Source organism: Myxine glutinosa, chromosome 3 (genome assembly GCF_964187855.1).
Source record: "Myxine glutinosa chromosome 3, kmMyxGlut1.1, whole genome shotgun sequence".
Taxonomy (NCBI): Eukaryota; Metazoa; Chordata; class Myxini; order Myxiniformes; family Myxinidae; genus Myxine; species Myxine glutinosa.
In genome coordinates, this window is record NC_136263.1 from 122205159 (window position 1) to 122277247 (window position 72089).

The 72089-nt window shown below is 41.6% G+C and overlaps 1 long non-coding RNA gene across 1 annotated transcript; it reads right to left on the minus strand.

Annotated features, from left to right (window-relative positions):
- Positions 1-6358: 6358 nt before the first annotated feature.
- On the minus strand, positions 6359-37099 carry LOC137423970 (uncharacterized). The gene is made up of 3 exons (XR_010983846.2): positions 37049-37099; positions 25439-25499; positions 6359-6806 (listed from the first exon to the last, which is right to left on the minus strand). It is a non-coding gene; the product is annotated as an uncharacterized LOC137423970 (long non-coding RNA).
- Positions 37100-72089: the final 34990 nt, after the last annotated feature.

The window sequence follows — 72089 nt, forward strand, 5'->3', positions numbered from 1 at the left end:
TGCACCTATGGTTTTGGTTCTGAATTCTGGTTCTGAATTCTGAATTCTTCCCGATTGCACGTGCGCAGACAAGAGTGAAATAATTGCTTTACTCCGTCCGCCTGTCTGGCAGTCAAACAAAACTGAAGATCATCCCAAACAGGAAACTTAGTTTTTAAGGATGTTATAAAGGACACAAACAACAGGCATGAAGAACTAATGTGACGTGTTAAATAAGGTGTTGTATAAGACACTGCATCAACGGTGGTAAAGTTCCGAAAAAAATTCTACGACCTTTAAAATCTTTATTTTATTGCCATTTAATTACACATTTGAATAGTGTAGAACACAAATCGCCTTTTTGACACTTTAACAAACCTTCCGTTTAGCAGAATTTGGAAAAGTATTCATGCCCTGAGGGCAAAGTAACTATGAGAAAAGTTATGAGAATCAGCATTCATGCATCTCATGCACTGAACTATAACACTACGTGGAACGGACGGTGCCCGTGATCCGCTGAAGCCACCGACATGTATGGCGCCCCCTATCGTATGCACCCAGAAAAATGAATGCCCCCATAGCCTTTGTGGGTAGGTGTAAGTTTTCCAAGATAAATTTTGCCATTATTTTCATCGCAAGAACGTACTAAAAATATTGAATCCATGATTATCAATGTTACACACATGACTAATACTGTAATGTACACTGTACTTGCACAAAATACAAGGCAAAACATGGCTATCAAGGTCGAGTTTAGGTAATTTTGTGGCATACTGTCCATAATTCACACACAAAGCAAATTACAATAAACATGTCAAAAAAAATTAAAGGAAGTGTAGCACAACAAAGCGCTTAAATTGCATCATATACTTCATACATGTACACATACATAGATATAATAGTGAGTAAACATGCATAAATGTCCATGATAGGTACATGAACATTTTCTGTACAGTGTATACAGTAACAAATATGTTGCATTTCAGAAATGAGCTGATGAGAGTGAGGCAAGAACTTTCAACTGTAGTTATACAAATAACAAGGCAAATTACTGTACACAGTCAAGTGTCAAAGCTTCATACTATTAAAAAAATTACCAGTGACAATAATTTTCACTATCATTAAGATCATACATGTCTTTGAAATATCTGGATGTTGTATGCTAATAAAAAAAAAAATCCAATTTATTATCATTTTCTACATAATATAAAGTCCATGTCTACTGATGACGAAACAAAATTGTTTTGGCTAGGAGCTTCCTTACTTTGGGCCCGGTAGCAGCATCTGTTTTTACCCTTCCTAAGTGGTAGAGCTTGATCTGTCCATACCGTGATGCAATTTTCTTGATCAGGCTGTGAATGTGGTTGTTGTCAATTGTAGTATCAAACTGGTGACGGTGCAACTGAGGAAATAAGTTCATGTGGCTTGTGTTCTCCAGAACTGAGGAAGAGATAGCAGATGTCACTCCACGGCCTTGAGGAAGCTTTCCTTGAGTTATTCTTAGAAGTCGCTGGAAACATTTCTCTGTTTCTCTACATACAGATACTACGCTAGCTGATGGCCTCTGCAGCCTCCCGCGATCTTTCATGGTGACAAAGTCATGAGCATTGCCATCAGAAGATGACATTGCATTGGCACATTCCATACAGTCCATATGCAGCCTAAGAGATTTCACAATGTATCCACTGATGTAGTTGACAGCCGCATCCTTATATTCTGATAAGGGCTCAATATGTGGCATGTCACTGTAGTCATGATCTGTCTTGCTGGGTTGTCTGGGAATGAGATCATACTTTCGAGTAATGTTCATAGTTGTGACATCATTGACGCTCTCAGTGTGAAGAATGGCTGTGTCATCACGAAGAATACAGTTCCCAGTGCCATTTTTTATGTGATGTCTCATCAACAGGCGTTTGTATGCAGCTTTGAACTGTCTTGCAGTGGGGTTGTTGTTGAATCCTCCACGTGCTCTGAGGGCGGAAAAGAACAATTCAATGTGATCCTGAGAGAATTTATACGTTAGTAGGTATTTGAGTGGGGCATCGGTTGGTGCGACAAGTTCTTGATACATGTTTAAAATGCTTCTGATGCTAACAACGAAGCCAACAAAACCAGTCTTTCTTGGTCCTTCACACATTTTCCTACCAGATCCATCTTTGAGACCGAGAAGGAAGACTTCAGCATCATGCAATCGTTGTTGAATGGATGCATGGTTGTCCCCTTTCAATGGTGCTTTCAGCCCCCTTCCAAACGGATTTCTGCTGTTTAAAGCATCGAAGGCTGAATCAACATGCCGAAGAAACTCTATAGTTGCACTGCAGCCCTGGAATTGTGGAAGTTGAAGTTTTTCTTCGCAATATTGCAGAGCATCAGCAACACTGGCACTGAATATTTGTGCTGCCAGGTTCACTTTCATTTTCTGCGTTCTCCACTGAATGTGGGCATTTTTTACCTTGTTCCCAAGTCGGAGTCCTTCAGATCCTTGAAGTTTGTGAAGCTCTTCAATGTATGTCCATTTCACACTTTGACCATCCTGCGTTCTAAAAATCCCACCATCTGCAAATGAATTGCGAAGTAGTTTCAGCATATGGCAGACGTCAAGTATCACATATACGCGCACGGAAGGGTCAGCTGGGTGTGGAAATGAAGGATCCATTCCATTGATGTTCACGTTTGCTCCTAATACCTTCATCATTGCAATATGGCAGGATGGCCCATCGCACGTTAATGACACAGCACGTACACCAATGTTATTCAGTCGCAACAGACATTCCAGAACCAAATTTGCCCTTTCTGCTCCCGTCATTCCATCTATGAGGAAATATGCTAATGGTATTTTCCAAGATTCATTCACTGAGACTGCCATGAGAACAAGGGCATCTTTAGCTAATGGGGTGGCATCATCTGTTGCACCATTTCCAACATCTACATAGCCATGATATTTGCCTTCAGCAAATTCCACATGCTTGTGAATAGACATCTCGTCCAACATCAAGGCGATGATAGTCTCCTTTCCAGTTTCTCTGTTTCTGGTCACTTTTCCTGCTAGTGAGGAGAATGCCTGTTTCGTGAAACCTGGATCACCATCAATCCTACTGTACCATCTCCGAAGTTGGCGTGGGTGGGGTATGCTCAAGTCAAAAGTTTTTCTGACATATTCATAAGCCTTTGCCGAGTAGAATTGTAGTGTGAGTGCAAAGGACTTCAGCTCCTCAGGATAAGCAGATGATCCCTTTCCCTTTTTGCATTCAACGATTCTTGTCATCAAATCTTTAGGTATGCCATCAATGGTGCCATCAAGCAAGTCCGCGCAATTGGTGGAAATCAGGTTTTCATTCCGTAGCTCATTGATGACACCTCTCAGGGTCTCTACCTTCCGCTTAAAACGGCGTGTTCGTTGATGCACTACTTTCATTTTCTTTTGACATATTTCCAGTCTCTCTATGGACTTATCTAACTTGTGCTTCAATTTCCTCGGAGAGTCCATTGTAGCATAATTGTGCTCAGCCAGCGGGTCAACAGGGGCATTTTGCTGTGGCAATGGGCAAGAATGAAGATCTGGTTCCCTTAAAGGTGGTGTAGAAATGCGGACTGCTGGGCATTTCCGGTTGTTCACTTTCTGAAACAAAAAACAAAAAACAAAATTTCAAAGGGTAATTCCATGCAAACAGTGATGTACATTGCAGAAGCTAATAATTAAAATTGCTGTAATCACTATAGGAACTAGTAAATTTCATAAATTAGTATTTTAATCACAAAGTACCAGAAGGTCTTACATTGGTTGCCCATTTGTGTGCACACAAACAAAATCAGAATTTCTGCCAGTGTGCATTAGCAGGTAACATAAATGTTCCCAAAATGTGATCTCTTTCAATACATTAGTTGTCTAAGAGACTAAGACAATCAAATAGACAATGTCATCAGATATAAAGATAAATTCTTTAAAACTATTTTATTGCAGCCGTCTAATGACAGGTGCCTCTTTTGGTGAAAATTGTCATCCCTTAAACAATGGCTTTATTCCAAAGTGTTACTAAAATTCATTATGAAATTTAATTTTGTTTTACACCTCACCAATTGCATCAATTATTTCTGATGTGAAGGATTGTCTTAGTACCTCAAAACCTGATCAAGACACACAATATCAAAGATGGAATCACATGTGACATATATACTGTACATGTCACAATGTACTCTACCTGTATTTCTTAGTCTAAGTTTGATATAATTATTAATAATAGAACAGTGTACACTCAGAGCAACTTGGATTTAAATGTACAGATGTGAATACAACATACCTTTTGGAGATGACGAGGGAGGTCAAATATTGTTGGCACAGCAGAATCACGGAGCTTTACACGCAGTCCAAACGTGTGGAAGCTTTGTGCTGTGAAGTGCTTGGAGCATAGCACAGACCTGGCTGTTGGCATCCATCTGTCCCTCCGCATGTTTATCAGCCATTGCCTCAACCGATCTGGGTTGCATCGTGGAAACCTGAAAAAAAAAGTGATTACATGTAAGTGACAAAAGGGTGACAAGGGAAAAAAATGGAAAAAAATTGGCGTTTCCTTACCTGTGAAATGTCAACCCTTTCTCGCGATTTTCACGAACATCTCGATTCGTGCAGTTGATTGCAGAACAGGATGGCATTCTGTTTTACTCTAGTATCATGTCACCGAAGTGAAACAACTAAGAACAAATGTGCAATTATGAAAGAAATCTCTATATAAATCTTGCAAGATGTGTACGTCGTTCAATCACAGCGATACAAAAGCAATACGCTTTTTGCGTGACTAAATCCCATAATGCATTGCGATCCCGTGGCTTCATGTAAAACTCACTGCCTATGGGCCTTTTGTGTGTGTGTTCGCAGACTGTCCGTTCCACGTAGTGTTATAGTTCAGTGATCTCATGCCCTCAGAGTAGCATAACTGTTTGAGATTCTGCATTCTGACAAATAGCCATGTTTGTTTTGGTGCATCTTTTTCTCAAAGATTGTTCCATATCATCATTTTCTCTGAGAGGAGTTGGCAGAAGCTTTGTAATTGCATGGAAAACCTCGATGGCGACGAAAAACGCATCTCAACGGAGCATCATCAGCTCTGGACTTGTTCCGTTGGACCAATCGGCTTTGCATGGTTACCATGCCTGTGATGCAAGGTTCACAAACAAAACAAACATAGATCATGCTCGGAAACGCAAAGCAAGAGTTTTAAAAGACTCCTCCAATGTCTTATTTCTCAAGACTGCACTTGAGGTGAGGTGTTCTATGAACGCTCTAGTTAAATACCAGTACCGGTCTTTGTCTGCACATCCTAATTTGTACATCTTGTCTTTGTCCTCTCATCCAAGTGGTTTTACCTGCCCATCAACTTCTCTTCCCTAAACCAGATTAGTGAGGCTGACAAATGATATAAAACTGTTTACATAGTTGGCACCTCGTGGAAATGCCCAATACTGTATTGGGTTTCTGAATAATAACTATTTGAAAGGATATCAACTCAGGTGATTCTTTTTGTGGTTGCTTCCCTTCTGACAGCCCAATTCACTACTCGCTATGGAGCCCACTTCAGGTTATCACACGCAAGTTCTTCAAACAGGGCACCCAGTTATTACAAGAAAATGTGAGTGGGGGACGGCTAGAGGAACAAGGCCACACTGGAGCGATTAGACTATAATCATTTTGTTTATATACGTTATCGAAGAGCTAAAAAAATAATTATAAGTAGTACCAACGCACCTCGGAACCATGATGGCCTTAACAACAATGACCTTATCTCATGTACTTTGGGCACATGGGATAGATAGATGGAGAAGAAAAGAAACCTGCTTCACATATGATGCTCGTGTGCACTGTGTGGGTCTTTCTTCCAGGTGCACTGCAGATCGGTCTGGGGTGTCCCTGTGGAACCTTGCATGCTAATCCAACACACTGCTAGCGTCCCACAAACCATGAAACCGAGGAACGACAGGCTGGGGAAGCATCTCAAAGTGGGATGGTATCGAGAAGCAGCAGAAAGAAACAAACACATGCAGCAAGGACCCAGAAGCAAGAGAGAGACGCATGTTGTTTGTGTGTTTTTATAATGTCCAGTGGAACAGTTCACAACCCTTTTACACCCATTGGCCAATGTAGCCTGTAAAATGCCATGCAAGGACAGCTTTGAACCTGATGATGTTCATACATAGGCATGTCTTTCACATCTCTTGTCCTCGCACTGAACCCACAATTGCGCTCATGGGTCATCCTCATTGGCTAAATAAGAAAAGGCCATATAACAACAGATTACAACATTCAACAATGCACATTCAAAAATATAAGGAGGAAAGAAAGAAGGGGCACAGACATACACACTTGGACCTGGGTACGATATATTTCAAAACATGTGCTCAACACACTTTATTAATTACAGGTATTACATCACATTTATTCCAACATGTACTATCAAATAACTATTCTCTGTCGTGAAGCATGGTGGTGGCAGCATCATGCTATGGGGATGCTTTTCAGTGGCAGGGACTGAGAGACCTGTTAGGATAGAGGGAACAATTAATGGAGCCAAATACAGGCAACTCTTTGAGGAGAAACTACTTCAGAGTGCAGAAGACCTTTGACTGCAGCAAAGATTTACGTTCCAACAGGACATTGACCCCAAGTATACAGCCAAAGCAACACTGGAATGGCGTAAGAACAAGAACGTGAAAGTCCATGAGTGGCCCAGCCAAAGCCCAAACTTGAATCCCATTGAGAATTTGTGGAAATACTTGAAGATTGCTCTTCACCGATGCTCCCCATCCAACTTGTACTTGACAGAGCTTGAGCAAATCTGCAAGGAAGAATGGGACAAACTCCTTAAATGCAGATGTGCAAAGCTGATAGACATACCCAAGAAGACTTGAAGCTGTGATCACTGCCAAAGGCGCTTCTACGAAGTCAGGCCCCCTACTCAGGGGGCTGAATAATTCTGTAAACAAGAAAGAACAAGCGTTACGCCTATGTCCCCCGTCGGTGAAGTGATGAGTTGACAAAGTGGAAGACACAAGGCGGCCATCTTGGATTTTGACGTGGTGACCCAATTTTCAACAGCATTCCCCCTTATGCGTAGATACACCCACACACCAGATTAGAAGTTAGTAGTTAGTTTATTTTTCAAGATATTTCGCTCACAATGTTCAGATATATATATGGTGGCGGCCATCTTGGATTTTGACGTGGCGACCCAATTTTCAATAGCGTTCTTCCTTATGCCTAGATACACCCACACACCAGATTAGAAGTTAGTAGTTCGTTTATTTTTCAAGATATTTCGCTCAAAAGGTTCAGACATATATATGGTGGTGGCCATCTTGGATTTTGATGTGGCGACCCAATTTTCAATAGCATTCCCCCTTATGCGTAGATACACCCACACACCAGATTAGAAGTTAGTAGTTCGTTTATTTTTCAAGATATTTCGCTCAAAAGGTTCAGACATATATATGGTGGTGGCCATCTTGGATTTTCATGTGGCGACCCAATTTTCAACAGCTTTCTTCCTTATGCCTAGATACACCCACACACCAGATTAGAAGTTGGTACTTCGCTTATTTTTCAAAATATTCCGCTCACAAGGTTCAGACATACATGGCGGTGGCCATCTTAGATTTTGACATGGGTTGCACCCACACACCAAATTAGAATTCGGTCCTTCGCTTACGCACGCACACACGCCCACATGCACGGACAGACGCACGCACGCACGGACGGACGCACATACGGACGGAGGGGAAAACCATAGTCCCCCTTTCACTCCGCGGTGCGACTCGAGGCAACAATCAGAGATTGCAGACCCTCACCAGGATGTTTTCAGTGGTTTTTAAGGCTTTTGTGTTAAAAACAAATATGGCGGCCAAACCACGTGACTGATGACTTCATTATTATTTTTTCTCCACCAATCTATCCCGAGATGACGCTCAAGAAATTTCATCTTGATCGGATGAAGTTTTGTACTTGTCGAATTATGACGTCATAATGGAGGCACCTATGACATCATTAACATATTTTATTCCCCATGGAGAGTTCTTTACAATGTGCCATGTCTCATTGGTTTCTATGCAGCACTTTCAGAGATATGGAGGTGCAAAGATTTTCGTTTTTTCCAAGATGGCGGCCATACCACGTGACCTATGACGTCATAATTATGATTACAAAATTATACAGGTGGAGTTGCACCTATGGTCCAAATTTCCTGTCAGTCAGACCAATGGTTGCCGAGAAAATTATATTTATTCTGTGTGGACAAACAGACAGACAAACAAATAGACAAACAAATAGACAAACAAATAGACAAACAAACAGACAAACAAACAAACAGACAAACAAATGGAAAATCGGTCAGAGACCGAGGACTTGCCGGAATATACTTTTTTATCAGCCATTTTGGACAAATCTCGGGAGATCTCGTGAGATCTTGGAGACGACGTCACGGATTTTCGAAGCTCCACACGGTCTCCACGTTTTAAAAGTTAAGCCATTGTTCACAATTGTATTTTGTCGAAACTGTATTTATCTTTCGGTGTGTGAACCTATAGTGTGCCCCTTGGAAGTTTCTCGGTGTTTATCTTTCATAAATTCATCGTTTGTTTGCCGCGTCGCGAGTGAGGCCTTGCAGCCTCAGGCTTCCCCCGTCGAAGTTTCTTCCTTCCTTCACTGTTTTGCTAGGTTTTTTGATTTTCCCTTCTCCCCCAAACTTCACCAAACATCTACTCTTTGCCTAACGTTGTAACCCCCCCCCCCAAAAAACAACAAAAGAACCCCCCCCTAAAAAAAACTTTTATTTCCCTTTCTCCTCGTGTGCTTTTGTTCCATCGTGCACCTCTGTCCATGTGCGTTGTCTCGCCCCGCCCCCATTATCCCCTTGCCCTCCACCTTTTGCCCTGTTCAAGTGACTCGTGGTGTCCCTCTCAGCTCCCTCTCCCCGTTGGTATTTTTGTGAAAATAAGATTGTTCTTCACGGTTCTGTTTAAATATGTTTAAACTTTCCCCTTCAGTGTTTTATTCAGTGGTTTATTACAACACGCTGTTTTTCTTCCTATTTAAAAGGCTCCTTTCAATTTCCTCTTCAACTCATTCCATTTCAAAAAAATATTCAATCTCTTATAATTCTTTCTCACTACATGCTCTAAATTCTCATTCATTCCACCCCTCCTCCATCGTTCTTAAACGGATCGCTAACTTGAAAATCACAACAAACCCAATTTGTTATAAATGTTCATCTTTCATTAATCATCCACTTTCTAAACTCTCCCCTTGCCCCTCCCCTCCAAATCTCCCCCCTTGCCCCTCCCCTCCAAATCTCCCCCCTTGCCCTTCCCCTCCTAAACTCCCCCCTTGCCCCTCCCCTCCTAAACTCCCCTTGCCCCTCCCCTCCAAATCTCCCCCATTGCCCCTCCCCTCCAAATCTCCCCCCTTGCCCCTCCCCTCCTAAACTCCCCCCTTGCCCCTCCCCTCCTAAACTCCCCCCTTTCCCTTCCCCTCCTAAACTCCCCCCTTGCCCCTCCCATTCAAAACTCCCCCCCATCCCCCCAACCCCTCCCCTTCAAGTCTACCCCCCAACCATCCATCCCAAATTCTCCCTCCTCCCACCTCCTTCTCAAAGCTGCCTCCTCCCCACTTCGTCTCCCTTCTATCTCATACCTCCACCTCCCCCAACCTCCGACCTTCCTATGCCCCCCCTCAAACAACCCCTCACTGTGCCTCATCCCATCACCATCAAACCTTTCATCCTCCTCATCCTTCCCTTTCTTGTAACTCTTCTGTAATCTCTGCCACACTATCCACTGCTCTTCCTACCTCCCCCTCTCATCCTTCATCTGACCCTTCCCCTCCCCTCCCCTGTCCTGCACCCGATGCTCCCCCTCTCCTCATTAAAGGTATGGACCTCAAACATCTGGGCCTTCGCTCAAACCTGATTGATCTCTCCATTCAGGTTGCTCTGACAATCCAGACTTGATCTGCTCAACAGAAACTTTCCTCCTTCAAGATGTCTCTGATTCCTTAATATCTCTTCCTGGTTACTCCCTCCTCCAGTATGATAGACCTGAGCCTCGTCCTGGTGGTGGGGTGGCTATCTTTATCAAAAACTCTCTTCCTCACTCTCCTTGCACTGCCCTCTCTCCACCCCACCCCCAGGAGTACCTCTGGCTACGGCTTCCTCTCCGCTCCCACCTTTTGTTCATATGTGTTCTGTACCGTCCTCCAAACAGTGATGACTCCATTTACATTTCGCTGTCGGACAACATGGACCAACTCCTATCAACTCATCCAAACTCTCTCTTCCTCATATGTGGCAACTTCAACTGTCATCATGCCAGCTGGCTGGGTGTGGGTTCATCTCTCACCAGCCATGGCACCTCAGCAAAGGACTTCTGCGACTCATTGGGACTGACACAATCTGTCAATTTCCCGACCCGGATCGCAGTCATTGGAGTATCTTCTCTTCTGGACTTGGTTATGACTAACTTCCCTGCAAATGTCTGCTGCTCTTCTTCTGCTCCAATCGGTTCTTCTGATCATGTGCTTGTTAAAGTGGACATCTCTCTGGCCATTCTCAGAGAGCCTCCTCTGTGCCGACGAGTCTGGCATTTCACTCAGGCTGACTGGCATGGTCTGCAGGCAGCCATCAATCATCTGGACTGGTCTCCCATCTCAACTGCCTCTGACATAAATTCTTCCTGGGAATTCTTCCAAAGCAAACTGCTCTCTCTCATGCACAGATTTATCCCATCTCGTCTGCAGTTGTCTTACCCTTCCTCCCGTCCATGGTACACTGAATCTTGTGGTGAGGCAGTTGCCCTGAAACAACTTGCCTTTGCCTCTTGGAAGGCAAATCCAACTGAAGGCAATCTCAGTTCCTTCCACCAATCTCGGAACAAGTGTGTGTCTACCCTCAGGAGTGACAGGAAGCACTATCTCTCCACACTCAAGAATGAGATCTCAAACCTGTCTTGTTCCTCCAAATCCTGGTGGCATCTGGTCAAATCCGTTTCTGGTGTTTGTTCCCCCTCCATCTCCTCCCTTACCTCAAATGGCTACACAGTTGACACTGCACGTGACAAAGCCGAATGCCTCATCTCTGTGTTTGCCTCAAAATCTTGTGTCCCAAACCCATCTCTCTCTGTTCCCACCTTTCCCAGTCGAACCCAACTGCTCCTGGACTCTGTGTCCTTCTCTCCTGACAAGGTGGAAAAGTTTTTGTCAAACCTCGACTCTGATTCTGCAACTGGACCAGACGGCATCAGCCCACGGGTCCTAAAATCCTGTTCTGCCGCTCTATCTCACCCTCTCTCTGTTCTTTTCACCCTCTCTTTTGCTCAAGGTCATCTGCCAGCATCTTGGAAATCAGCAAACATTACCGCTTTAAACAAAAAAGGTGCAAAAACAGATCCTTGCAACTACAGACCAATCAGCCTGCTTCCAATTTATCAGCAAAGTCATGGAATCCATCATTGCTTCAGATATCACATCCTTCCTCTTCTCGTATGGCTTGATCTCTGATCATCAATTTGGATTCAGACCAGGTCATGCTACTCTGGACATGTTGCTTCTGCTGTGGCAACAATGGATGGAGGTCCTCAATGCCAAACAAGAAATCAGAGCTATCTCACTTGACATATTACATGCCTTCGATACGGTCTGGCACCCAGCTCTGCTCACCAAACTCTCCTCCTATGGTATCCATGGAAATCTCCACACATGGCTTGCGGACTTCCTCTCTAGTCGTAGTCAACGTGTGGCTCTGAATGGGTTTCTCTCATATCCCCTTCCTGTTCTGGCTGGAGTTCCCCAAGGTAGTGTTCTGGGCCCTTTGCTATTTCTGGTCTTCATCAATGATCTCTCCGACTCTCTGGAAAATCCTCTCTATCTCTTTGCTGATGACTCCACTATCTGCCGCTCCATTCCTCATCCCTCAGATCGGCAGTCTGCAGCCTCCTCACCCTCTGCAGACCTGGACAAAATCACAGACTGGTCAAACAAGTGGAACATGTCTTTCAATCCTGACAAATCTCACACTCTTACAATGTCTCTTCGAAAGGATCGACTGGAAAACCCTCCCATCTACTTTCTCAACAATCCTCTCCAAGAAGTTCTGTCGCTCAAGCTTTTGGGTCTCACTATCTGCCATGATCTTTCTTGGGAAACCACATTTCCAAACTGGCCTCTAAAGCCAGTCGACGACTGGGCATCCTCCATCATGCGAAGTCCTTCCTTGGCACACCTGAGCTCCTCACCACATACAAAGCTTTCATCCGCAGCTCAATGGAATACTGTCCCCCCCCCCCCCCCCTCTGGGCTGGTGCTCCTGCCTCACACCTAGCTCGGCTTCACACTGTTGAAGCCAAAGCTTTCAGAATCATTGGAATCTCCTGCGATGAAGTTAACTCAGAGGGCCTTTCACTCTCTAACCGCAGGCAAGTTGGTGGTCTTTCTGTCTTCTACCGACTCCTCTCCGGTCTTGCTCCCCTAGCTCTCTCTGTGCTCTGTCCCCCCCAATATTCCTTCAAGTCACACAAGATCTGCCTGCAACCCTATTATGGTTAAAATGCCAAAATCTAGGCTCTCTGCTCACCTTCACTCTTTCATTCCTCTTTTCTCCTGCCTCTGGAACAAACTCCCCCACTCCCTTCAATCCCACTCCTCCCTCCAGGTCTTTAAAACAGCTGTTCACCACCATCTCTTATCTTCCCCCATCCAAAACCTTGATCTTTTCTACCCCCGCTAATTCACCCCAGATACACTTTTTTTTGGAAATTCCAACTTCTTTCCTGGAAGTCCCTGCAGTGTTCATATGTTTTATACCTCTCCCACCTCCCCCCAAGCCCTCCCCCTCCCATATTTCTCCCTATGTCCCTGCTCTCAAATGTTGTGTTTGTGTCCTTCCCCCTCTCTCCCTATCTTTTCTACCACTCCCCTTATTTTTTGTGTTGTATGTGTCGGTTTGACTTTTTGTGTGATTAATGTTAGCTCTTTCACGAGCCTCGATCTTGTATACAAAAAAAAAAATATATATATATATATATATATATGGCGGCCGAACCACGTTACCAATGACGTCATCATTATTTGTTTTCTAAACAAATTTATTCCTAGATTATGCTCAAGAAATTTCATCTTGATCGGATGAAGTTTTGTACTTGTCGAATTATGATGTCATAATGGACGCACCTATGACATCATCATTAACATATTTTATTCCCCATAGAGAGTTCTTTACAATGAGCCACGTCTCAATTTTTTCTATTCATCACTTTCGGAGATAAAGAGGTGTAATTTTTTTCGGTTTTTCCAAGATGGCGGCCGAACCACGTGACCAATGACGTCATCATTAACATATTTTATTCCCCATGGAGAGTTCTTTACAATGAGCCATGTCTCAATTTTTTTCGATTCAGCACTTTCGGAGATATGGAGGTGCAAAATTTTTCGGTTTTTCCAAGATGGCGGCCGAACCACATGACCGATGACGTAATTAATTGGGCACAGTCTATTCCAGGGCAAAACAAATATGTGTGCATAGTTTGGCGATTCTACGTGCAACGGTGTAGACGTAGTGCTGCAAACAGTCCGACAAACAGACAGACAGACAGACAGACAAACCAACCGATCAACATACTTGCCGGAATCTTTCCGGCAAGTAACAAAACAAACTGATCAACATACTTGCCGGAATCTTTTCTGGCAAGTAATGAAAAATCGGTCAGAGACCGAGGACTTGCCGGAATGTACTTTTTTATCGGCCATTTTGGACAAATATGGCGGCCTAACCACGTGACCGATGACGTCATCATTATTTGTTTTCTAAACTAATTTATTCCTTGATGATGCTCAAGAAATTTCATCTTGATCGGATGAAGTTTTGTACTTGTCGAATTATGACGTCATAATGGAGGCACCTATGACATCATCATTAACATATTTTATTCCACATGGAGTTCTTTACAATGAGCCATGTCTCAATTTTTTCTATTCAGCACTTTCGGAGATATAGAGGTGCAATTTTTTTCCGTTTTTCCAAGATGGCGGCCGAACCACGTGACCGATGACGTCATCATTATTATTTTTTCTCCACCAGTTTATGCCGACATGGCGCTCAAGAAATTGCATCTGATTGGATGAAGTTTTGTGCTTGTTGAATTATCAAATTATGACGTCATAATGGAGGCCTTGGGCCGAGAGAGTTAAAAATTGGGCACAGTCTATTCCAGTGCAAGACAAATATGTGTGGAAAGTTTGGCGATTCGACGTGCAATGGTGTAGACGTAGTGCTGCGCACAGGCAAATAGACAGACAGACAGACAGACAAACCAACCAATCAACATACTTGCCGGAATCTTTTCCGGCAAGTAACAGACAAACTGACCTAAATGCAATACCCTCTTCTCCTGTGAGGGTAATTAGATATTTCTGCATTTCATTTTCAATAAATTTGTTTTAAAAATCCTCAAAACATGTTTTCATTTTGTCATTGAGGTATTTTGTGTAGATCGGTGATAAAAAAAAAAATCTCAATTTACTCCATATTAAATTCAGGCTGTAACACAACAAAATTTGATAAAGTCAAGGGGTGTAAATACTTTCTGAAGACACTGTATGGCCCAGTTGCTTAAAAGAAAAAGTCTGTCCCAGCATGGAACATACCCTTGTCATGGTGATGTATGAAGTCGCCACCACATAACTCCAATTGAAGGAACAATTTAATTTAATTTCTACCTTTCCTTACATTTAACTTGTCTTACGTATAACATGATGTTTCTATCAGTTGGATGAGACGGCAAGTGAAGTACACAAGATTTTGCTGAACTTCTCCAGTTTCTTTATTGTGTGTCAGTTGGAGTGTTTTAATATTCTGAGTACATGCAGATGTATGTATATTCAACAAAATGAAATCATTATAAGGATCAGGGTTGCTTATATTTTCTTAAACAAGGGCTAACAAGCAACTCAGCAGTGCTGATGCGACCAGCAGATCAAAGATGCAATTAAATGCCGGTCCAAAAATGTATGTCCAGAGGTAGAAATAGCTTTTACATAAAATGTATCCATATACTCAATTCAAAGTTGGGCTTCAGGAACAATCTCTGCAAGGTATGTATATCAGGCCTTAAAGGAGCCTGGTGTTCGAGAACCCACTTATACATCAGGTTTTCCAGCTTTGAAAGATGCAGGTCAGTCTTCCTGATGATAACATGTGACCCATATGCATAAACCAATGATGAAAAGCATTAGAAAATTATTTATCTGTGATATTCCAGGTTAACTGTTGTGTGAAGTGCTTTATTTAAAATTAGCTGACAGTTATGTGAAATTGAAAGTGATCAAAGTAATATAGGGCACTTCTGGGGAATACAGAGTTGGCAGTAAATATTGCACAATAGCAGGTTTAGTGAATATGTGTTCATGTGAACTGCTGAGACTAACTAAGCTGCAGCCTGAGCCTCAACCAAATCCTGAGGCAGATTCTCAGCCATTGCCTCAACCAGAGCTCCAATCTAAGCACCACTCTAGCCTCTCGTCCATGGGTTCCCAATCAGTGGGCCACAGCACGTTTTCCAGGTGGGCCACAGACTGCCAAATATTTGCCCAAATAATATAATCTTTTCACACACAAGGCCTAAAACAAGAGTTCAATTCTGTGTGTGTTGGTGGTGGCCAGTGGTAGCCACCCACTATTCCCTGCATATTTTTTTAGTCTTGTTTAAAAAAAAAAAAAATTCATTTTTTTTTTTCCAGAAACCCTTCTGAAATGACAAAACGAGGATATGATGAGCAATACATAAAGTTTGGATTCACATCCTTACATGATCGTGGAGAATTAAAGGAACAATGCGTCCTGTGCCAGAAAGTTCTCAGAAATCAATCTTTGCAGCCATCAAAGTTGAAGCTCCATTTGGAGAAGATTCATCCACATCATCAACATAAGGATGTGGACTTTTCAAGCGAATGGAGAGAACGTGAAGCGCCAGCGCTTGGATCAAAGTGGAACATTATTTCAGCAAAACAAGCGTCTTACGGAGGCTTCTTATGCCGGAGGCTTTCAAATATTTATTACGGAGGCTTTCAAATATTCAGCCTCCTCATTGCGCAACAGAAGAAACCTCACACAGTCGGAGAGACTGATCAAGCCATGTGCTCTGAAGATGGCTAGGATTCTGCTTGGAGAAAAAGCTGAAAAAAGTTCAACAAAATTTCTCTGTCAAATAATACGGTTCAAAGGAGGATTGCTGACTTGTCCAGCGACATAAAAGAACAGGTGATTGCTGAAGTCAAAGACGCTGCATTTGGATTGTTCTCAATTCAGTTGGAAGAATCCACAAATGTTTCATCCTGTTCCCAGCTTCTTGCCTTCATTCGGTATGTGAAGGGTGATTCCATCAAGGAAGAATTCTTATTATGCCGTTCTCTCGAAAGAAATACCAGAGCTGTGGATGTGATGGAAAAGGTAACAGAGTTCTTTGACCATGAAGAACTGAACTGGCACAATCTCTGTGGAGTGTGCACCGATGGCGCCCAAGCTATGCGAGGAGCAAAAAGTGGCTTCCAAGCGCTTGTTCGAAATCTATCTCCAGGCATCATTTCTGTTCATTGTCTGATTCATCGGCAAGCTCTTGCTTCAAAAACCCTTCCATCTCATCTTCAGGATGTTCTTGAACAAGTCATCAAAATTGTGAACAACATGAAAAGCAGTGCTCTGAATTCCCGACTGTTCAACTAATTGTGCACAGAAATGGATTCAGAGCATAAGAACCTGCTTTACTACACCAAGGTGCGTTGCTTATCAAAAGGAAATGTTGTGGCACGAGTGTTTGAACTCCGAGAAGGGATGCAGTTTCCTGCAGATGCAAGAAAAGCACAAACGTGAAGCTTCCTTCCATGAAAAGCTGTGGGTCTTTCGCCTCGCATACCTTGTGGATATTTTTGATCAACTGAACAGACTGAATCTAAAGCTGCAAGGAAAGGGAACAACTATCATTAAATTCATTGACACTCTCAGTGCATTTATACAGAAGCTTGAAAACTGGAAACGAAAGGCTGATGAAGGGAACTTTACCATGTTCGAATTTCTTTTAGAAATCACTATTAATGAGCCGTTGGATTCTGGCGTTGCAAAGGATGTTGTGACACACCTCAGCTGTCTCCGAGAAGAATTTCTGCAGTACTTCCCAGAAATTGGGAGAGAAGGAATGGCGCTCATGACGAATCCTTTTATTGTTAAAGTCAGTGACGTCCAAGATGACCTGCAAGATGAACTGATTGAATTTCAAAATGATTCTGGATGCAGAGATGTCTTTGAAGCTTCCTCTATCTCTGAGTTTTGGCCAAAAATGATGGGAAGCTACCCCAACATTTCAAAGGAATGCCTTCGGAAACTCCTGCCCTTTGTAACAACTTATGTTTGTGAATCAGGCTTCTCAACGTTGGTGCAGCTGAAGACAAAGGCTCAGAACCGCCTTGAATGTGAGGCAGATCTCAGATGTGCGCTTTCTACAACAGAACCTAGGATTTGGAAACTGGTGCAGAAAATTCAGGAGAACATCTCTCATTAAAGTAGCTTTAGGTTAAACTGGTTTGAGTTTTTTTTCAATTGGCAGATACTGCAATGTTTTGTATTACAGCCCACAAGCAAAGCACCCTGGAGATGAGTTTTCAAATATTTTTTATTTTCCTGGTTATTATTGCAATGTGTTAATAGAGTTTCATTTCTTAATTTAAAATAAATATTTGTCAAAGTCTATGGAAAAGCCTTGAAGTCTGAAGTGTTTATTTGCCTTTTCAATTGATTTTCTTGATGTTCTGTTCTAAAAATTTCTCGCAAGTCCCTTTGTCACAAATAAATTTGCTTTACTTCACTCGCATTAATTCATTTCACAAAGAAATTGTTCAAATGAGAAATGTTGTTCCATTACATACTCTAAAAGTCTAAAGTGAATTAAGTTGTGGTTCTTATTGACATTTCTTTGGTTTCAAAAAATTGCTATGATCCCCACTGGGCCATGACATGTCAGGTCAAAAGCCAGTTGGGCCACAAGCGAAAAAAGTTGGGAAACACTGCTCTAATCCAAGGCTGAACCTCATTCATCCCAAGCCCTAGTCCGAGCCATAGTTTGCTAGTGATCCTATTGCACAACCAACTTCTGAGCCTGGGCTCGAGGAACCACTTATACATTGTGCATTCCAGCTTGGAAAGATGCAGGTCAGGCTCTCTGCTAATAAAACTGTGACCTACTGTATATGTATAAATCGATGATGAAAAGCATATTCCAATGCAAAATGGTCCAAATATGAATCCAATGTAGTTTTCACCTTGATCTGAGGAAGCAAAGATAATTCGCATTCAATGCTGATTTTGTAAGCGTGCAGAGTAGAATTAAGATACCTTTCATTTCTCCCTCACTCGACTACATCTAATGATTTTTTTTCTCAATCAGGATCAGTTTTCTAAACTACACTTGAACAATATTCATGCTTTGAATCATCAAATTATTTTACATATGAAGAAAAAATTTGACAAATGATCACATTAAAAGAGTAGTTGCTTGAAATTTAGTTATTTGTTCTCTTTATTTTAGGAGCAGAAGGTATATTTTAGTGTAGATCTATCTATAATTCCACTAATCTCTGTGTGTATGTTTGTTTGTATGTTTGTATGTTTGTATGTTTGTATGTTTGTCTGTGACCGCTGTTTCTCGACAACTACCGGTCCGATATACTTGAAACTTGCCAGGTATATTGCTGGGGACCCGAGGATGTGCCTTTTCAAGGTTTTAAATTAATCGCAGAAGTAGTTACCGAGCTATGTCCAAAAAACGATTCAACCAATCAGAGAGCAGCGAGCTATCACGTGTGCCGAACGTGGCGAACAGACTCTGCCTCGGATGGCACATTTGAGAGCGTATTCATTTATTTCCCGTCGGCAAACTATGTTGCCGTTAAACTATGTTTTAAAACTAATTAAAACTAATTTGCGATTCATCGTAACTGCGATTTGCGACCTTCCGGACAGTCAAATGAGGACGTCACTTCCGGACTTACGTAGCGGCTAGCGGGCGCCATTTGGAGGAGCTGGGAGGACTCGGTCGTGATAGAGTGAGCCTGAGTGAGTATATCAAGACAAGAACAAGATCTAGAAGGAGGTATGTACGGTGCGATTCATATAATATATTGTTTAGTTATCGTCGATGAGGAATTTGGGGGCCCGATTAACTGCAGCGCCATCCGAGCTGCGGCGTCGGGACGATACATTCATTGTACGGTAACATCACGCACTTACGGGCACGTCCTATATATATAGTACGGGCATGCCCTAGTTAATTAAATTACATATCCAGGATCAGTTACCTTGATTGAATCGAGCCATTTTTAAGTTTGGGCACATCACTGAGGATAGCCATTGAGATTGAAACGTTTTCCAATGGTGAAGAGAAAATTCTGGGACAGCAGTAAAATAAAATACCAAGTTAAATCGATGGAGTAAAAAAAAAAAAGAAGTGGGCTAAAATTTGATACTTTTTTTAACTCTTGCAATCGCTTCATCAGAAAAAAATAATCTCCATCTCCAGGTTCTTCCTCTGGACAAGATTCACAGGACATGACAAGGGTCCTTTCAGATGATCTGACCTGTTGCAGCTATTTTTAATGCAAAATCCAGACTTGTGGAAGAGTGAGGCAATAAAAGGAAAGGCAATGTACTGAGAGTCGGGTAAAGGGTGGACAAAACAAGAAAGGTGAAGAATGAACAGGAAATAAGGAGAAACAGACATAGGAGAAACTTTTATTCTGCAAGAAAGAGGACTAGCTGAGTTTAGGTAGGGTTAATTGAGATCGCAGGTATGGATGGGGGATGGCAGGAATGGTGGTGCATTAGTTACTTGAAGACCTGGAGGGAAAAGTGTGATTGAACAGGCCTCAGGAAGGCAGTTGTGAAAATAGAAGACCAATGCTGCGGTAGCCCACCTAGCTATCTGCCAAAAAGTGGAGTGACAGATGGATCAGGGTAAAATAAGAGCTGTATTTAGAATACACATTTTAGGTCAGGTAGTATTGACATGGTGTTCACAGTAGTGCAACTCCCTGCTGTCTATAAGCATTAGTTTTCGAGATATTGGCCACTTCCATTTTGATGATGGCACTTCTTCTTGTGTCAAAATTAGCCCGATTTGATGTGCTGCAAATCCATGGCATCAACAATTCATATTTTTCGAGATATTGCCCACTTTCTGTATTATGACGTCACTGGTGGCAATATTGTGTTTTGGATCAGCTTATTTTAATCAAACACTCCCATAGGTAGTCAATCATATATTTTAAATTTTGCATTGATCGGGCAAGTGGTTTCAGAAAATATTAATTTTAAAGGGTTTCCTTTGATCCAATATGGCTTCCACACCATTAGTATAGGCATATTTGGAATTTCGTGTATTTTTTTTGTTAAAAGCAAAAACTCAATTGATTTTGTAAGAAGGTATCATAAGCTTTAAAAAAAATTAGGGTGGCATTTTTTCTGAACATTCTAAGACTATGAAATCCAAGATGGCGTCCAAAATGGCCGCCGAACACTAATAATGCGATATCTTCGCGAGTACATGTGATACAATTACAAATAAAGTGTCTAAATATATGTTTTCTGAGACCAGGAATCGAATGGAATCATCAAATTTATGTTATATGTATGATCTATATGCCAAATTCCAAAATGGCCACCACGCACCCGCAATGTAAACTATACCTTCTCCCTTCGCATGTAATTACAAACAAAGTATCTATTTAAAGACATGTATTTTTCACAAAGAATACATAATTAACAAGCCAACAAACAGATCTAAATAAAATGAAATACTTGAATTACTGTTCAATCTCTTAAATCGTTCAAACAGGAAGATGCAAAAAGTCATACTGATTAAATGCCTGGCTTTCATTTAGTATTTTTAACAATGGATATCAAGTGAATTATAATTTTGTGAATGTCATAGAAAGAAACACCTCAATCTTCACAGTCTTCATTTATCCCTGGTTGGACAGTTTTGTTGTTGCAGCTGAAAACCCAGCATCCACAAACTTCTGTACATGGGATATTGTTCTTGCGACAGCTGCACCTTCCTTCACATCCACGTTTGCACCCGCACTTTATGAGGTGCAATACTGCTTCAGGAGCTGGTGGATTCAAACAGCGAACTGGAGAGAAGTGACTTGAAACTGCATCAAATGTCCAACCAAATGCAGCTGGTGCTGGGAGGCACGGGTGAGTTTCACAAGCTTTTCTCCAAATCATGGATATGTAATGTGCCCGACGAATGTGTAAGTCCAGTGAACCAGAAGTTGGTGGTAGGTTTTCTCCTTCGGCTGCACGATTTGAGTAGAGGAACCAACGGAGCTCATTCACTTTTGTGTAGATTTTGGATCGATACAAAATACAGACAAAGCGTCCCAACTGAGAGCATACATCAGCGGCAGATCAATGTCATCATTCCCGAGCATTGCTAGTGCATCCAGGATCTCATCATCACAAGACATAAATGCCTTGAAGCACGAGTCTTTGGTTCTGCCAGCAAATCTACCAGACATATCGGAACCTGTCAGAGCATGAAAACCTAACAGTGCAGAAGTGAGGTGTTCTTTGGTCCTAAGTTGTTGTATATGCTTCGCACAGAAATATTCCTCTTCAGCCTGCCCTTTCCCGTAAGGAAGGTTGTAGACGTTGGTAAGTTTGGATACATGTAGACAAGCAACAAAAAGACGTCTGTGTCTGGGGAACTGACAACAAGTTCTGCTTCATTGAGAACAGTTAGAGCATGCAGTACAAGCAAAGTGTCTGCCTCTTCTTGGCTGTGAGTGAGGAGCGAGTCTGGGATATCAACATTGCCCTTGGTTTGTGTTCCTGAGGTCACCATAAGTTGTTTCAGTCTGTTGTTGGAGCTCTTGCTGTGACATACAACTTTGTCAGCCAAATACTCGGTCAGTTGTCCTTTGGCGCGGATATCTGATAAGAAGTCCTTCAGGGAAATATGTTGGATTAAAGTGTTGTCCTTCACGTGGTAATATGTTGACTTTCCCTTGGTCCTCTTTGTCCTCATCTGTTCCTTGAGCGATGTTTTGATGTACCGGTCGAACACCAATCTGACCTCATCATATTGTGCTGCCATGTTACAGATTATCTGGAGAAAGGCATCTGCAAAGTCTTGGCATGTTTTCATTTGTTCCGTTTTGATAACTGAATTTACCACAGCCATCCCATCAATAATGATCACTCGGTGTGCTGACGATTCATCTGTTGGGTCAACATTTGTATGTTCCACTGCTGTGTCTGCCACCTGCAAGGGTACTTGGATTGCTTGGATTGCCTCATTTCTGTCAGCTTGAACATGTTGTGTGTTACTGTCCAGCTTCTCAAGATGATGAAGTATTGATGCCTTATCGTATGCCAGCAGGAGGGATCCATCTGAAGCAAATAGTGATCGAGGCACCACACCAAACTCATAAGTTCCGATGCATTCCTTGAGATTCAGCTCTGGTCGACTTCTTGAAATAACAATGAACCGTTGCAACAGTCCTCGCTCTTCTTTGATTTTGACCACCTTGTCTCCCATTCTTGTCTCAGGTTTGGTTTTGTCTGGAGGCCTGGTGAAGTGCACATCAGCGATGTTGTCCAAAATCAGTTGCTTTAAGTATGGTTTGTATCGCGGATTGTCGGGTAAAGGGAACCCATTGGCTTCTAGCAAACCAACATATGATTGTTCAATGTCGTTCATATTCAAAGCTGAACTGTTAGATGGGTCATTGATTTCAGTTTCCACCATGTCGAGCATCTCCAGGTCAGACACTAACTGTGCAAAATGAACATGCTGTTTTGGAGGTCTGTTAGCTTTTTCTATGTCTCGTTTTGCATGGCCTAAGCACAGAAGGTGATACTTCATGTCCTCAGCAACTGCTGTAAGAAGATCAGATGAGCCTACAACATTGCTCAGTCTAACTTTCAAAAGTTTTCTGTCTGTTTGTTGACCAATGGCTTTGAGCTGAGCTCCCATGTTTTCAGTTGAGACGTCGTGCAATTTGTCTGCTTTGTCTTCCTGACAAATGACACACATCTCCTTGTCGAAAGCCTGACTTCTGGTAGATCGCTGTGATGTGGAAGCACTTGTAGATGCAGCATCATATTTTTTCGGTCGTCCTTTTGTCTTCTGTTTTATATAACTGACGCTGCCTGTCGCTTGTCCTTTCTCATATCGGGTCTTGGCTCGTTCAATGCATGTTTTATGTGTGAGATCCTTATAACATGTCTTGTGGTATGAAAAACCATTCTGTAACAGTTCATGGGCTGACAAACCTTTTATGCGATTCTTTAATGTAGAGAATTCTGTTTCCCCATATGAACATCGAACATCAGTTGTTGTAATTACTTTCTCTACTGAAGGCAAAGAAGGACGAAGCACATAGTTTGTATAATCTGTTTGCTTGCTGCTCAACTGACAAATAAAGCATAGTTCAAAATCCACCATTTATGACTTCTTGTTAGATGAAGACTGTTCCATTTTGGTTAATCTAAGGTCTCTAAGCTATGTTATCCTGGGTGATGGTTGCTGTGGGTACTTGCAGCCTGCAAAAGAAGAAAGGAATATGTTAGTACACCATAAAATGGACAAGTGGAACCTTAACACTATAAAGCGAACAAACTGCTGCCGGTGACTGGATTCGAACGTCAATTTTCCGGCCGCCATGTTGAAATAAAAAAGGCAGCCTCTGTCTGAAATTGTGCAAAATAAAAAGATTAGTAGTCAGTTGGAAGTTATTGTTATTATAGTCACCTCTATATACAAGTTCCAAGCAGTTCATGCTGAAAACAAAAATATTTAAACCACATTAAGTTAATTTTAGCATCAAATTTAGAGCGTTTTGCTACGGTGGCGGCCATCTTGGATTTCAGGTCGTTAGAATGTTCAGAAAAAATGCCACCCTAAATTTTTTTAAAGCTTATGATACCTTCTTACAAAATCAAGTGAGTTTTTGCTTTTAACAAAAAAAATACACGAATTTTTTTTTCATGACAAATATGCCTACAGTACATGTGACCAATGATGTTCTTGTTATCAAATTATATTTCCTACATGTAGTCAATCACATATGTAAAGTTTTGCATCGATCAGTCAAGCGGTTTCAGATGAGGGGATTTTAAAAGGTTTTCTTATGATCCAAAATGGCTGCCATACCACATGACTGATGACATCATTGTTAACAAACTATATTTTCCTTTGGTAGTTGATCACAAATTTAAAGTTTTGCATTGATTGATTAAGTGGTTTGAGAGAAGAATATTGTTGAGGGTTTTCCTATTATCCAAAATGGTGGCTAAACTAGTTTGAAATTAAAGTACGTAGTTTCAAGTACAAACTTTAGTTCTACTTCTACCACACCAAATATAATTTAGCCAAGTTTGGTCACAATCCAATCAGCAGTTTCAGAGAAGAAGTTGCAAGTGTTTATGAACGGACGGACGACTCACCGTCCCATAAGCTCACCTGAACTATGTTCCAAGTGAGCTAAATGGGAACAAGGAGGAATAACAGAGTATATGTTGGTGTTAAAGCTTGGATTTTGGGAGATTAAGCAGGAGGTGATTACTGGAAAATATGTGCAATCCTGGAGGAGCCGAAAAGAGTCAGAGGACTGAGTGAGCTAGGCAAGAGGAGAGACGGTAGAAAGCAGATGCAACCAAATTGTCTATGAAGCGAGATCAACAATCCTTATGTTTCCACTTCATTGTAAGAGACACCAGTAGTGTTGAGAGCTTTAGATTCCACAGTTTCCAGAAAAAGCAAATGTGATGCTGGGGTAGTGGTTAATAGGAAATAGCAGTACTCTATCAAACTATGGACAAAGGCCTCATTGGCTGCAAGTAGTTCTGCTTTTTCAAGGAAAGCCTTGGAATGACGGAGGATGCCAAGTCTGGGGCTGGCTTTTGAGGGCAGCTTTGCAATATGGTCGGCACAGGAGAAGTAATAGCTGATGGTGAGGCCTAGAAATTCAAAAGACTCCACCCAGGAGAGGTCATAGCTGATGGTGAGGCCTATAAATTCAAAACATCGACCGCCTTCGAATGACCGACAATGGAATGATAGGTGGGTTCATTGGACGATCCTACCGGGACAAGGTGGAGACTGTGATTTCCCAGGGATGAAGGAAAAACATCTAACTTCCATTTGTAGTTGGCACATTAAAATAAACTTTCAACCATCAATAAATGTGGTCAGGTTAGGATGAAAGGACTTTCAAATTAGACAAATGCTCAATTATCATTTCAGCTCGGATTTTTTTTGTTTTGGGCTTGTCTGAGTAAAGGATACAAGCTAAAACGTCATGGATTTGGAATGTGCCACCTCGTTAAAGCACGTCCTTCAGCAAGATATTATGATGAATGACAAGAGTGCTTACCTGCAAAATCTTTATTGGGCTGTGAGACATACCAAAGGTGCAGACATCATGTCATTGTTGACTAAGGGAAGATTAGAAAGATGACACAGACAATTGTGAATAATGCATTTATCATTTTAATAATCATTTCAAATATATTTAATGTATTATTTCTGAATGTTTCTTGATACCAGACATGCTTATCAATAATATGAAATATTGTTACAAAATAATTACAAGATATACATCACCGGTGTTTTCTCAACTTGTTGTCGCGAATTGGATGAATGTTAAACAGGGCATCCAGTCTGCCAACATTAGCTGGTGGACGTGAAAGATCCCACGTTCTTCACTAAGAGGTGTTCTTCCCGAAAAGGCGTCGATTACAAAAAGCAGGCAAATTATCGCCGGTACCATGACCATATTCCAAATTCCTATGCCAAACTCCCACTGGGAAGGCAAAGGCAAACTATCCAGCAATTGATCTTGTCACGAAGCTACTTCAGCAGCACCGAACCTGCCTTCAGGCAGAACACCATAAGTAAGACAGTTATTTTCACATTTTTACGGTGTAGCCAGGAGGGCAATGCTGTCTGGAACAGCGTTTGGCTGTCCGGCTGGTGTATGTATGTACAGTCACGTGAAAAAGTAAGTACACCCCATGTAAAGTTTTGACTTTTTCAACATATTTCAACGTACAGCTATTTGATCTTCATTTCAACAATATTGATAGATAAAGGTGATATAATATAACAAATATCATGAAACATTTACATTTTGTAGTCCATTGTACAGACTTGGCATATAATATGGAATTTTTTTTTTCTTGACTTGGGTTTAATTTCTGAACTCAGTATATCAATCTGGTGAGTTTCTTTTACCCTTCGGTCATGTCTTTGTTGAAAGAACCATGTCACTGATTGTCTTTCGCAGCAAGAAGTCAATAAGAGGATTATAATCACAGGTGGTGTGACAAAATGTAAGGACAGGTACATTTGACGATTGGCTTCACAATCGGGTATATAAGGGTTGTTGCGTTCTGTATTAGTGGAAAACAACTGCTGCACGTCTACAAAAGTTATTGCGACTTCCTCTGGAGATGGTCCGTCAACTTGACAATGCTGTTTGTCATGGAGTGGTGGCTTTACGAAATTATGGCATGAAACAGCGTGCTATTGCTCAGCAGTATGGCATCACTCAAGGTCAGGTGTCAAAGATCCTGATACGAAATGCTCAGAGGGGTGTCCCTACTCCAATACCTAGGCCAGGACGTCCACGCAGAACCACAAGGAGATATGATCGCCAGCTGCACCGGTTAGTCTGCAATGGCCGTACCAAGTCAGCGAATCGGCTTCGGGCTGAGTGGCAGCAACTGACAAATGTGCCTGTATCCAGAAGGCTAGTCAACCAACGACTGGTTCAAGCAGGCTATCATGCCAGGCGTCCCCTGAGAAAGCCACGCCTGACCAGACAACACAGCCAACGCCGATTGCAGTGGGCCAGAGAGCACCGTCAATGGCAGCCAGGACACTGGAATCACGTGACCTTCAGTGACGAGTCTAGATTTCTGGTGTATCGTCAAGATGGCCGCGTCCGAGTGCGCAGACAAGTGCATGAAGCCCACAACGAAGATTGTATAGTGCCAAGAGTCCAAGCTGGAGGTGGTGGGGTGACCGTTTGGGCTGCTTTTCATGCAGGGGGCAAAACTGACCTGGTTGTTCTGAATGGAAACCTGAACCAGTTCAAGTACAGGGTCATTCTGGAAGAAGCATTGCTTCCATTTGCTCGTGCAGCCTGTCGAGGAAACTTTGTCTTCCAAGATGACAATGCACAGCCTCATCGTGCTCGCATGATCCAACACTTTCTTGCTGACCGTTGTGTAGAGCATATGGAGTGGCGTGCCATGTCCCTGGATATGAATCCAATAGAGAACATGTGGGCAGAATTAACGCATCAAATCGACAACTTGGACCAGCAGCCTACGTCTGTGCATGAATTGCAGCAGACTATTGTCACTGGATGGCAAGCGATTCCTGTCCAAACCTTGGCAAATCTCGTGAATAGCATGCCTCGACGTGTACGTGCTCTCCTGAATGTTTGTGGGAGTTACACGAAGTACTGAACTGTAATTTTACTGTCCGTAATCCCAGTCATAATTTAGCTTTTGTTTTTGTTGAATTTTTTTCTAGCTAATGTGCAAAATAAAGAGATACTTCTGGAAAACGTACAGAAGTTTAACACAGTACTGTCCTTGAATTGAGTTCGATATCAGTTTACATCACTTTCAAGGATCAATTTATTTGCTTCGAAATGTCAAATGTGGTTTTTGTTTCTTTTAAAGGTCACATTAACAAAATCTAGAATGATTTCAACATAATTCCAATGAACTTTTGGTTCAAAGTCATCTTGAAAAGTAAGTTCACACCCACAAAAAAATATTGCATATTAAATGCCACGTCTGTATAATTTAAATAAACATAAATGCAAATTTTGCATGTGGAAAAAGTAAGTGCACCCCATGAAATGTTTAAAAAATATATTTTTAACATATGTGGACATATCAGTATTTGATCTTCATTTAAACAGTATCTATAGATAAAGGTGATCGAATTGAACAAAAAATAATGAAACATTGACTTTGCAATAATTTATTCAACAAAAAATTAACAGAGATGCCATTTCCTTCTGTGGAAAAAGTAAGTACACCCTTGGCTCTAATAGGTGGTATTGCCCCCTTTGGCAGAAACAACCTCAAGTAGGCGTTTCTTATAACTGCCTACGAGTCGCTGACATCGACTGGGAGAAATTTTTTCCCACTCCTCCATGCAGAATTCTTGCAGCTGTGCGATGTTTGAGAGGTTTCTTGCATGCACAGCTCGTTTCAAATCCCCCCACAACATCTCGATGGGATTTAGATCCGGGCTGTGACTTGGCCATTCCTGAACCCTCCATTTCTTTCTTTTCAGCCATTCCTTGGTGGATTTACTGGTATGTTTAGGGTCATTGTCATGTTGCAAAGTCCACTTTCGGTTGAGCTTCAACTTTGTGACAGATGGCCTCACATTATCCTCAAGCACCCTCTGGTACAATGAAGAATTCATAGTTTATTCTATGATGGTGAGCTGCCCAGGCTCTGATGCAGCAAAGCTTCCCCAATACAAAATATTTCCACCACCATGCTTTACAGTTGGTATCAGGTTCTTGTGGTCAAATGCTGTCCTTGATTTTTCGACAAACATGTCTTCTGGTACTGTGGCCAAATAGCTCCACCTTTGACTCATCTGTCCAGAACACATTGTTCCAGAAGTGCTGGTCTTTGCCTAGTTGTTCATTGGCAAACTTTAGTCTTGCCCTGATGTTCTTTCTGGACAGCAATGGTTTCCTCCTGGTACCCCTTCCATGTAGATCAAATTTGTGCAGCCTCTTTCTAATGGTAGATTCGTGCACTTTGACATCAACAGTGGCAAGAGCTACCTGCAGGTCCCGTGATGACATTCTGGGGTTCTTAGAGACTTCTTTCAGCATCTTGCAGTGTGCTCTCGGGCTGAACTTGCTGGGGCAGCCTGGCCTGAACAAGTTGGCAGTTGTTTGGAATGTTCTCCACTTGTAGATGATCTTCCGGACAGTCGAATGATTGATTTCAAATTGTTTGGAGATCTTTTTAAATCTATTCCCAGACTTGTAGGCATCTTTAACCTTCTTTCTGAAGGCCTCAGAGAGCTCTTTTGATCTAGGCATGGTGACGCCACACACTTCAACAACATAGAGCAAATCAAACTAAATGTCTGAGGTTTAAATAAGACAGGTTCCTCCAAGATCCTCTCTAACGATGTTCTAATCATTTTCACCTGAGCTGGTGCACCTCATTCTAATTTTAGGTATTTGAAGTTGTGATAAATGTAGGGGTTGTAGCGGTTACCGCTGGATGTACATAATCGCCTTGCACCGGCCAGAACACGGCCAGACGCGCCTCTCCCGGGCATGCCCGGACTCACTGTTCCCGGGCACGCCCGAACCTCCCGGGCACGCCCGGTCTCGTCTTTCCCGGGCATGCCCGCTCTCGCCTTTCCAGGGCTCGCCCAGAGCGTCCGGGCATGCCTGCTATCGCCTTTCCAGGGCACGCCCAGAGCGTCCGGGCATGCCCGCTATCGCCTTTCCAGGGCTCGCCCAGAGCGTCCGGGCATGCCCGCTATCGCCTTTCCAGTGCTCGCCCAGAGCGCCCGGGCACGCCCAGCCTCGACTTGCCAGGCCGCAGCCAAACACGCCCGGGCAGGTCCAGACTCGCCTTTCCAAGGCTCGCCCTTGATACCCGGGCATGCCCGGTATAGCTTTTGCCGGGTAATCTTCCCGACATAAATGTGTATATATATTGCTGCCCGATAAACGGGCTTGTCAGAATACCTGAGCTGTTTTGTTTCAATAAAGCAACTCGGACGAATTCCGTCTTTGGTCGCGTCAATTCTTTCGACTCGCGTTGGAGCGCAGTTCCTTCATTGGTGACCTACCGACATGGATACGGCAGTGACGCTTAAACTGCCTACCTTCTGGGAGGCTCACGCGGCTGTTTGGTTCGCCCAGGCGGACTCCCAGTTCGCCCTGCGAGGCATCACCGCGGACGACACCCGCTTCCACCATGTTGTGGCGGCGCTCGGGTCCGCCACCGCGGCCCGCGCCTTGAGCCTCCTCCAGCACCCGCCGGCTGCTGACAAATACGACGCGCTGAAGACGCTCCTCCTCGGCGCTTTCGCCCTCTCACCGGCAGCACGCGCACGGTGCCTGCTTGACCTCCCCGAGCTCGGCGACACGCGCCCGTCCGAGCGCATGGACTATATGCTCTCGTTGCTCGGCGAGCACTCTCCGGCATTCCTGTTCCGGGAGCTGTTCCTCCGTCAGCTGCCTAACCCGGTACGCCTCGCCCTGGCTGGCACGTTGATCACGGATTCCCGCGCCCTCGCCAGGGAAGCCGATAAGATCTCCTCGGCGGGCCAGCACATCGGCGTGGTTATCTGGAGCCCGCCGCCGTCCGAGGCGACGCCCACGACGCCCGAGCGCCCTGCGCGGTTGGAGGCCGAACTGCCGGTGCAACTGGCGGCCGCCACGCCGCACCGCCCGCTTCCGACACGAGGGCCGGGGCCTCCACCTGACCGGGCGTGGTGTTATTACCACGCCAGGTTCGGACACAAGGCTCGGACGTGCCGGCCCCCGTGCACTTTCGGCAGGTCGGGAAACGGCCGGGCCGGCGTTCATTCCCAGCCATGAGCGCCAGCCACTCGGGCAACTTGCTGTTTATTCGGGACAAAGCGTCTGGACGGCGTTTCCTGTGCGACACCGGCGCCCAACTGAGCGTCATACCTGCCTCCGAGCAGGACAGGCTGGACGTAGTTTGCGGCCCCTCTTTGGTCGCTGCTAATGGCTCGGCCATACGCACTTTCGGCCCACGCGTCGTCACCCTCTGCTTCGGCAGCCAGCGCTTTCAATGGACTTTTGTTACCGCCAGCGTCCCCGTGGCTTTGCTGGGCGCCGACTTCCTCTGCGCGCACGGGCTGCTAGTCGACGTCAAACGACGTCGCCTTGTCCACGCCGAGACCTTCAGCTCCCTGGCGTGCACAATGAGCAGCTCCGCGCCGACCGAACTGGCATGCGCCCTCCCGGCAACGAACGAGTTCGCTCGCCTGCTCGTGGAATTCCCGGCCCTCACGCGGCCGACGTTTTCGGCCGTCGCGGTGCGGCACGGGATCGAGCACCACATACCCACTACGGGCCCGCCGGTCTACGCCAGGGCCCGCCGCCTCGACCCAGCCAAGCTCGCCGTGGCAAAGGCCGAATTCGACGCGTTGGAGCACCTCGGCATCGTGCGGCGCTCCGATAGCGCGTGGGCCTCGCCACTGCACATCGTGCCAAAGCCGGGGGGTGGATGGCGCCCGTGTGGTGACTACCGCCGTCTCAATGACGCTACCACCCCCGACAGGTACCCAATCCCGCATATTCAGGACTTTTCCGCCCGTTTGGCGGGACGGGTCATCTTTTTGAAAATTGACCTGATACGGGGCTACCACCAGGTACCTGTCCGGGCGGCCGACATCCCGAAGACGGCCGTCATCACGCCGTTCGGCCTGTTCGAATTTTTGCGGATGCCGTTTGGCCTCAAGAACGCGGCCCAGGCGTTCCAGCGCTTGATGGACGGCGTGCTGCGCGACCTGCCGTTTCTTTTCGTCTATCTGGACGACATCCTCGTCGCCAGCACGTCCCGCGCCGAGCACCTCCTCCACCTCCGAACACTGTTCGGTCGCCTCAGCGAGCACGGCTTAATTGTCAACCCGGTCAAATGCCACTTCGGTGCGACGACCGTTGACTTTTTGGGCCACCGCATCACCAAGACCGGGGCCGTGCCGCTGCCGACCAAGGTCGAGGCCATCACCACGTTCCCGCGTCCCCGTTCCATCAAGGCCCTCCAAGAGTTCCTCGGCATGGTGAATTTTTATCACCGATTCGTGCCCCGCGCTGCTCAGCTCATGCGGCCCCTTTACGAGGCCCTCCGGGGCAAGCCGGCCAAGCATGACATTGTTTGGTCCGCGGCCATGGACGCGGCCTTCGCCAGTGCCAAACGGGCCCTCGCCGACGCAACGCTGCTGGCTCACCCGGTGCTCAACGCGCCCATCGCCCTCACTACGGACGCCTCCAACTATGCGGTGGGCGCCGTCCATGAGCAATGGGTGGACGGGGTTTGGCAGCCACTCGCTTTTTTCAGCCGGCAACTCCGGCCGAACGAGTTAAACTACAGCACGTTCGACCGCGAGCTGCTCGGGCTATTCCTGGCCATTCGCCATTTCCGACACCTCTTGGCGGGCCGCCCGTTCACGGCTTTCGTCGACCACAAGCCGTTGGTCTACGCAATGGCTAAGGTCACGGAGCCGTGGTCGGCCCGCCTGCAGCGCCACCTCTCCGCCGTGTCGGAGTTCACCACGGACATCCAGCACGTCGCCGGCAAAGACAACGCCGTGGCCGACTGCCTTTCGCGGGCCAGCGCGAACGCGGTCCACCTCGGCGTGGACTTCACGCTCATGGCGGCCGACCAGACCACCGACGCCTCGGTGCAGGCACTCCGCGTGGCGGACACGGGCCTCCGCCTGGCCGACATCCCCTTCGCGGGCACCGTCCTGCTCTGCGACGTCTCCCAGGGCCAGCCTCGCCCCATCGTGCCCGTTTCCTGGCAGTGCCGCATCTTCGCCTCCATCCACGGCCTTTCTCACCCGGGCCGGAAAGCTTCTCAGAAGCTGGTGTCGGCGCGTTTCGTCTGGCACGGCCTTCGACGAAACATCCGCGACTGGGCCAACGCCTGCACGGCCTGCCAGCGAGCCAAGGTCCACCGCCACACCCAGGCCCCGCTGGCACCTTTCACCGTGCCTGAACGGCGTTTCGACCACGTCCACGTGGACCTGGTGGGTCCCCTGCCCCCCTCGCGGGGGTTCACCCACCTGCTCACCATGGTGGACAGGACCACCAGGTGGCCGGAGGCCGTGCCCCTCACCTCCACCACCACCGCCGACGTGGCGCAGGCGTTCATCGCCACCTGGGTCGCGCGCTTCGGCGCACCAGCGGACATCTCGTCCGACCGCGGCCCACAGTTCACGTCTGAGCTTTGGGGCGCGGTCGCCCGTTCGTTGGGGGTCATGCTGCACCGCACCACGGCCTACCACCCCCAAGCCAATGGGTTGTGCGAGCGGTTTCACCGCTCCATGAAGGCCGCACTCATGGCCGGCCTTCAGGACGACGGTTGGGCCGACCGGCTGCCGTGGGTCCTTTTGGGCCTTCGCACGTCCCCCAAGGAAGACCTCCAGGCGTCCGCCGCCGAGCTCGTCTACGGCCAGCCACTCCGCGTCCCGGGCGAATTCGTGCCTGACGCTACCAGTCCCTGGTCCGCCGCTCACCAGCGCTCGGACCTCCAGGAGGCCGCCCGACGATTTGCCCCCGTGCCGACGTCCCGCCACGGTGGCCCCCAGTCCTACGTCCCCCCGGCGCTTCGCACAGCGGAGTTCGTCTTTGTGCGTCATGACGCGCACCGGGGGCCACTCCGGCCGCCGTATGACGGGCCCTTCCGGGTCCTGCGACGGGGCGACAAGTCTTTCATCGTCGACTTCGGCGGCCGGCCGGACCGGATTTCTGTGGACCGCCTCAAACCGGCGCACATGGACGTCGACCGACCACCACGGTTGGCCCTTCCTCCGCGGGGAGGCCGCCCCCCGTCCACAGTTCCCCCCGCTCGACCACCCACCACCACGTCAGACCCCTCCCCACGACCCTCCAGGGGTCGCTTCGGCCAGGTCATCCGGACCCCCCTTAAATTGACCCTGCCGGTGCAGGTCGATTCTGGAGGGGTGTGTGTAGCGGTTACCGCTGGATGTACATAATCGCCTTGCACCGGCCAGAACACGGCCAGACGCGCCTCTCCCGGGCATGCCCGGACTCACTGTTCCCGGGCACGCCCGAACCTCCCGGGCACGCCCGGTCTCGTCTTTCCCGGGCATGCCCGCTCTCGCCTTTCCAGGTCTCGCCCAGAGCGTCCGGGCATGCCCGCTATCGCCTTTCCAGGGCTCGCCCAGAGCGTCCGGGCATGCCCGCTATCGCCTTTCCAGGGCACGCCCAGAGCGTCCGGGCATGCCCGCTATCGCCTTTCCAGGGCTCGCCCAGAGCGTCCGGGCATGCCCGCTATCGCCTTTCCAGTGCTCGCCCAGAGCGCCCGGGCACGCCCAGCCTCGACTTGCCAGGCCGCAGCCAAACACGCCCGGGCAGGTCCAGACTCGCCTTTCCAAGGCTCGCCCTTGATACCCGGGCATGCCCGGTATAGCTTTTGCCGGGTAATCTTCCCGACATAAATGTGCATATATATTGCTGCCCGATAAACGGACTTGTCAGAATACCTGAGCTGTTTTGTTTCAATAAAGCAACTCGGACGAATTCCGTCTTTGGTCGCGTCAATTCTTTCGACTCGCGTTGGAGCGCAGTTCCTTCAGGGTGTACTTACTTTTTCCACATGCGAAATTTGCATTCATGTTTATTTAAATTATACAATGGACTACAAAATGTAAATGTTTCATGATATTTGTTATATTATATCACCTTTATCTGTCAATATTGTTGAAATGAAGATCAAATAGCTGAATGTTGAAATATGTTGAAAAAGTCAAAACTTTACATGGGGTGTACTTACTTTTTCACATGTATGTATGTATGTATGTATGTATGTATGTATGTATGTATGTATGTATGTATGTATGTGTGTGTGTATGTATGTTTGTATGTATGTATGCATGTATGTATGTATGTATGTATGTATGTATGTATGTATGTATGTATGTATTATGTCCCTCACAAACATCTACCATCAGAGCTGAGGATCTGGTCACATGACAGGGGACGCATTTAATAACCATTACAGTTGCATATTTTAATAAAAGGAAATATGATAACCTTCTGTGGAACGTTTTGGGGTCCCAACGGGTGTCGTAAGGTAGGTGGTTTCAGAAATTCCTCAATACAATTATGATTTTAAAATGCGATTGCCACGGACCTTGCTCCTGAATACGGAAGTGAACAGATGATGACGATTCGCTGGTTTGATATCTCAATACAATCGTGATTTAATATTATATTTTGATATATTAATACTATAATATTAATTTGTGATTGGAATGATGCTGTTTGGAATGAAAATATAGAAATATTGAGTTTAAAGCAGAATGAGGAAATGACGTAAGCGTTTCCTTCCGTGACATTCGCAGATTCCCCATTTGCAGTTTCGCCATTGACTGGATATAGCAACATTCATACTGGGTACGTTTTTTGTGCAAGTCTTTCACGAACCTGCTGTCAATGCCTGACGTTCGACTGAATGTGAAACAGGAATGTGGAGTTTATTGAAATTTTAAAAATACTTACATTATTTGCTAACTGCTAACTGGTATCCCCATCCAAGTCATACTATTCTCTTCAACTAAAGTATCAAACAAGCATGGCTATGCCGTTGTTAGGTTTTCGGTCTTATTTTGTATACATATTCATAGTCGAGGCTCATGGAAGAGCTCGTGCAGTGAACGGATCAGAACGTAAAAGACAAAAATGGGATGCAAAACACACATGCATGGGGTGGACAAGTTGGACACAGAGGATACATGGGGTGGACAATTTGGACACAGAGGATGCATGGGCTGGACAAGTTGGATACAAAAGGAAACTCGAAGGATGTAAAACTGGAAAATTGGGAGGAGAAATTTGGGTGGGGTTATCGAGGGTTGAAAAGATCACGGTTTTGGATTGGGGATGATCTGAGAGAGTGGTGAACAGCAGTCTTAAACACCTGGAGGGAATAATGACATTGAAAAGGATGTGGATGTTGCTTCCACAACTGGAGAAAAAATAGAGGAACAAATGAGGTTTTTTTCTTCTTTTTTGTATGCAAGGTCGAGGCTCGTGTAAGAGCTAACATTGATCACAAAAAAGACAAACTGACACATCAAATATAAAACATATGAGAAAGGGAGTGGGAGAACAAGATGGACAGCAGGGACATCGGGAGATCTGTGGGAGGGAGTGGGCTTGGGGGGCGGGGGGGGAGGAGGCATGGGAAGGGGCGGGGGGGGGTGGGAGAGGTAAAAAAAAACAAAAAAAAACACGTGGAGACTGCTAGGACTTCCAGGAAAGAAGTCGGTATTTCTAAAAAGTGGATCTGGTGTGAATTAACGGGGGTAGAAAAGATCTAGGTTTTGGATGGGGGAGGATAAGAGATGGTGGTGAACAGCTGTTTTAAAGACCTGGAGGGAGGAGTGGGATTGAAGAGAGTGAGAGAGTTTGTTCCAGAGGCGGGAGAAAAGAGGAATGAAAGAGTGAAGGTGAGCAGAGAGGCTTAATTTTGGCAGTTTAACCATATTGAGGGTTACTGGCAGATCTTTTGTGACCTGTAGGAATATTTGTGGGACAGAGCACAGAGAGAGCTGGGGGAGCTAGGCCGGATAGGAGTCGGTAGAAGACAGAAAGAGGATAGTGGAGGTGAGCATAGTGATCCTGGATTTGGGTAGTTTAACCATAAGGGGGTTGATGGACTGTGTGAGCCCTGCAAAAACCTGGGAGGGGGAGTGGGAGGGGGGCACAAAGCATGCAAAGAGCAGAGGGTGCAAGACAAGAAAGGAGGCACTTATAGACAGAGATACAGAAGACAGAGAAACCATACCAAATTTTAAATTTCATTATTTTAAAGAAAAAAAACTGTTACATCATGTATTTGTGAAAATAGAACTTAAATACATCAGCAAAAAGCACATTCAGTATCAATAAATAATGCGAAATGTAACGTTCATGCTGAAATGGTTTGGCACCTGCATTTTTACTTCCTATATAAAGGAAACGCCATCAATTTTCTCTACTTTTTTGTTCCTTGTGGAATAATAGTTCCTTTTGGAAACAAGGTTGGCACTGCTCACTGGAAAGCATTTTCCTACTCATGATTGTTTGCTTTCACATATATCGAGGCTATCCTGCCAGCTGTTGCATATATTTGGTGAATGTTACATTCAAAATTCAATTATACACTCAGTCTGCTGGTTGCCACATTTTAGATGGCGTGACTAGTGGAAGTACCGTTGATGTCTTTGATATCCACAAGCAAGAGACAGCTTATGGAGCAACCAGTATAATCCCCTCTCCAATGAACGAAGTACCAGGATAAAAGTCAAGTACTAACTATTCTGCCAACCCGTTTCCAAGCTGAAGCAGCTCTTGTCCTATTTAAAGATCTGCTTCCCATGGCACTTGGAAGAACAGGGTAGGTGAGTTGAGGCTGCGCATTCGATATTGATGGATACACTGCAGACACAAAATAGGACAACACCTGTGTCAGGTTCATTATCGAAATTTCATTTCTCCCACTGGATGATTTTATTATGAAATGTGACTGTAGGTTGCACTTCAGAACTAGAGAGTTCATAGAACACATTACCCCATACAGTCTTGAGAAAAAGGGCATGGGACTTTATTGGAAATATTTTATCGGAAGAAGAATAATAATCTTGAAATCCCCCCACCCTGAGAGCACAAGTGGCAAATTTGATTGCTCGAGACTGCGTACAATTTTGCCAAAATACTGCTAAACTGCATGTTTTTAGAAGTGCAGACAAGGCAAATTGTGTTCTAAAATGTTCAATTACATTATTTAATTGAAATAAAAGCAAAGGTTTTGAAAGCTGTCGAAAAAAACCAACAACAAAAAATTAATCGGAAGTTTACCGCTGTTGATGCAGCATTTTTACACCACTTTATTTAACATGGTAAATGAGTTATTCTTAGCTGTTTCTGTCCTTTCTGATGTCCCTAAAAACAGTACATTCATAATTTTGTTTGATTTTTAATTTTGTTTGATTGTCAGACAGACAGACTGAATCAATTGTTTTGCCGGATTCGATTAAGCGCGCTGTGTACATGCGCGCTCAGGATGAGACACCGTACAATTTTCCAAACTCAGAGACAAAATACTGCTAAACAGCAAGTTTGTGCTGCGATTAATGTTCCTAATCATGTTCTACAGTGTGGAAAATATAAAATTCAGTTGAAATATAAGTAGTGTCTCGATCATAGACTGACAGACAGACAGAGTGAAGCAATCACTTAACCCTGCTTTGCACTACAATGTGCGGGGTAACAAAAAGCTTTCACAAAAAAATGAAAAATACATTTGAGCGCATGCTACTGAGTCATGAGGTTGACTGTGGGTGGTATAATACTCACCAGGATTGAGCAGTTTGGTAAACAGAATACGGAGCTCTCTATAGTATGAGTTCCAACTTTTATAAAGCATAACCCGACACTCATACAAAAAATGTAAGTGAGTCATGATAGAGCAGCTTATTCATATAGCATCGGATGTGATGTCATAGGTCACAGTGTGGTTGTTCTCACGGTGAATGAGTGCACAGCAGATACGTTACCATTCGATAAGAGTAGACTATTGTGTGGCAATGCACGGGCCAAATTCTAAATTCCTACCCTGATCTACAGGGACATTGCAGCAGCAGCATTGCCATGCCTCGGTTATGATGTCACAATCAGAGCACTTCATAAATGATCCCCAGTCAATATATACATTCTCTCGATAGACAGAAGGTTGGAGGTCAACCATATTCAGTATTTGAAAATACTGGATGGAGAATTACGACAAAATTTCAATTGACCTTAAATCTTGTCCATTGGCGACAAATTTTTGTTATTGGTTGTAAAAATAAATAAATAAACAAACCTGAAAAAACACATTGTTACATGGTTTTGCAAACTCCTTTTGAACCAGAGCAGAATAAACGCCTCTTTGTAAGGTATATAATCAAATAAACATGCAAAGTAAATTACACGAAACATGCCAAATGGATACACTGTGAAACTGCAAATGCTCAAGTAAGCCTAAACAATATTGCTTTAGTCATGCTCAGTTACCCCCAGACCCAACAAAACCAAACAAAAATGACTATATTTCACTAACCAACTGAGTTCGTGAAACTGATTGCTGAGCAATCACAAATTAAGTTAGTTCTGTTATTTCTAAACATTAAAAAAGAAGTATGGCCAGAAATTACTGCATTGTTTCACCTCATAACATGCTTTATTGTCTTTGTACACACTCTTGATTGAGACTTTTGTTTCTCTTTACACAAAAGTAGGAAAACTAAAAGTCCAGGGAAAAGGTTTTTAAGACCCAATATTGGTGCTAACCAGACTGTAGGCACACAGGTGATGAAGTCCTCCTTCCCCTCCCACACCCACTCAACCCAAAAGAGGAAGACAATACAACCATAAAGTAAAGCATTTAAATTGGGAAGATGGCAATGAGACAGTACTTAGTACACCCAGACACATCCATTGGAATACCAGTGGCAAACACCATTCCAAAAAAAAATTTCATCACTGTTTCAAGAGAACCACTCAGCACTGGGGAGCAACGTTTGAGGCACCCCATTGACAGAAATGAGTCAGTATGAATGAAACACACAATTTAGAATATGAATCATGATGCAATTGAATAAGCCATGCCATTTCCACTGTGCAAGACTCTATCCAAAACAGTGAGTTTTGAAAAGGCCGTTGATGACGTTTTTGGGGCTTTGGCAACCTCTCGAGAACAAAGTCAGCATGGCACATTTTCAGTTGAAGATGTGAAAGAACTCAGTTAAAACCGGATTTCAAAAGAAGCAAAGCTGGATCCTTACAAGCTTTGCTTTCTCAATGAGATTGTTGAGGATGATCGAACTTTGTCATTTGCCTGACATGTTGGAGACAATCGAAGAGGACAATTGTATACTAATGTATTGTTTGCTGATGAGGCAAATTTTCACATGGATGGTAGTGTGAACATGGAGTTAAGTCAATTTTTGAGCAGATGCAACAAAATGTGCTTTGTGACTTTCCACAATATGAGAAGACTTATCCAAGAAAATGGAGGACAACTTCAATAAAAAAAAACTATAAAATAACTTCACAACACACACTATATATATATATATATATATATATATATATATATATATATATATATATATATATATAATTATATATATATATTGTTGCGGATATGAGGACTGTATTTTTTTTGATTGTGTGCTTTATTATTATTATTATTGTTATTCTGCGCCTCCTGCCTCCGGAGCTGTGTAAAGGTCAAAGGGCGTCCCATAATTAGTCCATAAAAAGCATCCACACCACAGCTAATCATAGAATACCCCTGTTCAACAGTTATATCTTATTATGTGTTTTAGGGTAAGGCTGTGTCTCCCATTAATTGAAATACTCCATTGCACCAGTGAAAGAGATAGATTCCCTTCATTCCCACTCCCAAAACTTCCATTCCCCCTTTTCGTCAATTGCCATTCGCATTGCCAACTGCATTTTGGGTGGTTTTCTCTTCATCCGCCATTGACCACGAGGCAGGGTTGGGGAAGAAAGGCGGGTCCCCACCTCGTCATAGAGGGGAGGAGTGAGTCAGCCCCACTCAACCAACCACGAACAAGGGGTTGGACTTGGAGAGGGTGTGGAAAGAAAGATCGAGGAGGTTCGTGAAGGTTGAGGGGTGGGGCCTATATAACCCACGGCAGGGCGTTGGCAGAAGGGAGATGATGAGCTTTTACCGAAACTGTGAGAGAAGTCCAGAGTTGAGCTGCAGATCGAGCCACCGAAACTGCGAGAGAAGTCCAGAGTTGAGCTGCAGATCGAGCCACCGAAACTGCGAGAGAAGTCCAGAGTTGAGCTGCAAATCGAGCCACCGCAACTGCAGCCACAGCAGCGTGAGGCCTGGACGGCAGTTTGGAGCAGTGCCGCGAAGGGGCGGCGGCTGCCCAACGAGTCGATCGGGGCAGGACTAGTTGGACCTCCCTATCCCGCCAGCCATCCATCTCCCGCCAGTCCTATCATCATTCCCCGTGTAAGTGTGCTCATAGTCTGTCTTTTGTCTTGTCCCTGGGTAGTAACAATAAGTCTGTATAAGCTAGTATTTTCACTGTGTCACCTGCGTCTCATGTGCTTGTAAATAAACGTGACTGCTGTCTTTTTGCTTATGTGTGTGAATAGTAAATAAATTTAGTAGTATTTCCAAACCTTTCTTTGCCTTCGTTTTCCTCTTTGCATTCGGTCGCTTTAGAGTTTTCCATATTGGGCAGCCGCGGTGCGATACGGCCAACGTTTGGGTGGAATCGGGTTCTAATCGGGGAATAACTGTTCGGTCGCGGCAACACCACCGCTCGGTAAAATAACATCTTTAACCGCGGCCGTAACAATATCTCTATATATATATATATATATATATATATATATATATATATATATATATATATATATATATATATATATATATATATATATATATATATATTGTTGCGGTTTTGAGTTTTTGCAATAAAGGTTCATTTCCCCCTCATAGTTTAGTGACACTACAACACGTAGCCTCGCGATAGTTCAGATATTTCTTAGTATGTGTAAGCATATTCCTTTTCCTGTGTTAGTCTTGCGTTGAGTAGAAAAATGAGAGTTAGGTCCTTCCATTGCTTTATGCCACCTCGATACTTTGGCTTTGGCGTGAAATGCCACGAGGTAGGCCTGGACACGTCGATCAAGGGCGAAGGAAGGCGGGGAAGGAGTGACGGTAAGCACGAGCTGCCAATCAGGGCTCAAGGGGAGTGGCTTATGACTGTGGCAAAGGCATGGTTTGGAACATTCGATGCAGACTCAGGGCGGGGCAATATAACCCTTTGCGAAAAGCCCCCACCTCAGTTCTGAGGAGAGAGGCGCTTGAACAAGTGATGGGAGAGGCGCTTGAGAGTGAACAATTTCTGAGGAGAGGTGCGCTGAAAGAAGCCAAGCGAGTTTTGAGGGAAGAGGCGTTTGATCACGTTAATTGCTCGGTTGAGCTTGAGGCGGATCCTCTCGATTGAGTTACGCGAGTGAGAGCGCGCCGATAATTAATCGCGCTGTGAGAAACTGCCAAGCCTGGCGAGAGACGCGTACATTTTCCCGCCTGCCTGCTCTGCCCTTTGTTTGAGAGACGCGCTGCAAGGATCCCTCCTGCCGCCTGCTTGCCTTCATCGAGGGACGTGCTGTGACCGGGGAGGGCCACACTGGGCGAAGCTGTTCCTGAATGACCAAACCGGCACGTTCAGCGCCTGAACATCATCCTTTCTTCATTTCCCCCTGTGAGTGTGATCAGACCCGTGTCTGGGGATAAGTTAAGACTGCTTAAGTTCTGCTCTGTGTCTCTTCGAATTGTACATAATTGTGTAAATAATTATTAAACCTGTGTTCTTCCTTTGATTCTACCGCTTTTGTGTTTTCCATCATTGATTAAGCGTGGTACGAATAAAACCCCTCGAATCAGGTTCCAATAATAAGGTATTTGCACGGACCACGTGGTGCGCCATCCGCTCGGGTGCACTCAAATTAGGCGTGGTTCGTGCAAGACTTGATCCCCGCTTCCACGGCGGCGTGAGTACTTAGGTACGCGCGAACATCGTCCCGAAACCCTGTCTCGCGTCTGCCCGGGAGTGGCGATTCAAATCTCGCGGTTGCGACGACCCCAGGAGAAAAAGGGGCTTAATCTCGCCTTGTTAAGGGCAGGAGGGTCGCGCGAAACCGTAACTATATATATATATATATATATATATATGTGTGTGTGTGTGTGTGTGTTGTGTACAGTTCCTTCAGAAAGTATTCACACCCCTTGACTTTTTTCACATTTTGTTGTTACAGCCAGAATTTAAAATGTATTAAATTGAGATTTTTTTTGTCCTTGATCTACACATAATACCACATCATAATGTCAAAATGGATTTTTTTTTATAGAAATTTTTACAAAATAATTACAAAAGGATAAGCTGAAATGTCTTCAGTCAATAATTATTCAATCCCATTGCTATGAGACTCTAAATTAAGCTCAGGTGCATCCAATTTCCTTTGATCTTCATTGAGATGTCTATACAACTTGATTGGAGCCCACCTGTGCAATTTTAATTGATTAGACATGATTTAGAAAGAAACACACCTTTCTATATGAGGTCCCACAGTTGACAGTTAATGTCAGAGCAGAAACTCTATCATGATGTCCAAGGAACTGTCCTTAGAACTCCGACATCAAATTGTGATAAGCCATAGATCTGGTGTAGGGTATAAAACGATTTCTAGAGTGTTGAGAGTTCCCAAGAGCAAAGTGAGCTCCATCATTAGGAAAGGGAAAGAATATGGAACTACCCAGACTCTTCCTAGAGTTGGTCATCCGACCAAAATGAGCAACTGGGCAAAAAGGACCTTAGTCAGGGAGATGACCAATAACCCAATGACCACTCTGACAGAACTATAGGGTTCCTTAGCGGAGATGGGAGAACCTGCTGAAAGGACAACAGTCTCTGCAGCACTTTACAAATCTAGGCTTTATGGGAGAGTAGCCAGACAGAAGCCACTCCTGAGAAAAAGGTACTTGACAGCATGCCCGGAGTTGGCAAAAAGGCACGTGAAAGAGTCTGAGAGCATGAGGCAAAATATTAGGTCGTCGGATGAGACTAAAATTGAACTCTTTATGGCCTGCATGCAAAGCGCTACATCAAACAGAAACTGAGCACAGCTCATCAACCTTCTAACACCATCCCTACCATGAAGCATGGTAGAGTGGCAGCATCATGATATGGGGATGCTTTTCAGCGGCAGAGACTGGGAGACTTGTAAGGATCAAGGGAATAATGAATGGAGCCAAATACAGGCACATCCTTGAGGAGAACCTGCTTCAGAGTGCAAAATACCTTAGACTGTGGTGGAGATTTACCTTCCAACAGAACAATGACCCCAAGCATATAGCCAAAGCAATGCTGGAATGGCTTCAGAACAAGAATGTGAAAGTTATTGAGTGGCACAGCCAAATCCCAGACTTGAATCCCATTGAGAATCTGTGGAAAGACTTGAAGATTTCTGTTCCCTGACGCTTCCCATCCAACTTGACAGAGTTTGAGCAAATCTACAAGGAAGAATGGAAGAAACTCCCCCAAATCCAGATGTGCAAAGCTGATGCAGACATACCCCCGAATACTCAAAGCTGTAATTGCTGGCAAAGGCGCTTCTACGAAGTATTGAGTCAGGGGGCTGAATACTTATGTAAATTATATATTTGTATGTCATTTAAAATGATTTTCTCACAATTTCTTTAAAAAACTAGAGCAATGTGACTGTGTCGCCAATATGCCTCCACATAGTCCCACAACGGGTAGATTCCCTCATTCACTGTCCTAAAAATAAACAAGTTTGATGTAACTCCCTTCAGCTGTTTTCAAGTATCAAATTTTCACCAGCCATGACAGGTTTCACATCGATCGGCGAAGCGGTTTCAGAAAAGGGATTTTTTAAATTATCAGCTTTCAAGCTAATATGGCTACCTCACCACGTGACATATGACTTTTAAAATGTATACTCTGCATATGTATGGGTAACGGATCACGTTTGTGAAGTTTCCTGTTGATCGGATAAGGTTCGTTTTTCTATCCAAGATGGCTGCCAAACCACGTGACCTACGACATCATCATTTTCAAACTACTGTATATGCAACAATGGTGTTAATGATATTTGTAAAATTTCGCATCAATAGGGTAAGCGGTTTCAGAGATATAATTATTTAATATTTTCCTTCAATCCAATATGGCTGCAACACCATGTGACCAATAACATTTTCATGGTCATCTTTTAATCGTCATGCCTAGTCAATGACGCATGTAAAGTTTCGAGTCAATCAATTTGGTGGTTTGGGAGAAGATGTTTTTTTAGGGTTTCAGGTAAAATCCAATATGGCTGCCAAACCATGTGACCTATGATTTCATAAATGTAATATGTCAAATGTCATAGATCATATGCATGCAATTTCAGATTTTTAGGATAAGGAATTCGATTAAAACATTTTTGGCTGGTATGCCACTTCACCTATGATGTCAGCATTATCATGCTTTTGTTCCCTATTGGGAGTATTAACAAAGTGCCAAGTTTCAAATTTTTCCATTCAGCGGTTTCCGAGAAATAAAATTTTCATTATTTGCATTTAATCCAACATGGCTGCCATACCACGTGACCTATGACATCACAATAATCCTAAAACCATGTTGCGTGGTTGTCACTCCTTCCCGGAAAGTTTTGTCTCAATCGGACATGTCGTTGCTGGGAAAAACGAGGTTTAGCCTGTACGGATATACGGACGGATGGACAACCCAAAAACATAATGCCTCCGGCCAAATTCGGGGGCGGAGCATTAAAATTCCACTTTGACATTATGGGTTTTTACATGTAGATCAATGACAAAAAATCTCAATTTAATCCATTTTAAATTCAAGCTGTAACACAACAAAATGTGAAAAAGTCAAGGGGTGTTAAGACTTTCTGAAGGCACTATATGCAGGTTCACATGAGGTTGCAGTGAATTGATCTCCCAAAATATTGTAGAAAACGGGTCATCTAAATATTATACCTTTAGGTATAATATTTAGATTTAGTTAAGGGGATAAGGGGATACAAGTTAGGTTAAGGGGATACAAGGCTTTCATCCGCAGCTCAATGGAATACTGCTCTCCCCTCTGGTCTGGTGCTCCTGCCTCACACCTAGCTCGGCTTCACGCTGTTGAAGCCAAAGCTTTCAGAATCATTGGAATCTCCTGCGATGAAGCTAACTCCGAGGGCCTTTCACTCACTCACCACAGGCAGATTGGTGGTCTTTCCGTCTTCTACCGACTCCTCTCCGGCCTTGCCCCCCCAGCTCTCTCTGTGCTCTGTCCCCCTAATATTCCTTCAGGTCGCACAAGATCTGCCTGCAACCCTCTTATGGTTAAACTGCCAAAATCTAGGCTCTCTGCTCACCTTCACTCCTTCATTCCTCTTTTCTCCCACCTCTGGAACAAACTCCCACACTCTCGTCAATCCCACTCCTCCCTCCAGGTCTTTAAAACAGCTGTTCACCACCATCTCTTATCTTCCCCCATCCAAAACCTTGATCTTTTCTACCTTTGGTAATTCACCCCAGATACACATTTTTTTTTTTGAAATTCCAACTTCTTTCCTGTGTTCATATGTTTTATACCTCTCCCACCTCCCCCCAAGACTTCCCCCTCCTACATTTCTCCCTTTGTCCCTGCTCTCAAATGTTGTGTTTGTGTCCTTCCCCCTCTCTCCCCATCTTGTCCTACCGCTCCCCTTCTTTTTTGTGTTGTATGTGTCGGTTTGACTTTTTGTGTTATTAATGTTAGCTCTTTCACGAGCCTCGATGTTGTATACAAAAAAAAAAAAAAAAAAAAGGGGGATAGGACAGGGATTGGTGGATGTAGTGTGGAAATAAAACTGAAACTGGAAAAATTGGTGAAAATGAGGTAGTTGTAATCAAGAGGAAGGTTTATCAAAATCAAATTTGCTGATGTTCAAAATAACATCCATCATTTATTTTATTTCTCTTCTTATTTTCCATGTGCTCCACTCTGATCCTATTTCTCAATTTTTCTATCAAATCACTTTACATTTACCTTCGCCACCAATAGTGGATGGAGGTTATGTTTTCACTCCTGTCTGTCTGTTTGTCTGTCCGTCCGTTTGTGAACAAGATATCTTAAAAAGTTGTGGACGGATTCGGACGACATTTGGCAGAGATGTAGCGTATGTGACAAGGAGGAAATTATTAGATTTTGGTGAAGATCCGGATTCGGATCCGGCTACTTGAATTTTTAAAAGTGATTCTTCACCATTGGGAGATCGGGCCAAAAACGATACATAGCAGGATATCTCAAAAAGGCGTGGACGGATTTTGACGAAACTTGGTGGACCGGTTGGGTGTCTGCCAAGGACAAATAGATTTGATTTTGGTGAAGATCTGAATATGGATTCGGATACGAGGATTATTTAATTTTCAAGTGACTCTTCACCATTGAGAGATATGGTGAAAAGCGATATATAACATGATATTTAAAAAAAGTTATGGACGCGTTATGTTATGAGTAAACTTGGTGGATGAGTTGGTGAGGTTACAATAACAAGCCTATTAGATTTTGGTTCATGTCCGAATCCAGATCCGGCCTATAAGTGGGATACAAAACATAAACTGTTCAGCCTGGCGGAGGTTTGCTCTCTACCGAGTGCTCTCCTAGTTAATTCCTGATGTGATGTAATTTGTGGATGGGCCCATATCTGGGTGTGCATGAACAACATTATATTCAAGTTTGATATTATAAAGGCAATATTAGAAGGAAACCACAGCCAAACTGCAGGCTAATAGCACCACCCATTGAGTAAAAAGAGACCTTACACAATTTGTGATTATTTCTGTTGAAGACGTTTAAATGGTAATTGGGCAGGAGTTTATCTAGGTGTTGGCATATATTAGAAGGAACCAAATTCAGCAATTGTCAGCCAAAGGGTCTGCCTTATCATAGCTTGGATAAACTAGAGAAGGTAGGAGGACTTTGTTATTACCTCCGCCAGGTTATGTGTTCACCCATGACTGTCTGTTTGTCGGTTTGTCTGTCCGTTTGTGAGCAAAATATCTCAAAAAGTTGTGGACCGATTCGGACAAAATTTGGCAGAGATGTAGCGGATGTGACATGGACTAAATTATTAGATTTTGGTTCATGTCCGAATCCAGATCCGGCCTATAAGTGGGATACAAAACATAAACTGTTCAGCCTGGCGGAGGTTTGCTCTCTACCGAGTGCTCTCCTAGTTAATTCCTGATGTGATGTAATTTGTGGATGGGCCCATATCTGGGTGTGCATGAACAACATTATATTCAAGTTTGATATTATAAAGGCAATATTAGAAGGAAACCACAGCCAAACTGCAGGCTAATAGCACCACCCATTGAGTAAAAAGAGACCTTACACAATTTGTGATTATTTCTGTTGAAGACGTTTAAATGGTAATTGGGCAGGAGTTTATCTAGGTGTTGGCATATATTAGAAGGAACCAAATTCAGCAATTGTCAGCCAAAGGGTCTGCCTTATCATAGCTTGGATAAACTAGAGAAGGTAGGAGGACTTTGTTATTACCTCCGCCAGGTTATGTGTTCACCCATGACTGTCTGTTTGTCGGTTTGTCTGTCCGTTTGTGAGCAAAATATCTCAAAAAGTTGTGGACCGATTCGGACAAAATTTGGCAGAGATGTAGCGGATGTGACATGGACTAAATTATTAGATTTTGGTGAAGATCCGAATTCGGATCCGGCTACTAGAATTTTTAAAGTGATTCTTCACCATTGGGAGGTAGGGGCCAAAAACGATACATATCAGGATATCTCAAAAAGTTATGGAGGGATTTGGACGAAACTTGGTGGACCTGTTGGGAGTCTGACAAGGACAAATGAATTCGATTTTGCTGAAGATCTGAATATGGATTCCGATATGATAATTATTTAATTTGCAAGTGATTCTTCACCATTGGGAGATCGGGCCAAAAACGATACATAGCAGGGATATCTCAAAAAGTTATGGATGGATTTGGACAAAACTTGTTGGACAGGTTGTGTGTGTGACAAGGAAGAATCGATTCAATTTTGGTGAAGATCTGAATATGGATTCGGATATGAGAATTATTTAATTTGCAAGTGATTCTTCACCATTGAGTGATATGGCTAAATAGGTGGAGGTGTGCTCTCGACTGAGTGCCGTTCTAGTTGTGAACTGAAATGAATAGTACATGCAGAAACAAACAATTAATTTATGGGTCGGTGTTTAAAGATTATGCAGTTACTGTATCCATTAAATATTGCCCCATTAATAAACAAACATTGTTTGAGATACTTACTGGACTCCAATTTTAAAAGATGGCCCAACTTGCCTTTTGGCTTCTTGCTTTGGTTCTAAATCATTCTTCCGGTTCCAGTTCTGTTTACACGTTGTGGTTGGGGTTCCGGTTTGCTCCTCTTCTGGGCATAAAAGCAATTTTAAACTGCCTAAGCTAACACTCACCACGAGGGGGTACTATTCAACTACAATATTACGATGAAAAGGAGTATAATGAATGTGCTTTATACATGGCTATGCTGGCTCTCACCACAAGGGGTCACTATTCAACAACAACACTGATAAGGTGTGTCACAACGAATCACAAGCAGAGGATGAGGATGCGCAGATTAACAACCATATATTGGCATTCGTCAGAATTAAATGGTTAGTTGAGGATTACAAATATTAACGGACATATAAGTTCCCTTAAAAGCAACTTAAACACAGGTAGCGACCATTAGACCCTTGCACCCTGAGCTATTATTTCTAACCGATGGTTCTTTGTCCGTGCTCTGTCCTCTTTAAATGCGGAGGATCAAGCAACGAAGCAGCAACTACCATGTTTAGGAAGCAGCAACTACCATGTTTAGGAAGCAGCAACTACCATGTTTAGGAAGCAGCAACTACCATGTTTAGGAAGTAGCAACTACCATGTTTAGGAAGCAGCAACTACCATGTTTTGGAAGCAGCAACTACCATGTTTTGGAAGCAGCAACTACCATGTTTTGGAAGCAGCAACTACCATGTTTAGGAAGCAGCAACTACCATGTTTAGGAAGCAGCAACTACCATGTTTAGGAAGCAGCAACTACCATGTTTAGGAAATAGCAACTACCATGTTTAGGAAGCAGCAACTACCATGTTTAGGAAGCAGCAACTACCATGTTTAGGAAGCAGCAACTACCATGTTTAGGAAGCAGCAACTACCATGTTTAGGAAACAGCAACTACCATGTTTGGAAGCAGCAACTACCATGTTTAGGAAGCAGCAACTACCATGTTTAGGAAGCAGCAACTACAATGTTTAGGAAGCAGCAACTACCATGTTTAGGAAGCAGCAACTACCATGTTTAGGAAGCAGCAACTACCATGTTTAGTCTTTGGTATGACTTGGCCAGTGTAAATTTTAAGCTGCCGATCTCCAAGACTCGGACTGGACTTTATAACCCTTATGCCACTCATGATATTCTGGTAAACAATATTTTAACCTTATCAGTCCTAGAGAACTTCAGGTAGCGTCTTTAACCAGGATGAGTAGCGCCAGTACTGTATCATAGATAGATATAATTGTGAGAAATGGACATTACGAAACAAGGTGTGTGTGTGTGTGTGTGTGTGTGTGTGTGTGTGTGTGTGTGTGTGTGTGTGTGTATGTATGGACTCCCACCTCACCTCTTCTCCTCACCTCCCCCTCCCTCAAGACTCGCACCTCGCTTCTTCTCCTTCCTCCTCACACCCCTTCCCCTCCCTCTGGACTCCCGTCCCAGCCTTTCTCCTCCCTCCTACCATGTCCTCCATTTCCACTCCCTCCCTCTGGACGCCTACCCCACCCCACCCCCCTCTTCCCATCCCCCACCTCCTCTCCTCCTCCCTCCCCTCACTCCACCCTTGCCTCTCCTCAACGGTGCCTTCTCCGATGCCACCCCTCCCTCCGGACTCCCATCCTTTCTCTGACAGGTGGTGGCTCGTCTCGTGTGTTTATATTAATTTATGAATTGTGAAAAAATGACTGTTTTAAAACTCCTATTAAAGGTCCCATGTCATTCAGAAGTTTCTGGTTATTTATATATTAACTTGACCTTCCTAGTGAAGAAATCACCCATGATTCTTTTTTAAAATCAACAATGGGATAATTAGACCAATATTTTGAACATTTGTAGTGTTTTTCACAACTTGCTATGCCCCGCCCCTCAAAAAAGTGGAGTTCAGCGAACCGCAGGTCACGTGACCGGTGACGTCACCTCAAGAACGAAGTCCATGCCAGTAGGTGATAAATGTTGCTTCTGGGACACCTCCGTTTAACATGGGAAATCCCTATCTAATGTCATTTACCCCCCTGTCTTTTTCAAAAATCATAAACACCTCTATTTCTCCCTCTATGAACCTATAATCCATCTCACCTTATGAACCTATAATCCTTCTCACCTTATGAACCTATAATCCTTCTCACCTTATGAACCTATGATTTTCTTCCTTTATGAACCTATAATCCTTCTAGCCTTATGAACCTATGATCCTTCTCACTTACATGTAATTTTTACCCTATTCCCCCCACTAGCCCCTTAATGTAGTTCCTTAGACCACTCTACTAATGAGCCTATAAATATATTATCTCTTTCTAACTTTTTAAAGAGTTCCATTCTCCTATAGAACTCATCCCCATCAAGTATATTTATAAAGTATACAGGTTCCTTAACCTTTTGTTGTGAAAGTATAAAGTGGTATGTTTCACGGAGGGTTCTTGTTTGACCTCCTCCTCTCCCACATACCATTTTAAAATTATAATATTTATTATCCGATTGATAACCATTAAAGTTCTCACTCCACTCTAATATATTTTTCTTCCCGCCCTCCATTACCCCACTTAACAAATGAATACGTTTATCCATCTTGAGAACCTTCTGACCAGTGATTCTCTCAACCTCTTGAATCTGATATTTTTCACATTCGTTATGTTTTCCATTTATATACCAAGGTTGATTACACCTCCACTCTTTAGTCTGGTTGATACTTGGTTCTATCATTTATGGCGAAACATTGCATCATCTTTTGTTGAGCCAGTTGCCAACGTGGCACAGGATGACTCAGCCATGACTCAGCCTTGCCAATGACTCAGCCTTGCCTATAAAGGCTCTAACCACACCTTGCTTTTTTAAACACACGTTATGTTTCTCTGGAGGATGGAGGATGAAGCTTTATCAGAAGACAGGTAAGTTTTTTTGTTCTCACGATTAATTATTCATTGTCTTATATGGAACATCATTAACAGCCTCTCAATAATTATTGTTTTTTCTCTTTTTACAGTTTATCTTTATCAAAGCTGGTGATTGATGTTGAAAATGAAGTCAATGATTTTCACCAACAAAGGGAGGATTTGAATGAAACGCTTACAGAATTCACTGAAGTTCGGAGGGGTCTTCATAATGAGATGGTTGAGTGTTTAGAAAGCCTCTCTCACCCGTTAATATTCTCCAAGGTTGTCTCAACAACAGAACCAATGACTGACAACGAATTAAACACCTTGTTTGAAATTCTATGCGAGAGGTAAGAGATATAATTAATTATTCACAAACTTCAATCCATTAATTTTCTCCTTTTTATCAAAGTTGGTGGTTGAATAACTGTGTGTTAAAGGAGCAGCTGGTTGCAAAGTGAGCTGTGTGTTATTTCCTTTAACTAACTGTTTGTTTTATTCCAGCATGAAAAACCAACCAAGCAACATGAAGTTTGATGAAACCCAGGGATTTCACAACTTCGACGACCGGAGGAGTGTCAACTCATTTCCTGCTCATGTGAGTTGAAAATTTTGGAAAAATGGAGTTTCTCATTTATGGTCCTAGACTGCCCTCGTGTGGTTTTGGGATGGCACGGCAGGCAAATACTGTGTTTGGTGAATTTAATTTAAAATCCCTTTTGTGCCTTGCAGACACAAAAGAAATTGGTGAAGCCAACATGGGAGACAACATTCTGTTGGACTGTCTTAGAAGAAACTGAATTTATGGAAGAAACTGAATTTATACCTCGTGAAAAATGTTTTATTACAATTTTTATGTTTTTAATGTTATTTAATAATTTTGATTTTATTACTGTATTTATACCACATGATACCTTGGAAGAAACTGAATTTATGGAAGAAACTGAATTTATACCTCGTGAAAAATGTTTTATTATAATTTTTATGTTTTTAATGTTATTTAATAATTTTGATTTTATTACTGTATTTATACCACATGATACCTTGGAAGAAACTGAATTTATGGAAGAAACTGAATTTATACCTCGTGAAAAATGTTTTATTATAATTTTTATGTTTTTAATGTTATTTAATAATTTTGATTTTATTACTGTATTTATACCACATGATACCTTGGAAGAAACTGAATTTATGGAAGAAACTGAATTTATACCTCGTGAAAAATGTTTTATTATAATTTTTATGTTTTTAATGTTATTTAATAATTTTGATTTTATTCGCTTTGTCCAGAATTATTTAATTCTTAATTACAAAAAGAGAATAAAGGAAAAAAAGATGGGAAGGTGCACCCCCACCCTTGATCCCCCCTCATCCCACCCCTCCCCTCCCCTTGTGTGTGTGGGGAAGGTGGGGGTGGGATGAGGGGGGATCAAGGGTGGGGGTGCACAGGGGTGGGGGATGATGGGTGTGGTCTGTGTGGGTGTGGTCTGTGTGGGTGTGGTCTGTGTAGGTGTGGTCTGTGTGGGCGGGGTATGTGTGGGTGTTGTCTGTGTGGGTGTTGTCTGTGTGGGTGTGGTCTGTGTGGGCGGGGTCTGTGTGGGTGTGGTCTGTGTGGGCGGGGTCTGTGTGGGCGGGGTTTGTGGGTGGGGTCTGTGTGGGTGTGGCTTATGATTTTTATTTATTTATTTAATTTTTTTTATTACTACTAATTAAATTAGCTAATCTGGGTGGATGAAAGTATGGATGGTGTTGTTTAATGAATTATCAGTTTTGTTTTTTGTAATTCTTGTGAGTAAAATGAACCCAAGATTTCTTCCCAATTCATAGCATATAATTTGTAAGTCCAAGGCATAGTATCCATTACATCAACGATTTTGAATAATTCATTAGTCCATCTCTTTGTATAACCTTTCTCAAAATGACTTTTCCATCTGTATATTCTTACAATATCACCAACTTTGAACTTGGGCTTTCTCAAATTAATCTCCTTTTCATATTCTAATTTTGTAAATGTTTCTGATGGTTTTGATTTTGTTGATGAATGAACTGTATTATTGTAATTATCTACAATATCCTGAATAAAATACACCCATTGTTGAGAATCGAGTTGTGTGAATTTTTTATATAATTTCTCTTTTAAAGTACGATGAAAACGCTCAATAACAACTGCTTTTCCTTCATTAAAGGTGCTGTATAATTTAATACCCTCCCCCTTAAGAAATTTCATAAATATTTTGTTATAGAACTCTGTTCCCTCATCGGTCCACAGTTTCTTTGGTTTTCTTTTACTTTTATTAAATATCTGTTGGAAGGCTAACATCAGAGTATAACCTCTCTTGTTTTTCAAAGGAACAACCCAAGCAAATCTACTCCTCAAATCAATTACGGTTAAAGCATACTTGTATCCCTTATCATTTTTTAGTTCGATTAAATCAGCGGACCATATGTGGTCGGTGTATTTAGAATAAACTTTCCTTCTTTTAAACTTTGTGATTATAGGTTTATGTAATTCATCAGCCAAAAGCTCCTCAGTCTTGATGACATCATTAGAGCCTAATAGTTTTTTGAGGGTGAATAACCAAGGCCAAGTTTCAATTTAGCATTTATCAAATTTCTCACAATAAACCTATCAACCTTCTCTCTCAACGTTGGATTTTGTATCAAAGACAAATTACACAACATTTCTCTGTCGGCTTTATGTTTTTTAGTCAATGTAGTGGTTTTCCCATAAGCAATATCATGCTTCATACACACTTCGTCAACCCTATTTGTAGGTTTAGACCAAGGTTTAGGATTGTCAGCCTCATCTAATCTTTTATCCAGGTTTGTTCCAGGACCACAGAAAGAATATCCAGGTAGATGTAGTTCCCCTGGAATTCCAGTTGTTGTAAATTTACTTCCTGACAAAAACTTTTGTATGTCTCCTCCACTTTTAGGAGAGATGAATTGGCACTTTTTAGAGCCACACACTTGACATATTCCTTTTTGATAAACTCTATTATTTTTAGCTTTAACAAAGGAGATATTTTTAGATTTAGTTTTCTTTTTACATTTGAGACAATAACTCATATTTATTTATGAGAAAAAGTCCTACATAGTGCCAAAGCCTTTTGGGTTTTCAACATATACATTTCTATCTTGATTTTTAAAACATAAAGAATCCTTAGGAATGCCTTCACTCTCTCCTCCATTTATTTACAAATAAAACTAACTAAAGTCAATAACACCAACATCATCAACTATATGTTGTATATCTGCTCTCTGAATTTATTATAGCAAATTTAAAAACCAATATCTTCATAAGAGTCATTAGTTCTTTATTTTCCTCTTCGGTGCATTGAGATTGATTTATTTGTCGTAATAACTTCAATCTTTCGTTAATCTCAGGAATGGTCATATTTTTATATTTTCCCCCCCTCTCTCTTTCCTCCCTCTCCTCCTCCTCCTTTTTCTCCCTTTCCCCCTTCTCCTTTTTCTCCCTTTCATCCTTCTCCTCCTTCTCCTCCTTCTCCTTTTTCTCCCTCTCCTCCTTCTCCCTTTCCTCCTTCTCCTCCTTCTCTCTTTCCTCCTTCTCTTCTTCAACTCCTTCCTCCTTCTCTTCTTCAACTCCTTCCTCATCCCTTGCTACCCTTGAGCTTGAGCCCCAAAGAATATTATACATATACTCATCTGGATTTTGAGATATTCTTGTATCTATAATTATTTTTCTCATAATAGGATACCAATAAGATTTGTTGACGATTTCTAAAAGAGTTTTATATTTCATAACTTTGAGAAGTTCATTTTTATTTAATATTTTAAACAAGTCTCTATTTGGGGGTTTAGCAATATCAGTATAAGGCCAGTTTTTAATGACAAAATTTCCATGTATATGCTCCAAATCATAAGGTATGTAATACCGAGCACTCTTTTCTTGTAGGTATCCCTGAATACAAAAATTATAATTCTCTTGTAGGCTTTTTCCTGCCATTTATGTATCAGAAATATATGTGAGATTAATATTATGACAGGTAATACCACCCCATCTTCCCACTACCAAATCGGTTTGTATTCCTCGGCTTTCTATCCTTATCTCATTACCTTCCTTCTTTGTCATGCTAACCATCGCTATACTATCATATATTTTTCTTTTCTTAAAACCATGTATTTGTTGTTTATTAATTGTACTTCCACATAAATCCTTATCCTCACCAACTGGATAATATTCTTCTTTACGAGACTGATTCAAATCATGTAGGTCTTCTATGTTTATTGAAAAAGACCAATTATACCCTAAATCAGGCATATCATACCCCCATTTATTAATTCGCATATTAACTATATGTCCTTCTTTATAAAATTCAATTGTAAGCAGGTAGTTAAATTCAATGAGGAAAGGTGTATGGTCAGTATAACCAGGTGTTGTGGTCGTAAATTTTACTTGTTTAACAAAACGTGCTGTTTTCTTTAAAAATATATATTGTGATAAATCACTAAATCTAATTAAGTCATTCGCATCTGTAGGGTTTGGATAATTGATTAATTTATAAGTATTCTTCATATTAATATTTTTACTTACACTATATTTTTGTCGTTCAGCCTGTGCCTTTGTATAATAATTTGATAAATCAATATCCTGAGAGGATTTTCCAAAGATAGAACCATCTTTTCCAACATAAGTCATTTCTATTAGATTAAAAATGATATCATAAAAATTTTCATTATTGTTGTTTTGAAATAATACATATAAACATAATTGACCACAACATTTAGAATTAATTTCTTGAACTTGAAATGTTTGATAAACACCATTCTGTAAGAATTGTATTACTTCAACAGGCGGTGGCATACCATAACTATCAAAATAATATTTATCCTGACTATTATGAATACAAACCCAATGAGAACCATTCTGTGTGTCTAAATTCATAATAATATTCATTGTATTCTTGGACAACTTTTTAAATTCATCTCTCATACAAATAACCACATTATCAATTTTTAGTTTTTTACAATATTTATTAAGTTCTATATTTGACGTTGTATTCTTTCCAAATTGTTTAAACCATTTATCCATTTATTTATGAGAAAGATATAACCCATTACCCCTTTTAGTTAGTTTAACACCCGCTTGAGCGATAGAGGAAAGCATATCTCCAACTAACAATCTAGCTTTATCAGGTAGACGTTCAAGTTTTTGAGCAAAATCCACAATTACACCACTTCCACTAATTTGTTTCTCCAACTCCTTGTTATTACTTTGTTCCAATTCTTTTTGAGCTTTTAGTTGTGCCTTCCTTTCGTTAGCAGTTTTTACCGCTGCTGAAATACCACCAGTCAATGCTCCCGCCGCACTTAAACCAGCAAATAAAGGAATTAGAAACGGGAGAAATCCTCCCTCTTGTATTGAATATTTCTTTAACATAGGTTTTGTCATTTTAATTTTAAGTGAACCAGCATCATTTAGTGTTTTTACCTGCTCTCTTGTGAGTAAAACATCAATTTTTACTGCTCCTTTTCTTTGAATTGTATTAACGTTAATAATACAAGGCTTTTGATTTTGAATACAAGATGTTAATTTATTAAGATTGATTTGATTAACATATACCAGTTCTTTCCTACTCATTTATTTATGAGAAAAAACCTATGTGATATTAATCATAACACCATTATCTGTATTAATCTGTAATTCTGTTTCCTCCAAAAGCAAACAATAAGCATCAACTTCTTCATTCTCTCCTCTTTCAATGTATAGAGAAGTATCCACTCTATTAGACTTTATAGTTTCCTTTTGAGAACTCAGGTCAATTGCGTAGATTGTATAAAGTTTTTGAAACGCAACCATATCCAAAATAGGTTCATTATTACCGTTGCTTTCACACACCTTTTGGTAAGACTTGTAGGCTTCCGCATAATCTTTTTTTTCCCAATCAATTTCCAATCTATCTCGCGGATAAAATGTTCCATCAAGAGAAACCCGAAGTTGTTTCACCTTAGCATTATCACTCAGCGCATTATTCTTATCAGTACCCTCCTCTCCATCTGGTTTCTTAAAAATGAGCCATAGGTATCGTGGCTTTCCTTCAAGAACACCCAAATTCCAAGTGTAGGTAGTGTGTTCCAGTTTAACGTGTTGACATCTTCTTTTAAGGTATGATACATTTAGCGGTTTCTTTGAGTTAAGTCTTCTATTTAACATCTCTTCCGTTTTAAGATTAGGAGTATATTCACTAATATACCAACACAAATCATTAATAACAAATTTATTATTGTCGCGAAAAGCATTTTCAACCCCAAAAAGCAACCTATTTACATTATCATTCCTTTGTAGTTGAAATCTAATTTTAAGACCATACAAAACTTTATCATAATCACAAAATCCAAATATACCTTTCAGAGGTACTGCTACGGTAAAACTATTCTCTGCTTTTGTATCATCATTATACATTGACTTCCTTTGACTATAACCAGGGTCAGCATTTGTTCCCGTTGACATATCAGGAATAAAACCTTCAACAGCTCCCTTACCCATTCTATCACTAAACGAATATAGTGTAAATTTCATCATTTCAGATATAGCAGAGACATAATCAACCGCTTCAACCTCTTGTGTTCCAATATACAGGCGGACACTATCAAACATTTTCCAGAAGAAATCATTTACGAGTGTAGCATTAGTATTATTCGCAGCCTTAGTGAATTTAAATTTACACAGCAAGAAACTATCAGCTATATTCAAGTAAGTTTGTTGATTATTTATTTCAAAACTTTTTGTTCCGTTTGAATTCCAGTCTGTTCCTGTTATAGCATTTACCTTAAAATAGTCTTCCTTTTTAGTAGAGTTTGAAATGATAATCGTATCATCCAAATCATAGATACTATCAATCGCTTCCATACTTGTATTTATATAGCATTAAAATCGTTGAAACCCTGACCCAAGTATTTTAATGATTTTTTGTCGTTCTTGTGAAGATAGTTGAGTTTTACCTTTTTTTATTTCTTTGATTGCTTGTAATTTATGAGACTCCTTTTGAGCATCTTTTATACTCTTTATAGCACCCGCAACTGAGCCCACGGCTGAAGCAGTTGAACCAATTAGGTCTTTATGTTTAAGGATGGTTGAACCAATACCCATTAGAGTATCAATTATCCCATCTCCTTTATTTCTAAATTGATGTCCCACACCCCGTTGTCTCTTTGGTTTATAGTATCCTCTACCAAGAAACATACCTTCACCCTTATAGTATGGTGAAAGGAACATCCCATCCCCTGTAATTATTTTATATTTTCCCAACTCGTGTTTTCTCACAATAACCATTATTTATTTATTGAAAAACTTCACGTAGGTGAATTCTGATGGATATAATTTCTTCATTAAAGGATATCATACGATTATCTTGGTCGGTTATCCTAAAATTTACTCTGTATATGGTTTTTCCTGACACAGGTAAATAGACAAGATTTTTTGGTTCCATATTAAATTTATAACCAATCGGGGTTGAGTATGCACTAATTGAAAATATTGTATTTGTTCTTATTCCATCGTTATAAGCACCATCAATCAAATCACAATGAATTAATACTGAATTTATACCGGAGGATATTTGAATGACATTATCACTGTAAGACGTCCCGTTAGTTTCAATCTTTTTAGAAGAGAAACCCAATAGCTCTCTGAACGAATTTTCAATCGTGAAATCAACTTTATAATTATTTTTAAGTTTAATAGTTGATTTTGAAATGTGTTTTTGAATATCTATTACAATATTTTTTGGTTCATCACCTTTTTCTTTCATAAGGCGAGAGACTTCTGAAGATATTTGAGAAATCTCGTAAGCACCGGGTGAAACGGTTATAGTTTTATATCCACTTCCTGGATTATAACTAAACTTGTTGTTTTTCTCTGTGATATTAAAAAGGGTATTGTAAGTCTCCATTGACAACAAAGAAGCCTCATATTCTTTTGTGGGGTCAAGTTGTAGTGGGTAAGGGAATGAAGCTGTGTAATCACTCGTTGTGAAATTAAAACTAAGAATTGTGCTTCTCATCTTATTTAATATCTAATAAAATATCTTTGTATTGACATTTATTAATTATTTTCATATTCATCAACTGATCTAAAATGGCAGATGCTTCATTGAAACAATTGTTGTTTCCAGCCTTCTTACTACCTAACAACAATAATAACCTATTTACTAATTGTAATGGGTCATTTGGAAGAAAACTAACACCCGAACCAAGCTTACTTAAAGCATCAAGAATATGTTTCTCCTTCTCATTCTTCTTACTTTTACCAGCAACAGAAACTCCATAATCAAGTGCGTTTAGCAACTCAATATACTCTCTATCTTCCTCTCTTTCCATATCAAGCGGTTCATCAAAATAAGGTGAATTAGCATGTCCATCTTTTGTTAGAAGAAACATTAATCTTGGGGTTAATTCAACATTTGGTTGGTCAGAACTTAAGAACACCAATTTATCATTAAATATCAATAACTTTTCTTTCACAAGATGGAACTGTGCTGGTTCTTCTGTTGGAATGAGACCTGCTCTGGTTTTTGAACCCTTCAAATATTCATTGTTTTGAAGAGCTTCTACAATATAATTGGAAAGTTTATTTACCTTCTCAAGATGTCGAAATAATCCTTCATCATCATATTCTAATTCTCCAAGTTCTTGCTCTGTCATTTGACTAAAATCTTTGAGCATTTGAAATTTTTTTGGAGTAAATTCTACCGTGGGAACTGTAGGTGAAATCGTTTGTTGAGTTTTTAAAAGTGGTTTAAAAAATTTCTCTTGTTTTCTTTCAAAGGCTTCTTCACCAGTTAGTTTCTGTCTCCTTTTCTTCTTTATGTCTTCCTGTTGCTTTACAACTTTTGAAACCAACTCTTGATGTTCTTTAAACTTTCTTACTCTTTCTTCGGTATTCATTTTCTGTATTTATTTATTGAAAAATATCATTTAGTATCTCATCTTGTTTCACAACAATATATTTATATTTGCCAATCGTGTGTTTCATATTATTTTCAAATTCCTTCTTACTACATAATGTAGAACAATTATCTCTCCAAAAATTATTTGTATCTATTGAATTGAACTTAAATAAAATAATAGTATTAGCATTGTTTCTTATTGAGCGCCGAGGGAGTTGAAAATATGACTGACTAAGATAAATACAATTACAAGAAGAATGTCTCCCTCTTGTATAGTAGCTATCCATTACTGTTTGGTTTCTCTCATGAACACAATCATCAAAGATAACGAGGTTCTTTTTTGATTTATCTAAATCTTGAGGTGAAGGTATATCATCCGTATTATCACTGAGAATAGAAGTTATGGGTTTTGGTTTTGATTTTGATTTCTGTGTATCACAAAATAATTGTATTATATCATCAATATTATAATCATTTAGTTTGTTTTGAAGTTTAAATAAACCGATAATGTCTTCCTTTTTAAGACCCGCATTAAAACCCTGTGAGAGTAGTTGATACTCGGGTTGAAAACTTGACTTTGTAAAAATTATTAAATTATCATAATCTAAAAAATTAGGACTAAGGAGCATCTTTAAAAGTAAACAGGTTTTTCCACATCCGCTTGAACCGACTATTAGACATCTCAATGAATTTGGAAGATTTTTATGGTTATTAAATTTTATCTTATTTTCCCAAACGGGTAAAAAATCATTCATTTATATATTTGGAAAACAAGTCATCTAACTTTTTTTGAGTTTTTTGAGAAACTCTATATTTTATCCTGAGTTCAGGTTTAATTTCAAAATAATCCATTATTTTGTTTATATAGTATCTTGTATTAACATTTCCATTAAAATTATTTTGAATAATAAATATCATTAAACCCTTATACATTTCCTCAATACAAAGTCTCTTCCCTTGTAAGAAATGGTGTATTATCACCTTAATACTTAACATTCATCTCTCTTATTAATCTTGTAAAGTAATTCATTTTTGGTTCTAATTTAAAAGAGTTATATATTTTTCTATATTTTTTATTATCATTAATTAAAATTAAATCACAGAAAATACATTGTTTATATGAACCCTCATTATTAAGCCCTATTCTACCACAACGGTGGCAGATTTCTAATTTATCATATGGAGAGTCTGGAAATTCTAAATATCCTTCAGAATTTATCATGTTTATAAAGTAAAATTATACTTAAAACAAAGTGCCTTTTTTAGAGGCTTTTTTAAAGATGAAACTGTGCTTAAAGTAAAACACAAAAGACAAATTTCAATCAATCTCTACTTCGGTGGAAGATATAGAAAAATATGTCAAAGATGTTAAATTGAACAAAGATAAATATGGAAATTTTTGGATTGAATCCATAATGGAGAATAACATGTGTCCTTTTATTAAATTTATGGGACAAGCTATGTTAATTAATAACTCTATTAAAGTAAATTTGACAAAAGTTTCTCCACTACTACTAACAATTTACTCAAAGCTTGAAAAGGTCATTGATAAAGAAGCTTTGAAAATGAATGATAAGACCATCCACGATTCTAGAGGAAACATTTGTATATTCTTTAATAGACCCAAAGATGTGGGTGAAATTAATAATATGAATATTAGTGGTGAACTATCATTCCGTACTCTGATTATTAGAGATTATTTGAAAATAGCATTTAATGTAAAAAATATTGTGGTTATTAGTTCTAATGAAAGAAAATATATAGATATTGATGGAAGTTTAATGGTATGTAAATGAGTGATATTAACAGTCAATACTCTGAGAGTTATTATACTGAGAGTCTAGGATCTGAAGATAGTTATGATACTAATAGTTTGTGTTCAAATGATAGTTATGAGAGTAGCTTTATTGATGACTCAGATAGTGAAATTGAAATTGATGAACTAGAGTATCTAAACTTTCTGGCTAATACATAGACGCTTTACTTTAAATAAAGTTATATACATAAAACGAGTTGAAAAGCTCAAAGGTGTTTTACTTTAAGTAAAGTTATATACATAAAACGAGTTGAAAAGCTCAAAGGTGTTTTACTTTAAGTAAAGTTATATACATAAAACGAGTTGAAAAGCTCAAAGGTGTTTTACTTTAAGTAAAGTTATATACATAAAACGAGTTGAAAAGCTCAAAGGTGTTTTACTTTAAGTAAAGTTATACACATAAAACGAGTTGAAAAGCTCAAAGGTGTTTTACTTTAAGTAAAGTTATATACATAAAACGAGTTGAAAAGCTCAAAGGTGTTTTACTTTAAGTAAAGTTATATACATAAAACGAGTTGAAAAGCTCAAAGGTGTTTTACTTTAAGTAAAGTTATATACATAAAACGAGTTGAAAAGCTCAAAGGTGTTTTACTTTAAGTAAAGTTATATACATAAAACGAGTTGAAAAGCTCAAAGGTGTTTTACTTTAAGTAAAGTTATATACATAAAACGAGTTGAAAAGTTCAAAGGTGTTTTACTTTAAGTAAAGTTATATACATAAAACGAGTTGAAAAGCTCAAAGGTGTTTTACTTTAAGTAAAGTTATATACATAAAACGAGTTGAAAAGCTCAAAGGTGTTTTACTTTAAGTAAAGTTATATACATAAAACGAGTTGAAAAGCTCAAAGGTGTTTTACTTTAAGTAAAGCTATATACATAAAACGAGTTGAAAAGCTCAAAGGTGTTTTACTTTAAGCACAGTTTCATCTTTTAAAAAGCCTCTAAAAAAGGCACTTTGTTTTAAGTATAATTTTACTATATAAATAAATATGATCAAAGCAACGTATTGCGACGTTTGTGAACAAGAATATAAACAATACAAAAGACACCTTAAAACTAACAAACACACATTTAATCTACTTCACCTACTATCTCCTATTCAGAAGGAAACAAAACACTGTTCTGCATGTAATAAAAATATCCTCAAGAAAGGCTTCGAAATACATCTTAAAACAATTCTACATTTATCAAATTTTATCACAACTAAAAACTCTGATGGCACATTCAAAGGACATATTAAAATAAGAGTCTTTAACTTCAAACCTCCTGAACCAGAGTCTATAGTTGATGCTGTAGAAATAGTTAAACCTGCTGTTCAAATGTTGATTGAAAAAACATGAAAAGAAATGAAACCACTTAAATTTTATATGGGAGTAAAATTAGAAATGACAAAGGATGAAGGAGTTATAGATACACCATACATGAGAACTGAGCCACACTTTATATCTTCATATCAAGATTTTAAAACATTAGGAGTCTATGATGAACTTATTAAACAAGAGCAAGATGTGGATAATTCAATCGTAGGAAGTGGTTTCAATATAGGAAAAATTATTTACATAGACATTCATATTCTTAAATCAGATCCTCGAAAAGCTTCTTCCTACATTGATTTACCCAGTGTTATCAAAAATAGAAAAGCAGTTATCAATATCAAAAATAAAGACAATAAATGTTTTCTCTGGTCTATTCTAGCACACTTACATCCTCCACATTTTCATGATGAAAGAGTATCTCATTATAAAAAATATGAGAATACATTAAATACGAAAGATCTAAAGTTTCCTATGGCTTTAAATGATATTCCTAAATTTGAAAAGATAAATAATTTATCAGTTAATGTTTATGGTCTAACAGAAACAAACAGCATTCAGGTTTTAAAGCTTTCTGACAATTGTAAACAAACTCATATTAATCTTCTATATTTTAATTCAGAGGAAAATTCACATTATACATACATTAAAGATATTGCTAAATTAATAAAACCACAAGTATGTAAAAGAACAAATAAAATATATATTTGTTTGCGTTGTCTTAACTTCTTACATACACAAGAAAGATTAGATAAACATTCAAATTATTGTGGTGAACATAAATCAACGGTAATCAATATGCCTAAAGAAGGCTCAAATATCACATTCAAAGATGAAAAGAAAAAGATCAAACATCCATTTGTTATATATGCTGATTTTGAAAGTATTCTAGAAAAATAGATACTGCTTCTCCAGATCCAAAAGAATCATACACAAATAAATATCAAAAACATACTCCTTGCGGTTTTTGTTATTATATCAAATCATCCGTTGGTGATAAATATAACAAGTTAGAGGAGTATAGAGGCTCAAATACCCCAGAGGAGTTTGTGAAACGACTAGAAAAAGACTGTGTCTGATTAACCAAGATAATGAGAGAAACTAATAAACCAATGTCCTTGACGAGTGAACAGAAAAGGGAATTTAGAAAAAACAATGTTTGTCATATTTGTGAGGAAAAAATTGGTGAAGGTCTAAAGGTTAGAGATCATTGTCCGGTCGTGATCATTGTCATTGATTTCCGTTTCCGGTCCGGTCGTGAGAGGACGCTGGCGTCACTTGCTCGCCACTTCTCTGACTGGACCATTGTCCGTATCTTGCTTTCCTGGTGGTCGTGGCGGATTTTTGGCCATTGAGTCTGCCCTCTGCATGGTCCCGGCTCTGCTCTGCTGCTCCTGGCTTCACCTGCTCGGCTCCTTCGCTGTTTCCTCGGGCTCACTCTCGTGGGTTGTGCCCATTGTTTGCAGCGGCGGTGGTGGTGGTTTGCCGCCATGATCTTGATTAGCGGCGGCGGTCGTTTGCCGCTGCATTTGCCGCTTTGCCTCCTCAACCTTGGCCTCCTGCTCGTCTCTTCGCTCCTGTCTGCCCTCTGCATGGTCCCGGCTCTGCTCCTGGCTTCACCTGCTCGGCTCCTTCGCTGTTTCCTCGGGCCCACTCCCGTGGGTTGTGACGATTGTTTCGCCTCCTCACCCTTGGCCTCGTGCTCGTCCCTTCGCTCCTGCTGGCATGGCTCTGCGGTACTCCGCCGCAGGGCTTCTCCTGCTTAAAACCCACTCCACCCCATCATTCATCTCTGCAATCAAATCGAATGGACTCCTGCGTCGACCCAGGTACATTCACCGTGGCTCCGGTCATAAGTTTGTTTATTTACAATCAGGTCACTCCATCCCCATCCTCTGGTCGGCTCAGCGCACTCCCACTCATCGTCCCAACACACCTGGTCACAACAACGCACAAAATCGCACCTCCTGTCTGCGAACCCTGGCCAAATCACCTGGATTCATACCCGCCGTACAAAACAACATCAAGCTCACCCTGTTCAATACCCGGTCCCTCAACAACAAATGCCTCATCCTGAACGACTACATCTTGGAAAATAAACTGGACTTTCTCTGTCTCACTGAGACCTGGCAACAACCACTGGACTACTACACGCTCAACCTCACCACACCCAATGGATATTCTTACATCAATAAACCACGCTCGGAGGGCCGAGGTGGTGGAATTGCCGTTATTCACCGACAAGACATCAAGACCAACCTCATCTCCATCTCATCTGCTCCATCATTTGAACACCTGGCTTTCAAACTCTCTGGTCACACACAGTCAGTCATGGCTGTTGTCTACCGCCCTCCCAAACCACACCCATCATTCCTGTCTGACTTCTCCTACTTTCTGACCCAGCTATGTTCCCTCTCCCCCTCAATCCTCCTCCTTGGTGATTTCAATATCCACATGGACTCCACTGACTCCACGCTAACCACTGACTTCACTGATTTACTCACCTGCTTTAACTTCACTCAACATGTCAACTTTCCTACCCATAACCGTGGTCACATTTTGGACCTTGTCTGCTCTACTGGACTAATTTTGCACCATCTCTCTGGCTCCGACCTCACTCTCTCTGACCACCTAGCCATCACTCTGACCATCAACATCCCCACCCCAGCACCAAGGCATTATCGCACTATCAACTTCCGTAAGCTAAACGCTCTTTCACCTACCTCATTCTCATTGACCCTCTCTGAAAAAATGTCCACTTCTCCCTTCGTTGACCTCCACACCCCTTCTGACCTCACTGACTACTACAACCACACTCTCTCCTCCTGCCTTGACCAACTTGCGCCTATAAAAACCAAAACAGTTTCTTTCACCCATTCTGCTCCCTGGTTTACCCCTGAACTCCGCCTGATGAAAACTCGTGCTCGCCAACTTGAAAGACTCCGCAATAAAACAGGTCTCACAGTTCACTCCCAGGCCTACAAGGACCACATACAACACTATAAAGATGCCCTCTCCCGTGCCCGCTCCGCCTGCTACTCTCAAATTATCCACTCTGGCTCCGGAAACCCAAAAGCACTCTTCTCTACAATAAACAAACTCCTCAGCCCCCTGAACACCACCACCCAGTCATTCACAATAGACAACTGCATCTCCTTCCTTTCATTCTTCCAACGCAAAATTGAAAACATCTACAACAGCTTGACCACCGCCGCACCCGCTCCCCCTCAAACCACCTGCCCCCCCTTATCCTGCCATCCCCTGTCTCAATTCTCCCCAGTCTCCCCTACTGACCTCTCTGAACTCCTCATCGGAATGAAAACTGCCACCTGCACTCTTGACCCCATCCCCTCCAGCTTTGTCAAGGCCTCCCTTCCTGCTCTCTCTCCACTTATCATTGCAACAATAAACTCTTCCCTGTCTACAGGCATCGTCCCACCATCCCTCAAAATTGCTGCTGTTACCCCCATTCTGAAAAAACCTGGACTAAACCCTGACACCCTAAATAACTTCAGACCCATCTCCAACCTACCCTTTCTGTCAAAGGTTTTGGTTCTGTCATCTCCAACCTACCCTTTCTGTCCACTCAACTCAAACATCACCTCTCTGCCAATAACCTGTATGAAACATTCCAATCCGGGTTCTGCTCCAACCACAGTACTGAAACTGCTCTCCTCAAAATCACCAACGACCTTCTCCTCTCCTCTGACGCTGGCAACCTCAACATTCTCATCCTCCTCGACCTCAGCACCGCCTTTGACACCATCGATCACACCATCCTCCTCACCCGACTTGAAACCACCTTTAACATTACCGGCACTGCCCTCTCTTGGATTAAATCATACCTCTCTGACAGACGTCAGTTCATCTCCATCAATAACTGCAAATCCCCCACTGCTCCCCTCCCCCAAGGTGTCCCCCAAGGTTCAGTTCTTGGCCCCCTCCTCTTCATCCTTTACCTGTCCCCCCTCGGTCACTTAATCCGCCGTCATGGTCTCCAATTCCACTGCTTCGCCGATGACATCCAGCTTTTCATCTCCACCAGGTCCATCTCCACCGCCACCCACTCTATCCTGACAAACTGCATCACTGAAATAAAATCCTGGCTTCAAATCAACTTCCTCAAACTTAACTGTGATAAATCTGAAATAATCATCATTGGCCCAAAAACGCTCACCAAGTCCACCCATAACTTTGCCCTCAACATCGACGGTATCCCAGTATCCACCTCCCCTCACATCCGGAATCTTGGCATCATCTTTGACCAAACCCTCTCCTTCGACAAATACACTAAACAGATCACAAAGACAGCCTGCTTTCACCTGAAAAACATCGCCCGTCTCCGTCCATCCCTCTCCTCCGTGGCTGCTGAAACCCTCATCCACGCCTTCATCACTTCCCGTCTGGACTACTGCAATAGCCTCCTTTATGGTTTACCCTCAACAATCACCAAAAACTCCAATACATTCAGAACTCTGCTGCCCGTCTACTCACCCATTCCCGGACCCGTGACCACATCACCCCCGTCCTTTACAAGCTTCACTGGCTCCCCATCTCCCAGAGAATCCAGTACAAAATCCTCCTCTTGACCTACAAAGCCCTCCATAACCTGGCCCCATCCTACCTGGCTGACCTCCTCTCCAGACACACTCCCACCCACAACCTCTGCTCTGCTGGTACCAACCTCCTGACCCCCCCCCCCCCCCATCCGGACCAAATTTAGATCCTGGGGGGACAGGGCTTTCTCCATCGCTGCTCCCACCCTCTGGAACTCGCTACCTCACACCATCAGAGACTCCTCCTCACTCACCACATTCAAAACATCACTCAAGACCCACCTGTTCAACACTGCATTCAACATTTAACCCACAGCATCTAACCCCTGACTATCTCCTCTCCTTCTCCCTCCTTTGTGCTTTGAATATTTCCCTATTGATTCTTCTTTTTTTGCAATTGTTTTTATGTTTTGCTATGCATTATGTTTTGCACTCTGTCAGAGCGTCTTTGGGCTTCCTGAAAAGCGCTATATAAAATAAATGCATTATTATTATTATTATTGTCATCTCACTGGTAAATATAGAGGTCCAGCTCATCGAAGTTGTAATATTAATTATCAACTCCCCTCTTTCATTCCTGTCTTTCTTCATAACAACGCTCATTATGATACGCATCTATTTATTAATGAACTTTCAAAGACATCTGGACACATTTCAGCAATTCCTAACACGGATCAGAAATACATTTCATTCACAAAAACAATTCACACATCTCCTATTGCTCATATCAGATTTCTTGATACATTTAAATTCATGGCAAGTCCATTGGCTAACTTGGTTCAAAATCTAAAAGAGTTTCCATGTCTTTCAGAGTATTTTTCAGATAAAGATTTTCTAACACAAAAGGGAATTTACCCCTATGACTATATGGACTCATTTGAGAGATTCAATTAAACACAACTTCCTTTAAAAGAAAATTTCGATAACAAATTAAACAACAGTCATATATCTGATAAAGATTATGTACACGCACAAAATGTTTGGGAAAAATATAACATCAAGAATCTTGGCGAGTATCATGATTTGTATCTCAAAACTGATGTGCTTTTATTGGCCGATGTATTTGAAGCCTTTAGATCTGTTTGTCGCACTGGATATGGATTGGATCCTGCTCACTACTACACAGCACCTGGATTGGCTTGGAGCGCGATGTTGAAAATGACAAAACAAGATTTGGATTTGATAACCGATGTCGATATGCTTTTGATGATTGAAAAGGCAAAAAGAGGTGGAATTTCACAAGTATGCTCGAGCAGATACGCAAAAGCAAATAACAAATATCTTCCAAATTATGATTCAACGAAAGAGAGTTCTTACTTGATGTACTATGACGCAAACAACTTGTATGGCTGGGCAATGTCTCAAGCTCTTCCTTATGGGAAACTAAGATGGGTAAAGGAAAAAGACTACACAAAGGTTTTACAAGATGTATGTATCTCTACACAAAAAGAATTGAATGATTCAAAGGTTGGTTATTATTTTGAGGTCGATTTAAAATATCCTGAAGAACTTCATATCAAACATAAAGATCTTCCATTTGCTTGTGAGAAAGAAAGTCCAAAGAAAGAATGGTTGAGTGATTACCAAATATCGTTTGATATAGGTGAATCAACAGAAAAATTACTTACTACATTATATAACAAGAAAAATTATGTACTACACCAAAGAAATTTGCGACAATATTTATCAAAAGGTCTAAGAGTAGAGAAGATCCACAGGGTTCTAAAGTTCAATCAAAGTCATTGGTTAAAGGGGTACATTGATTTGAATACACAAAGAAGAACAGAGTCAAAAACAGATTTTGAGAAAGACTTTTATAAATTGATGAATAATGCGGTCTTTGGTAAGACCATGGAGAATGTGAGGAAAAGACAAAATATCAGACTAGCAACATCTTGGGAACAAGCATCAAAATTAATTAATAGACCGAGTTTTACTAGAGCTGAGGTCTTTACTGAGAACTTTTGTGCAATCCATTTGGTTAAAGAGAGTATTGAAATGGACAAACCTATTTACATTGGAACATCAATTCTTGACTTGTCAAAGTCATTAATGTATGATTACTTTTATATTAATCTAAAATCAAAGTATAAGGATAATGTGTCATTGTTGTATATGGATACAGATAGTTTTATTTTGCAAATTAATAATGATGATGTTTATTCAGACATGAAAAAGGACATTAATATCTATGATACAAGTAATTACAGTCCAGAGAGTGAGTTGTTCTCTTCTAAAAATAAAAAGGTGATTGGAAAGTTCAAGGATGAATTGGGAGGAAATGTTATGAGTGAATTTGTGGGATTGAGGTCGAAGGCTTATGCTTATAAATACATTGTGAATAACGTTGAAAAGACTGATAAGAAGTTAAAAGGTGTAAAGAAAAATGTCATTAAAGAAACAATAAACTTTAAGGAGTATTATAACTGTTTAACAACAAAGAAAGAAGAGTTTAGAAAGATTAATGGAATAAGAAGTTATATACATCAATTATATTCAGAAGAGGTGAATAAGAAAGCATTGGGGGCTTTTGATGATAAGAGGTTTATTTTAGAAAATGGAATTGATAGTCTCCCTTATGGTTATATAAGTATATAAGTGATAAGATATATAAGTGATAAGATATATATAAGTGATAAGATATATATATATATATATAAGTGATAAGTTAAAAAGGGGGGTTAGGGATTTTAACGGGCTACCGCCGCCTTTTTTACTATTATATAAATGGTAGAACCAAGTATCAACCAGACTAAAGAGTGGAGGTGTAATCAACCTTGGTATATAAATGGAAAACATAACGAATGTGAAAAATATCAGATTCAAGAGGTTGAGAGAATCACTGGTCAGAAGGTTCTCAAGATGGATAAACGTATTCATTTGTTAAGTGGGGTAATGGAGGGCGGGAAGAAAAATATATTAGAGTGGAACGAGAACTTTAATGGTTATCAATCGGATAATAAATATTATAATTTTAAAATGGTATGTGGGAGAGGAGGAGGTCAAACAAGAACCCTCCGTGAAACATACCACTTTATACTTTCACAACAAAAGGTTAAGGAACCTGTATACTTTATAAATATACTTGATGGGGATGAGTTCTATAGGAGAATGGAACTCTTTAAAAAGTTAGAAAGAGATAATATATTTATAGGCTCATTAGTAGAGTGGTCTAAGGAACTACATTAAGGGGCTAGTGGGGGGAATAGGGTAAAAATTACATGTAAGTGAGAAGGATCATAGGTTCATAAGGCTAGAAGGATTATAGGTTCATAAAGGAAGAAAATCATAGGTTCATAAGGTGAGAAGGATTATAGGTTCATAAGGCGAGAAGGATTATAGATTCATAAAGGAAGAAAATCATAGGTTCATAAGGTGAGAAGGATTATAGGTTCATAAGGTGAGAAGGATTATAGGTTCATAAGGCGAGAAGGATTATAGGTTCATAAGGTGAGAAGGATTATAGGTTCATAGAGGGAGAAATAGAGGTGTTTATGATTTTTGAAAAAGACAGGGGGGTAAATGACATTAGATAGGGATTTCCCATGTTAAACGGAGGTGTCCCAGAAGCAACATTTATCACCTACTCAGGCCATCTCGATTCGCTATGCTTCGGCCCGCGATCCATTCCGTGTAATTTGTACGTACTCTACTTTTGATTTGCTTCATCTTGATCTGAGGTATGTTGAGACACATGTGTGTCACGCCTCGCCTCGTTGATAAGCCCGCAAGGTCGCTCCGTGGAGGAGCCTGCACTTTTCAACTATGGGTGAATTAAATAATTAACAACTCACAGTCTGAGGTAACTCGGCTAAAAATTATCCAATTTGCACCAAATAAAGTTCAAGAATGGTTGC